The sequence below is a fragment of the Musca vetustissima genome, unplaced genomic scaffold, assembly GCF_032173495.1.
Source record: "Musca vetustissima isolate MV318-11 ecotype Yass unplaced genomic scaffold, APGP_CSIRO_Mvet_v1 utg4915, whole genome shotgun sequence".
NCBI lineage: Eukaryota > Metazoa > Arthropoda > Insecta > Diptera > Muscidae > Musca > Musca vetustissima.
In genome coordinates, this window is record NW_026885991.1 from 73437 (window position 1) to 145525 (window position 72089).

The 72089-nt window shown below is 33.2% G+C and overlaps 3 protein-coding genes across 3 annotated transcripts; 2 read left to right on the forward strand and 1 right to left on the reverse strand.

The window, feature by feature from the left end:
* Window positions 1–13457: 13457 nt before the first annotated feature.
* Window positions 13458–23231, reverse strand: LOC133333403 (probable serine/threonine-protein kinase tsuA). The gene is made up of 3 exons (XM_061541722.1): window positions 23076–23231; window positions 14827–15132; window positions 13458–14755 (listed from the first exon to the last, which is right to left on the reverse strand). Exons 1-3 carry the CDS (start codon window positions 23229–23231, stop codon window positions 13469–13471), a joined length of 1749 nt encoding a protein of 582 aa, XP_061397706.1. The 3' UTR covers window positions 13458–13468.
* A 5983-nt stretch (window positions 23232–29214) lies between these two features.
* Window positions 29215–30422, forward strand: LOC133333404 (odorant receptor 33b-like). The gene is made up of 2 exons (XM_061541723.1): window positions 29215–29951; window positions 30011–30422. Exons 1-2 carry the CDS (start codon window positions 29215–29217, stop codon window positions 30420–30422), a joined length of 1149 nt encoding a protein of 382 aa, XP_061397707.1.
* A 2299-nt stretch (window positions 30423–32721) lies between these two features.
* Window positions 32722–33820, forward strand: LOC133333405 (odorant receptor 33b-like). Its single transcript, XM_061541724.1, has 2 exons — window positions 32722–33350; window positions 33409–33820. Exons 1-2 carry the CDS (start codon window positions 32722–32724, stop codon window positions 33818–33820), a joined length of 1041 nt encoding a protein of 346 aa, XP_061397708.1.
* The last annotated feature ends 38269 nt before the right edge of the window (window positions 33821–72089 follow it).

Below are 72089 nucleotides of genomic sequence, written 5' to 3' on the forward strand. Positions count from 1 at the left end.
AGTCACAACAAAAATTTTCAAAAATACTTCAAACGAATCGAGGGCTGATCAAAAAATGTGTACCACAATAAATGTATATATATTGGTAGGAAATTATTATCTCGATGACGTACAAATTGAATATACCCTATCTAACACAATATCTAACTTCAAAAGAAATTTTTCGCCCCAAATAGTACCGACAATCGCTCAATGAGAGGCCAAACTTCAGTGCAAAGACATAGAAACTGTAAAGTTGTCGAGTCTTTATGCATTTTGACAAAATAGTTTATGAAGAAATATCCAGGGGCATGTTAAGAATAAAAACGCTAATACGCGAAAATGTTTGTTTAAAATGTAAATAAAATCAGAGATCCGCACATAAAATATATATTTTTATTTTGCTATAAAGAGAATTAAAACGTTTAATTAATATTGTTCGCTCTGTTGTTATGATATCGTAACAACTCTGAATTTCCCAGGGGCATCAACAAAAAATTTAGCTTAACAAGGAAGGACGGACATAATAATTTCAAAAATGAAAAAAATCAAGAATATGTTTTTTTCTGTTTCAGTCATTCCCCAAGTGAGAGAATAATTTTTATTACACTCTGAAGGGCTGGCTAGTTAGTAGCTTTTCCCGAAAATTCCACTGCATTTCACTCAAAAAATACGATAATATCGTCGATATACGATACCGTATATCTATCATTGTACGATAAAAATTTTATTTATGGAAAATGTTGGGTAAGGTTGGTGTCTTGACTATAATTATGGATAAATGTTGGATAAGGTTGGTGTCTTGACTATAATTACGGATAATAAAAATTTTCGAGGAAAATTTTTTTATCCGTGAACAAAAAACGTTGTTTTTTTGTTTTCCCATCCAATTTTCGCGGAAAAAATCAACAAAATCAAAAAAATAATCAAAAATCATTAAAAAAAATCCATTTTTGTTGAAAATTATTTTTAGTAATGCATCGCCATCTACACTAGAAAATGTGAAATAAATGCATCGCCATCTATGTGTAAATGTGTGTGTAATACTTGGGCTATGGTCGAGGTCTTTGCTTACATTGGTTATGGTATGGTTGGTTGAATCGCTAAGCGTATAACAGTTTATGACACTTTCACAATTATAGCACCCGTTAACTGTTATAAAGCTGTTATAACAGTAATGGGTAGTAAAAGAAGGTGTGTGTGTGTGTTTGTTTGTCATCTATCTATCTAGGCTAGTTAGTAAAGTAAGCGGTTAAATCTAGAATTTTGAATTTCAGCAACGATGGAGCTTGGAAAGAAAGGAAGAAAGTGGACAGTGACCGATCTGTGTGATCGAAGTGTGCAAAACAAAAAGGGCATTGAGAGTCATTCCAGTTTGTATAACCGAGTGTCGGGTACGTTATGTCGTGTGTCGACAACGTACGCATCTGGAATCATGCATGTGTTGCATTGGAGTTGTCAGAGGACAATTATGGCTGGTAAAATCTGCAAAGGAAATCAGTGCTGGTCCACCAATGTGTTTGGTAGGAGCAAGGTAGATATACAAGGTAGCCGCATCGGCGAATTTCTACAACAAACATCGGTTGTTGTATTTTGATATGTCAAAAATATTTTGCCAAAACAAACAGATTGACAAGATTTTTTTACACAAATTCTTGTAGAAAATGTTAATAAAAGTATTGCCAAAAAAGCTCTTCGAAATTCGGAGATTTTCATTTATAATTTTGATTTTTAATTTTTTGGTTCAACATTACAACAACATTTTTGACATTTATTTGTCCAACAGCTGGGACGATGCGGCTACCTTATTAAATATACCTTGGGTAGGAGATTTCTATTGAAGAGGCAGATTGGAAAACTCGAGCAAAGAGTGAATGGCAACAACAAAAGCAGGGTGCGATTGCCGAGGCGCACAAGAAGAATTCAGCAACAACAACGCAGGTAGTGATAAAAATAGTTCGCGCCCAGACAGCGAAAAAGGTCGAGCAGCGAAATCCCCATGAGCATGCGTACACCGTTAGTGAAGTGATTGACAACAACAATTCAAACAAGAGCATTGTGTGTTTGCCTAACGGTGTGACGACGAATTTGCGATGCGTAAATTGTTTACGAGAAGTCTCTGGCGGAATGGAAGGGGTAGGCTCAAATATCGTGTTGATTGTGTACCTGCAAGTCAATGTAATGACGGTTGACAATGAAGCGGTAAAGATGTCGTAAAGAAAAATGTGCGCAGATTGACGACGAGCAATTGGAGTTTGCTGACCGCAAGAGGGGAGTTGTATTTGTAATCAGAATGTGTTTCTGCAGAGAACAAAACAACCCGATGTGCCAATACCGTTACGGTCAAAATGATGGGGAGAGCCCACATCGGACGGTGTCGAATGAGTTTCGATGGCAGTGCTGAGTGCACAGTTAGGTCAACTTTTGTCGAACCCGTGGAGGGGGACAAGAAGCAGGAGGAGCTGAACATATTTAAGAAAAATACTTTGTGTATTTGTTTTGTAATGTGTTTACAAATTTTGAATGTAAATAAAGAAATGTTTTGAGAGATGTTGATTAGGGCTTGTATGTATGTGTGTTGAGGAGGAGTGTTGTAAATATTGAATGTCCGCGTTACGGACTTCCAACACACAACATACACGAGCCGAGTAATTGCGATTAGTTCGCTTAGTGTGACCTACACACAGACTGTAAATATTCTTAGTCTTAAGTTTTCTTGTCTAGTGTGTAAGTTGTACATAATCACTCTTAATAAAGCCACCAGCCAGAGCACAAGTGTCGTTTCCTTCAATCCACTTAGCAGAGCAAGAATATACTTTCAACACTTATCAGTTATAAAATTACAATTTATAAATCACTGTTCTTATTACAATAAGTGTACACATAAGTGATCAAGATCGAAGGTAAAAATATTTGTAATAAAATTTTAGAAATTAGTATAGTGTATAAAATCAAGAATATGAGTTAAAGAATCATTACCCTGAATATAAGGTCAAATAGATGGCGTCTGGTCTTGTCTTACAAAATCATAGATTCACACAAAATCATTGATTTGTGGGTCGTTTCACTACAAATTTTAAAAAATGCTCATATCGACAACATGTTATGACTAAACAAATTATATTCAATTGTATAACAGCTTTCAACAACAATTTTTAAAAATGTTGTTAATAAACAACATCTGAAATTTCCATCTAACATATCTTCAATATTGAACTTGCTGTGTTTTGTACCATGGTTGGTACCATGGTATAACAATATAAGGTAACATTTTACCTACAAAAATTTCCATCAAAATTGAAAATGGTGAATAAAAAGTTAGAAGCTGGATGGTTTTTATACATGTATTTGTTTCAAAAAATCATGTTTTTTATATATGACAGTTCTTTGAGAAAACTAAAAACATGTATGAAACCCAGGAACAACACATTTTGAAAAAGCATGATTGAAGAGTAGTAAGCCATAAGATATCTAGATATAATCAGGAGAAATATAAATTTATTTTCATTATAAGATACTTAGCGTTGGTCGGGATACTCGAGAAAACTTTGTACTACTTTAACGCAGACATGTAAGTGATTAAGGCTGATAAATGATTTTTCATACAACTGCACTTTTGACTTACCTGCACTAAAAAATTACAGCTAAGTCAGGTTTTGCGGGTTAGTCAAAACTACTGTACTATCATTACATTTTTTGAAAGATATTTTGAGTAATTATCCTGTTATGGTCGCTATTTCCCGATTAAAAAGTTAACAGCAAGAGAAGACTAAAGCTGGATACGCCATCCGTTAGACCATATTGATGAAAATGTCCATCACTACCAATGAATGTCCAACAAAATGTGTTAACTTGGTCTGGTTGTCCGACCCTCAATAAATCTTAAAATGCACATTACATACAAAACGCACAGCAAAAAAAAAAAAAGAGCGTAAATAAAGTCCATAATTGTGATTTCTAGCAGAATATGTGATAAAGCCGATTTCGTAATTTTCAATTTCTTGTCTGTAATTTACTTTTTACCGTTTACAAGCGACAGGGCATTTATTTTAATTCGGTTATAACGAACTTGCTATAAATATACAAAATACTTAACGCTGACAAACCTGCTCAAAAATTAATTTATAGCTAACACAAATATCAAATTCATCAAAGGAAAAGAGAAGCAGTTAAAGACTTGCCAAAAATGACACAAAAATTTTATATTTTTTGGAACTTAATATATTGTTCTATTCTAATACTTGGTTTTGCCTTACCTGGATATAAAGAACTTCGACTACAACGAACTAATTTGCTTGGTCATTACTATTTCGCCAAACCCCTTCGTTACTGTATTATAGAATTATACAATTTTTCAACTTCTTTAAAGTTCAATTCATTTCGGCCCATATTTTTATATTTTCTAATATTTATTTTTTCCTTTGCTTTTAAATACGATAAATTATCCAGATTTAATGTCTATGAACAATTCAAGACAGACAATTGACAAATATATAAATGCATCATTGAGTTTTTTTTTCAGCCAAAATGAAAAAGTCAAGCAATAAAGGTTTAATAGACCATCATGATATTAGTTCCGTTCCAGAACCTAAAAGAATCTACTCATTTTACATGTTTTGCAACTTTTTACTCGAAAACCGTTCCTCTACCCACAAAACTGGTAAAACATTGACTCAAATTTAAGAGTTCACAAAACAAAATGGATTTCTCTTTGTAAACTTTTTACTCGAGAAATTTGGTCGAGTAAAAATGGTAAACAGGAATGCCTACTTCTGATTGGCTGTTATGTTGGTTTTGAAGTATTGCCATCTAATTGTGGCATATTTACTACATCATAGACTAATGAAGATATAGACGACGAAATACTAAAAAAATGCGCGGTCAAGTGACTCAAAACAAAAAACTCAAAAAATTTTAAAGAAGTTTTTTTTTTGGGGAAAATGTCCTATTTTTCTTTAATGTTTTTATCGGAGGATATAGTTTTTGCCTAAAACTAACTATATTTAGGGGCATTCCAAATTAAAAGGTTCAAACATTTAAGTAAATCAGTATTTAAAATTGAGTAGCGCATTCAGCAGACTCAATTCAGAGAGGACTGGTGAGAGCATTTCGTCGTCTATACATTCATTAGTCTATGACTACATTTGCGTTCCCGAACTCTTCAAATTATTTTGTACTCTGAGAGCAATTTTGAAATGTTTCCCTTTTACTAGATTTACTATTAAAAAAGTTTGGAAACAGACCAAAAGTTATTCTGTACAAATGTAGACAAATTGTCAAAAAACTTCGTAAAGCTTTAAATTTTGAACATTTTAAAAATAAAATCCACACCAATTTTGGACAAACCAGGCAAGTTCAATATTGTTGATGAATATTTGTCCTAATTTATATTAGGCGAGTTTCCTTGCGGCAATTCTTATAGTTCTCTTTTGAACTTGCATCATGCGTCTATACAAGACAATTTTGAATTGAATTATTTTTTCTGAAATTCAAAACAAAAATAAAGCCTTAATTTGCATTAACCTTAATTCAAATGAACTTGTACATTATCCTCATTTTTATGTGTTGTTAATGCACAAAACAAACTGAATTTATACTGAATTAGGCAAAATGTGGCAAATTGTCAAAAAATTGTTTCGTAAATTTAAATTTTGAACATTTTGAATATAAAATCCATACCAATTTTGGCAAATTTCAACGATTTTTTAAATTTGGAGCTGTTTTGAATATAGTTGCTATTCCTAATTTATATTATCTATTTCCTAAAGCGGCAATTCTGAAAAATATCGAAACAAATGTAAAAAAAGTTTCATACACACAGACAAACAATTGTTTTGAAGCAAAAATCTGCATAAATCATGCGTCTAGGGGTAAATATTAATTCAAATTGAATTATTTTTAATGCAAATTAAAATTACACTACAAACATAATGCACAAAACGAATTGCCAGAAAATTGTCGGTACGAGCAATTTTTTTCCATTTCTATTCCCCGTGCCCCTCTCTCCAGCAAACAAAGACTTGCCGCAAGTAAACTCGCCTACTCTTAATTGGGACTTTGTTAATAAAATAACTTCGAAAATCTTGGTGTTGCTTATTAACAAAATTTTGAACAATTGCTGTTAAAAAATGTTATTTTTTTGTTAAAATATTTAATCGATTTGAGAATTGTTTAAATTTAATAGGGATATACAAATCATTTTCAAAAGTAAACACCTTTCATTGGAATAACAATACCGTTTGCAAAAGTTATCAAATTTATTTGAATTCCAATATTTTAATGTAATTAAATTTTTACGTACTACAGATATTATATGACCAGTATATAGTGGTACAAACTCTTAACATTTGCTGAAAATAAAATCTGAAGATGACTTTAATTATTTACAAATCTTCTTGTTGTCCTTGCATATTTTTAGTGCGTTCTCTTGAAGGATATAGAAACTGTAGCGATGATAGGCAAAATATTCTGGGTTTTTGTAGCAACAATCCTTGTGAGCATTGGGTCCTAATATTTCCTCTGGAGATTCAAATTGACGAAACGCAGAAGCAGCTAAAAATGCAGGGGCTTCAAAAGCCTCATGTTGAACGCATAAGGGATGATAATTATCTGGCGGGTCCTTTGGCGGATCGGGAGTATTGAAATGACATACATCTTTACCGTGGCCTTTCTTCCGTATGCTGTAAATCATGATATTTTTCAATACCTTTTGTTTATAGCCGTAATTCACGAACCCCGATTGCTTGTTAACGAATTTAAAAAACATTTTTAAAATTATTGTTTTTCTTAATATAGAAAAAATACGTGCAAATGTGTATACGTATGTATGTAAGAAACTAAAAGCAATTGTCAAACAGACATGACAGAGTCTTACTCGATTAAATCAAAACAAGACGAAGATTGATAAAGCTGCCACATGTTTGTGGTACGAGATACTCAATTGGCTTCGATGTCAGTAGTCGCTTTGCTTAAATGCGTAGGAAATTGAATTTGTTGGCGTTGTAATGTGATACAGTCTATACCGTTTTTATTTTCTAGTTATCCTGCTATGTGCTATGTTGATTACACCGAATACGTGTTGCTGTATTGACCTCACGCTAGTTATAAGAATATTATAACTAGCGGGAATATTTAGAAATTAAATAGTTCAAATCTTCTAAAAAGTCGTACAGGTATACATACGTGACCTGTACGACTTTCTCCAGATAATAAACTTCATTGCAGTTCTTCGCTATATTTATTTACAAATATTTATATATCGTTTCATTGCCAGGAAATAAATGACAACAATGTGTTTGTAGGGTGAATCCTTTGCTAAACCTATACTCAGCAGTGGAGAAAATGCAAGCAAAAGCGCCTGGAGAGTGCAAATAGTACATGAGCTGTGTGGATGCAGCAGCAACAGCAACAATTAACAATGCTTTCAACATTCATTTTAAAAATTGTTTGCAAACACTCCAGTTTAATTGTATCGCAGTCCATTGAAACAACAGACGGTAATGTTGCACACACATACACACATGTGTGTATACATATTGTGTCTATGGTAGGGTAGAATGAGAGCTGAATTGTATGTATGGTTGAAAGCAGAAGAATAGAAATGCGATACACAACCCCCTTGTCAATACGCTAAACGATTTATTGAGTCACACGATAAGAGTCCGTGAACAATAGCGACTTTGCTCAAAATGAACTCGATACAAGGAAGAGAAAAGACAAATGAAGATTGCCGACAGTAGATGATGAACAAGGAGGGGTCTGAGCGGAATTGGAAAATTCCGATGGCCCAAAGGAATTTGTTCCAATTTGATTTAAGTTGTTCGGAACTTTTGAATGATTTGTTGGTGTTAACATTGAAATTCCAGTGCAAGAAACTGCCCGTTAAGTGTTGCCACTAGCCATCTATAATGTAATCCAAAGTATAACATAATCGGTTGATGGTTGGATAAACCACCAGTTTATTTGTGGTTAACCACAAAATGATGGTGCAGCTGTCACTGGGGATTAATGAATTAAAGTCTATTTATAATTTAAGCTTTTAGGTGGTCAAATCATACGCAACTAAATGTTAGACTCATGCAGCTTTTATTTTTTCGTGTGTTAGGGTTAAATGTTATGTACTAAAATACTCACCTTTATAGGGTTTGTTGAACGTCCGTATTACCCAAATAGGCAACGACCTTATATACATGTGTGTCAATTGAAAACGGCAAAATGGTTGAAAACATTTTCTGAATTAACTGAAAAATGCTTAAATTTATAGAAAAATATTTTTTTTATGACTGAAATTCTATTTTCAAAAAAAAAAAAAAAAAAAAAAAAATCCAAAATACAACTTTATATTTTTATGCGCAATGCCTATTTGGGTAACATTCATTGAAATACATGTATTTTACTTTTGAGGTGAATAAAATCCTACGCATACGTTTGAATTTAGGTACGAAGTTATTACATATATGACCCAGTAGAAATCATCTTGCAGACGACATTATCAACTTCCTTGAAGACACTTTGCAGATATTAATATGAGATCGTCGCAGTATTCGAGCATGATAACTTGAGCGACATTAAGACGAAATGTCCTTAATGGCAATTCTACTGGCATTACGCATGGAAATTAATTGAAGTATTAAATATATTTCACAAATTACTTACCACAGTTTATCGATTTACCGACTAAAAGTAAAGAAGTAAAAAATTGTGTCAGTAGGTGTTGCAAGTATAGACCCAGTCTGCAACACCTACTGACAGCTTCGGCTCTAATTGTACATCACAATTTTTGATCCCTAGTTATTAAATATCTTAATAAATAACTGTCGCCAAATATAATGTTTTTAGAAAATTGATAGAAAAAATTGAAAAGAAAACTATAGAAAGTACCTTTGGGGCATATTCGACTTTTTAAAGTGTGATACAATAAGCCATATACAAAAAGTGCTATATTAATACCTTTATACGTTTATGGGGGTGACTTTAAAATAATCCTTTAATATGGTTCTAAATTACATATATACAACCAAACGTGATTTTATTGACGATATCTAATAGTAAAAGGCTATTTCTGAGGATGTGTGTGGCATTGAGACGTCAACGTTTGCCACTAGAAAATATAGCCATTGAATCGCATGTTAAAACAAAATATAACCTTTATAGCATCTGAATTCCAATCAGACTGATAGCAAATATTACACTGTGACACATTTTTAAACATGAAAATCTTGAACCAATCGGGACCGCCAAAATCTGAAAGCTTTTGATGGTTGAAGGAAACCCCTAGCTGTGTTTTGAATTATAACCGGTTTTAATTTTGTTGACTTTGGGTAGATTTTTAAATAATACTAGCATAGGCCCGCTACGTTGTTAGCGAAACTTTTTATAGTTAAATAAATTAACATTAATTTAGATACACAATATACTTTTGGAGTAAGTATAAATTTTGAAACATTTTAATTATAGGGTTTATATCTTAATATGTTTGTTTTAATCTCATTTCTTACTCCGTATTTTTTTCGCAGAGAAAAGTAATGCTTCTATCCTACTAAATCATGTACAACTTACTTATTGTATATTTTCTGTAAGTTTACTATTTTCTCGATCCTCCCGATGGACTAATGTAAAAATTTCTATAATACTGTGTTAACTTTTTTGTCCCTTTCGGTAATTTAATACTAATGGTAAAATATCTAGTTCGTTTTAGTACTTATAGTAGTACGCTTATAGTACGAATTCCAATCTTGCACAGCGCATCATTTTTTATGCAGAGACCTGCCTTTATAGTGAAGATTTCTATTAAAATTGCAGAAATTTAGTATTTCTGGTGCGTTACGTATTACAAAATACTCAATGGAATTGATTCATGGCTGGATCATAATAATGATCCAGTCATGAATAATGGGCTTCAAAAGGTCGATGCTGTATAATATATTTCCAGTGTGGTTGGAAACATCATTGAAAATATCAGTACTGTTATTTTAGAAAATTTTGAAACTTTAGCATTTAAAAGTGCCTACACTTTAGTACTTGTGATGTTCAGCGGATTGTTTGCATAGTTTCACTTATTTTTATTTGAAGTCTTGACCGTTTTTCACTACATTGGAAATTTTAACCAAAATTCATATTATCATTCGCTGTAGTATAGATTCATGTGGGATTCGAAACTATATTTCATATAACCGTTAGTAATTTTTATTAAAAATATTTGAAAAATATTTCGATAAAACATTTTATTTGCCATAGTCAAAAAGTAATACTAAAATTCGGATATCTTTCTCTAACCTTTTCTATTTAGTAATTTTTACTAAAAATTAAAAAAAACTATTTTAATTTGTATAAACAAAATATACAAAATTTCAGGACTCTACCTCTACTTGTTCTGTCGTACACAATATTTAGTACTTTAAGTACAAATGTGAAACAAAGTTGCCAAAAGCATTTTTTTATATCCAGCTGTACCGCCGTATACAATGTGTGTATTTTTGGTGCTATTTGGTACGAATTTTCAATAAACCAAGCCTGTTATTTGTACTAATAGTTGGACATTTTTGTACTCTGAATTTACATTTATATTTTTACCATTCACTATGATACAATATTTAGTACTATTTTGTGCATATCGCTCTATTTGTAATAGTTAAACTAGATCTCAATCTATGACTTTTCCATTTTAATATTTTGTACCATTTTAGTACAAATATCAAAAATATATTAATATATAGCATAGCATTTGTAATAATTAAATCTATGTACTGCGTTTCAGATTTCTATTCCTACCGGTTCCATTATACTATAGTAATTAGTACTAATTGCAAAAAGTTATGCTTAGCATTAATTTGCAATAGACAAAATTTCAGATTTCTATTTCTCCCAGATCCATTGCATTTAATTATTTAGTACTTTTTAACGCAACTTTAGTGGTAAATTAAAAAAAAAAATATGCATTGCATTCTATTTGTAATAGTTAAAGCTATATGTGAAATTTCAGAACTTTTTTAATATATTCTAGAACTCATTTAAAAAACAAAAAATGTTTGCCTATCATTCTACTTGTAATAGCTTAAGTTACATACCAAATTTCAGATATCTATGCCTATCTGTTTCATTGTAGTATAATATTTAGTACTGTTTAGTAAATTTAGTACTAATTTCCAAAATTTGTTCGCACATTCTGATTTGTTTATCAATGACAAAGCTGCATACCAAATTTCAGAGTTGTAGTTCCAACCGTTCCGGCGTAATACAGTTTTTAGTACTATTTAGTACCATATTTGTTCTAATTTCCAAAAAATATTTTTGCACATCATTTTATTTTTAATGGCTTAAGCTATATACCAAATTTTAGATATCTATACCTACCTTTTCCATCGTAGTATAATATTTAGTACATTTTAGTACCTTTAGTACTAATTTCCATAACTTGTTCACAAATTCTGATTTGCTTATCACTGACAAAGCTGCATACCAAATTTCAAAGTTCTACTTCCAACCGTTCCGGAGTAATACTGTTTTAGTACTTTTTAGTACCTTTTAGTACTAATTTCCAAAAAATATTTTTGCACAGTATTCTCTTTGTAATAGCTTAAGCTCCATACCAAGTTTCAGATATGAATCTTCACCACTTCCATTCAAATACAATATTTAGTACTTTTTAGTACATCTAAGTACTAAATTCCAAAATTTTTTCACACATTCAAGTCCATTCGCCATAGGCAAAGCTACGTGCCAAATTTCAAAGTTCTACATCTAACCGTTCCCGCGTAATACAGTTTTTAGTACTTTTTAGTACCTTTTAGTACGAATTTCCAAAAATCCCGGCTTATCACACGCCTACTCACTAAACCCCACCTACATGCCAAATTTCAAGTTTATAGCTTTAGCCGTTTCGTCTGGGCGTTGATGATCAGTCAGTCACTTATAACGCAACTCTTTTATATATATAGAAGATCACGTGAACTACTCGAAGCATTGATTTTCACACTTCAGCAATGTTGTACCCCTTAGAAAGATCTAAAAACTTTGCTTTGAGATTAACGGGTTAATCTACATTATTATGGGTTTATTTGACATATATACAATGGAATTGACAATATTAACACACTGTGTTAACGAAACCTGGCACAATGGTAACGTACTATACATCCAAAAACCATATATTGACAGAAAAAATATCTGATACTACTTTATCATATGTTTTTGGTACGAGTTTTTATAATTAAGTATCAGAGACCAGGAACCAGCCACAAAGTTTTTATATATGTTGAATAAGTTCTGAGATAAAGAGCTCTAAACAAATAAATTCTCTTCTAAAAACCATTTTTTAATATTTTACTCCGATGATCGTAAATTCGATTAAGATGTCATTTGGTCTTAAACATTGCTAAATTAACTATAAAGAATGATATAAAATGCAATAATTCTTTGCAAAATTAAATAATTTTTATTTTTGTAATGCTTTTTTTGTAGGATGCCATCTTTTTTTGTTGTAAAATAAACTTAAGCGACTAGCAACTAAAAATAATAAAAACACAGAGAGAGAGAGAGAGATTTGAAGAATGAGAACATAGGTAAATATGTGTTAAAAATAGATACAATGTTAAAAAGTTATAAACAAAGATACAATATTATTTGACAATAAAAACATGAAGTAACAAATACAACAATGTGTTACACTAAATGTATGTATGAATGTGTATGTGTTTGTATGAGTGTATGTGTGTGTGAGAGTTACTCAGTAATATATATGTTGATGAATAGGGATGCAATGAAAATGTTATAGGAGGCTAGATAGAAAGGAGCAAAGTAGCAGAAATGAAAACGTTTGTTCTGCTATCAAAAGGAGACAATTTAAACGAAAACCAACTGTGTGATTTTATGACCGAGTTACATACAGTAGCATCACAGCACACAGTTGAGTGAGGGGGTTTTGTTTGTACCGGATGTAGAAGGAACGGATACGTTTCATTTCGGATAATGAACTAGGAATCAGTTAATGGAAGGTCTATAGACAGACTGGGTCTATAGACAGACGAAAAGTACAGCTTATACAGAGGTAAGAGTATTAGTATTAGTAATAATGTTTATATTGTGTTGTATGAAGATCCCAAATCCCTTGTTAAGTAAATGAAAAAAGTAGAAAATAAAAAAAGTAAAATATCATGAAATGAACCCTATGAAGAAACAAAATACAAAGTACGATGAATGAACTAACAAATGAAAATTACTCTAATGCTTACAAACTATGAACAAAAAACTGCATTGTAATTGTGGTTTTCTCGTTATTGTTGTGGTTGTACGGAAGTCATGGTCCATTGAAGAGTTAGCCGTTGTCCAGGTGCCAAGTGGAGTCAATGTTTGGGAACGGGGGTTGTGGGGTCTCTTAATATTTGGTGTTTCTAAAATCTACTGAAGATCGTTGTTTTGCTTTCGTCCTGCCCCTTTTTTGTGGAGTGTCGATTTGTGTGTGTGTGTGTTTATGTTGTGTATTTATTCCTGTTTACCAAAGAGATTTGCCATTTCCATTACCATTTCCGTTACCGTTTCCATTACGGTTACCGTTGCCATTGCCGTTGCCATTTGAATGATAGATGCCCTGCAGGCGGCGATTATTTTGTTGCTGACGCAAGGTATTTCTTAAACCATTTCCATTGCCGTTGAGTCGCAATTCCAGGCTGTCGTTGTTCGATAATGATTCAAAGGTGTAGTGTCCATTGCCGTTGCTACCACCGTTGCGGCTGCCGTTGCCATCATCGCCGTTGCCGCCGTTACCATTGCCATTTCCATTGCCGTTCAAAATACGGATGCTGGCCGAGCTGGATGTTGCGGATTGACGCGAGAGGGCGTTCTGCAATTCGCTGCTGTCTAAATCGTTTAGCAGTTGATCACTGCTTCCGTGTCTTCCATTGCCGTTGATGCTCAAAGTGGAGCCGGATCCGGTATTGCGGCCATTCGTGGAAATTCTTGTCGTTATGATGGAACCGCTTCCCGACCGAAGACCATTGCTGCTTTCCAAAAGGGTGGCGATGGGAGAGTGAATTACTTGTGCTTGCACGGTGGCACTGGCGGGTTGCGTGATGACAATCTGAGGTTGAGATGTACGTTCAATATTGAGGCGAGCAGTGTTTTCTTGGATCTCCTTTAGTGCTGGAATGTCATGAGTCTGGGCGAAAACAGTACCGGTGGTTTGACGGGACAATAGGCTGGGTGGGTGATTGACGACGGTGGCATGTACACTATGGCCCAAAGCTTGAGAGGGCAGGGACTGGGACAAAAGTAAGGCTTGGTCATTGGAAATACGGTCTTGAGATTGTTGGTACTGGGTACGCAATAATTGTTGTTGTTGTTGTTGTTGCTGTTGGCTACGTTGAAGTTGTTGTTGAGCTTGCAGTTGCAATTGCTGTTGCTTATATTGCTGTTCAAATTGTTCCATCAGTTGCTGAGCTTGAGCACGAGCTTGATTTTCAGACTGAATTCTGGCTTGAGTTTCTGCTTGGGAATTTTGTTGGGCCTGCGCCATGGCTTCTGCTCTGACCTGAGCTTCAGCCAATGCTTGTGCTTCGGCATAAGCAGCGCTCTGAGCTTGGGCCTCGGCAATAGCTTGAGCTTGGATTTGCGATTGCAAAACTTCGATGCTGTTGTAGCGTGATGAAGAAGAGGTACCAGCGGAAGCAGCACGAGCGCGTTCATCAGACATTTGCTTAGATACTACCGCATTGAAACCATTGATGTCGTCAGCAGTGTACTCGACAATTCTGCGAGTGCCATCGGGTTCAATGAGGGAATACTGTATAGAGGGAAAGTTTTGAAATTAATTAACCAATGTAAATGACAGCACCCACTCGCATCTTGTATTACCTGTCCTTGTACCACATCACCGTCACGTTTCTCCTCTTGTTGCTTGTCATCGCCGGTTAACGAGTCTCTGACATCGTAAGCAAAACTATACTGAGGATGAGCATCATAATCTTCCGAAGAGCTAACGGTAGCGCCAAAATCATTTCCAATTTCCGACGAGTCCGTTGGTTGTTCCAGAGAGTTACGCACATCCTGTTGATTTGTTATAGACTTTTGCTGGGCCAGATGCAGGGCCGCATGCAACGCAGGATAAGAAGCCGTAACAATGTTACTGGCCAACACGCCGAGGCACAAACAAACGAAAAGCTAATAAAGGGGCAAGAAGACGAAGAACGAAATAAATGAACAGTGTGCTCGTATAAATTATTTGCCACATTAAAGTTGCAACGAGTGGCATTCGTTGGTAGTGAATTGAGGAAATCAGTTTATGTTGCACGAAAGTGACTACGACGATGATACTTTTGAGATTTCACATGAAATACAAAGAAAGGGAATGATAAAAACGTGTCAACAATGTCGATTCGAATGAACCATTTGAGTTGAAATAAAAATTGATTTTTGTACGAATGGTGATAGCTGATGGTAGCTGTGAAAGAGTGCAGATATCTCTGCAAGAATATGTCATAGATTGTCTTCTGAATAATTAATGCTACACATAAACAGTAGTTAATTCCGTATCTAATCCATTGCACACTACGTTGATATTGTAGCATGCCACGAACAAAGGCATTCTTGGATAATGTCACCAGTAAAAACCATGATGGTCTCATTGGCCATCAATTTCTTGGCTTGCTCTTAAATTGAAATTCAATAATTTAAGGGAACTCCTCCCATTCTCGATTTTAATTTTTCAAGATTTTCTATGGGCTGGTAAATCAATACCAATGCTTATTAAGGTTTGTAACTTTGCACATATATATTTGAAGATCTAAAAAGGAAGAAAAATAATTTACAAAATTTTTGTTGTTGTTTTTTGCAATTACAGAAAAGTCCTTATTTTTGATGGCGGGCATGATAACTCCTCACTGGAATTGGGTTATTAGTTTTTGAGTTATCGTGCCCGCCATTCGCAAAAAAATGTTTAGAGAAAAACGCGTTTAAAGTTTGAGAAGCCCTTTAGCCGTTACTTGATGCTGACACAATAAATGGGCTATATCTTCAAGAGTTATTGAGATTTTCATTTGAAATTTTGTAGGGACATTCTTGAATTAGTGTAGATTCGAATAAATTAAAAAAAAAAAAAAAAAATGGGGGGGGGGTCGCCTTAATATTTTTTTTTTATCAAAACATCCTTGCAGAACAAATATTTCAAAGGCAAAATTGTATTGTTGTTCAGAGTACACATATCCTTATCAAAGGTTTTAACTTTTTTCTTTTACAACATTTGGCAAATACAATCGTATGCCATATTTCCCTGGGGTTTTGATTTATGGCATTGCCTGGCGAACAAACTTTATTCCTTGGTTTAGATGAAAATCGTCACGGCTGTCTTTCAGATTTGTCTGTTTTTGGTATTGTTTTATTGTTTTGGTTTTTTTCTTAATGTTCTTTAATATTGGAGCTTATCACATACCCACTTCATAGCTTGAATGAAAAGTTTTTAGTTTTCAAAGAAAAGAGTTTGTAATAATTTGTAATTGTTGTTGTTGTTGGTGATATGAAACACCTTAAAACTCTGACGATTTGGTACACTTTATTTGTAATGCAATGGTACACAAAACACACACGCACACACTTGTATATAGTATCAATCCAAGGAAGCCTTTGAGCAAAACTTAAATAATCCTTATGAAGGAAGACTGGGAATCGTTGGCGTTATTGTCGGACTAGTAAGGCAGTTGGTCTATTGTACGTGATAATTGTACCGCACAACTGCTTACGATAAATGCAATAAAACTTTTGATGACTTTAGAATAGTTTCAGGTAGCTTTTATACCAAAACAGCCTAACGCATAGACACAGACGGGTTTAGTTGGCCAACAAGCGTGTGGCCCAATGAATGAATGGGTGGATGGATGCTTGGATGAATTCAGAGTGCTGCATATGACTCCCTTCAACACTTTGTCTACCGTCCCCTCCCTACATTTTGTCATGCATTGGCCCTTTTGGGTTGCCAGAAAAAAAAAAAACAAAATTTAAGCAAAGACAAAAATAAAACTTTCAAATTTAATAGACTAGAGTTACAAATGACCTTCAAGAGATCGTCATTTTGCAAATATCATTCCCGCACCGCCAGACACAATGCTCCAGTAAGCTCTGTCAGCAATCTGTGCAGCAGAATGATTTTCATTGATGTACATGCATGTAGAAAAGCCTCACTTTCATTAGTCGAAATATTATCACATTAACTGGAGAACACAAATTTGACCAAAACAAATCTTCAACATAAGTCCTTTGTTTTTAAAAAGCCATTGTCGAATCCGGATAGAAATGTAGTTGTAATTAAATTTATTTCCATTTCAATAGTGCTGGAAAGGGTGTTGTAATTAGGTTTATAGTAGTTTAAGTTTAAATATCTTGGTTTATACATAGATACAAAATACGTAACTGTATCCCTTATATAAGTACAAAAATCAAAATGTTATACAGTTATGGAGAACCGCTTTTTAAACATCAATCAAAATTCTACAACAATTGCAATCTAAAACTTTACAGAAATTGGCTGGTGCACCTCGATACATATGTAACTTCACTCACAATGAGCTGAACATGAGTACGGCGAGAGAAAACATATCATACCTTCTCAAAATTATAAGTAGAGGATAGGAAAACTTTGCAATCTCTTGGCATTCATGTCAGGAGAAGAGTCCCGCAGGATATAATATAAAAATGAAACAAAAAATAATTAACCATCTGATATGTAAAATGTAATTAGAATTCTGTAAATAATACATCTGAGAATAATGTATATATCAAATTTATTAAATTCTGTCTGTCCGATCTGTCTGCTGAAATCAGGATAGAGATCGCAATAATTAAGATGTTTGGCATTGGAAATGGGATATATCGGTTCAAGTTTCGGAGTAGCCCCTGTATAACGGTACACTAAAATATTGGGTATTTTGTGGATGTTGGCCGGTTTTAAACTGAATTGGATGTAATTTGTTATTTTGGGTTCCTTATAGGTGGTATTAAATTACAGCAATAATAAAGTATTGGGAAACAATCTCTTTGTTAAAAAACTATGTTTTTACATTTATTCTCGAATTTAATACAAGATATGTTAGACCACAATATTTGGCCGAAATTCACTCAAAAACCGTATTATTTAAATGCTCAAAAACGCTTACGACATGGATAATTTCCACGAAGAACACACATTTTTATGCGCATCCGAATCGGATATAGCTCTCAATCTAAAAGTTCATAAATTTATTTCTCTGATTTTTTTATCCTCGGAATATTGATGCCAAAGACAAGACAAAAATTCAATCGTTACAATTCTAAATACATCAAAATCTTCTATTACCAATTCGAGTACCCTTTGTTTAATGGGCAGACATAATGTTACACTGATGATGCAATTTAATGTGTATTAAATGTCTTTGTTAACGGTTAAATCAGCTCATGAATGGCTTAAAACAGTCCGTCCATTATCTGCATATAGCAACGGGTTGGCATGCAGTCAGTCAGTCGTCTTCTTAGTCATTCGATAGCCATATAAATGCAAATGTTTGTGAATGTATGAATGTATGAAATTGATGTCAGGTGTGACAAACAACTAATTATGTCGTCATTCTTAAAACGGATAAGAACGAAAATGAACTTTTGAACAGACCTAATGAACGGAACAAATAACGAATAAAAGACAATTACTTTAAATGTGGTATATCGAATTTAAGTAAATATAAAGTTTATAAATATATGTATTTATATTTTTGAAATCCGTGATCGGATCCCTGCTACTACAGCATGTTAAAGGCTACATAGAATGTCAGTGATGGTTTGAATATTTTTGTGATTCATTGTGCTCTAAATTTAGTGTATTGGACATCAAACCAATGGTATTCTTAAATGTGGCCAAGGTGTTATAAGCGTTCATGCTCATCATAACTATCCATGACATCATGGATCATGATGTAAAAAATGTTAAACAATTGACGCCAGAACGCATTACTCAAAGTGTTACTTGCTTAATTGCATGAAAAGTGATATGGCCCAGCAGACGCTAGACATGCACCAATAATTCAAAGCGAAAACTCAACACAAAAACAAACAAATTAAGTGGTGACTCTTTATGCACTGGACGTAGCTTCCACGAATTGGGTGACATTTTATGCGCCGTGCATATATGCGAGATTGTATCATCCTCAAGTTACAGAAAAATGGTTATCCATCGTTTGAGAGTTGTTCAAGAGACTGACCAGTACCACTGGGATGTTGTTGGGGACACCTCTTGTTTATCGTACATGGCGGATGTGAATCAATAGCGAAGAGCGGACTATTGTGAACTTTTACATTATGACCGCCAAGTGATCATAACTAATGTCTTTCGGTGTCGGGCACATAGTTGTTGATGTTTGTTTCCTGTGTAATAATTCACTGGTGGTTAGTTGCCTAGCGTTTATATGGTTTGGATGTGACTTTAGGGAGAAACACATAAGAGGACTTGGAAGAATAAAGGAGAACGGTGTACAAAATCATGTTTGACTCTGATATTCCTTTTTAAATTGAAATTTCATACAAAGCCAACTTAATAGGCCCGTCCTGAATCCTCGTATGTGTTTCCCCTTTATGCAGGGAGTAAAACATTTATTGAAGAATGTTTAAACGTGTATCACAAATAGAGTTCTTTAACGTGTTTTTGGTAATTAGTATTGCATTTTCCCAAGTAATTTCAGAAAATAATTAATTGAAAATATGAGTTTATAGATTGAATTCCCCAGGTAACAAATAGTAATTTTATGCAAATTGTTTCATGAAATTACTCTAGTGTGGGCCGGCACAAACCCTACCAAATATAGTTTGCAAAAATTCAGAAAAGTAGTGTGGTAGTTCTTCTCCAATTATGGAGAATATCTGGCGTATTGATTTCAATGACGTATGCGGGAGATATATAAATCGTATAATTATAGTGTATATTAAAGGTATATTTTAAAGAACACCAAGGAAGAAAATGTTGGTCTTAAGGTGGAAACGCATAAGATGATTTCAGGATTGCCATGTTAAGTTGGCTTCGTTTAATGTAAAATTATAAAGGAGAATGGCGACCAAAATCAAGTTTGCCTCTGATATTCCTTTATAAACTAACATATCAAACAATGCCAACATAACATGCCAATCATGACTTTCCATATTATCAAACATTTAGACTTTAGACTTTCCATACTATCAAACATTTTTAATGAGAATAAATTCAATCATTCATTAAGCAATGATAGAGTATGTAAACGTCATTATGCATTCTAGTATATCTCCTACAAGATTAAATGCCAAGCATTCCTCTGTCACACACTAGCCACGCTACGGGATCATATGTTGTAATTTTTCAAACAAAACTTTTGCTCCGAACATCGTAAAAAAATGATGGCAGGTGCAACATTGATTTTTGGGTCATAATTATGGCCTCTAAATAAAATATAAATATAATTGTAGAAAACAGACAAATATTATGTTTTTGTTCAATTTGAGCCCATAAATATTAACCGATCATTAGTTGTCTTTTGCCAACATAAAATGGACAGACGGATGGACACTCATAGCTAGATGTACTTAACTTGTCGAACTATGACTAAAAAGTTGGTACATATTTTCATCTGATTTAATCAAAATGATGTACCAAATAACTAAAGTTCGTCCGCTTAGGACGAATTAGTGCACAAGTCACCAAATCAAATGAGCATCATCTATGAGCATCTATTGTATGTACCCAAAGTCGGCCCCGTCCTACTTTTGAACTTTCCTTACTGGTTTAACTTGTAACTATAAAACTGTCAATAAAGAACATCGCCGGCAACAATTCGGAACCTTTTGTCATTATAACAAACCTTTTTAATTACCTGTCAGCTCCCAGCTGATAAATTAACTATGTGATAAATTCTCCCGATATCCAAGAGATAAAGTCGATTCAATCATGGCGGTCCAGCAAATTATTGCACCGATAACGATGTATGAACATGGGTTATATAGCTATATCTTATAAGCCAAAACATGCAAATGTACACCGCATAACGTAGTGTAGGGCATAACAATACAAAATAAGTCGACAACAAAGCAAATGACAAACTTTGACATTAGTTATTTTCTTATTTCCGTTTGCTGGTTTACGAGGTACAGAGTACAAAAACATAAAAGCTGTAGTCGACTATTTTTCCAACAATGACAGCAGCAGCAGCAGAACAACAATAGTGGAAAATTGCACAAGTCTTCCGGCATGCTTTACAATACATAGTAGTTGAAGTCCTCTGGTGTCATAAAAGAGATCTTTCCTTTTTCATTTCTCTGCTGTTGTTTCGTAGTTTTCAGTTGGTGTGTGGCGTGTGTATGTCTGTGTTCCGCTCATTTTTATTACATTCGGCGAAAGTTATTCTATGCCGTTGCGAAATGTTTTGTATTATGGAAGAAAAGAAATGGCATGAGTCCTGTATGTCATAAAAGGACCTCGTGGGCACACATACTCGTCCTGATGTTTGCAGGACTACTTCTCAATTTACAAGTTAAATAGTTGATGCCATTGCTGATGTGCTGTGCACCATCGACCATGTACAGCGCCCCACATGCCTTCAAGTGAATACCTTAATACTTTATAAAGTGAGCAGATGTAGGTTGTGGAATTCAAAAGGCACACATAAATAGTCGAGTAGTTCCTTCTATTATTTCGTATTCAGTTTAGCAAAAGCAAAAAGTCGACTCTACATGATATTTTATGGTAATAGTAAATTGAAATTTTTAGTAAAGACCTTCACAAAATGTGTATTTTAAAGTCGCGTCGAACTTAAGTCATATATTGTCTTGAATAATTTGTCCAGAATATTGTATTATGATATACCCATAAACTAGAATCTATTAATGGAATAATTCCATGATAAAAAATAACACATGGGCACAAGAAAGCTGTTTTGTTCAGTTATTGTTTTACCCGCAACAGTTGCGCCAATTATGTTATTAATTTTTACCACCTTGAGGATTCTTTAAATGCGCTGACATAAAAAACTATATTCGTGTTTTTTCTCTTGTTTTGGTTTGTGTGTGTGTGTTTTGCTGTTAAAACTGAGCTGTAGTGTCATTTGAATTCATTTCCATGTATAACAATACTCGAGGATTTTCCTTCCGCATTTTCCCTCGAGTGTTGTTAAAGCTAACACAACGAATCATGTGTCTGCATGTTGGCGATGTTCTTTTTTTGTCGCTTACCACTGTTGTGCGTCGTTTCAAGCATAGCGAAATCAATTGTTGGTGCAAATACTCGTGAAAATACAGAAAACCACCTACCATTCGTAAATGTACCGAAGCAGGATATGTACTAAGATGGGTGTGTGGGTGCGTTGTGTGTGGCCCAAATGTTTCATTACAACAACTACTCCCATTCGAACTGAAACCAATTCAATTTGGAACACTGAGAACCGCCAAAGACTTTACGCTGATGTTGGCTTATTTTTTGTTGTTTGTGTTTCCAAACACTCGACGACGGTATTTTCCGCATTGCGGTGTAAAGTGAATGTTGGGGTGGGGGAAACTGATTTGGACTGCCATAGTCAAAATTAAATGAATGCGGGAAATTTTATACGTTTTCTCATTGGGAAAATATAATGAAATTGAAGTGATTTCAAAGGAATCTTGTAAATGTAGATGAACTCTTACTTTGTTTGCCATATAAAAGTGAAGTCATTTCTACAACATCAGATAAATGATTACTCGTTGTTTTATTCGGAGATTTGGAGGAATTTGAATTCGTTAAGGGTAGGGGCTTAACCATATATTGCACAAAACGAGAAAATAATTTCACAATCGGACTCAATACTAACAAAAACTAACTGTCTGTATGCGTATATATGAAAATATTTCATTTTTTTATCTAAGTATGAGTGTTGAAGTGATAGATAATGGTATATTTATATCAATTGTTTACATAATAATCTCTTTTGTGTCTGTGTGAGGATATTCTAGTATTTCACTATCTACAAACATACTAGCAATCTGTAATCACACTACATCTCCTTGATATTTCAAGTAGTCATTACGAGCTAAGTGTATTAAGAAATGACCTCAGTATATTGCATCGCGATGACTTTTGCATCTTATTATCCTACTGATAGATTACGGAAAGCATGTGCAAATATTTTACACATGCTCATCTCCAGTAATGACTTGGAGTGTAGCTTGCCAGATTTACAGTTGCATCCAATGTTCCATAGGTTGCATTCAACACTCTGGGCTGTTGTTGCCGTCGTGGTTGTTGTTGGCATTTTACCTGTTTCTCTTTGCATTACACGTCACAGTGACGTTGTCGCGACTTAACAAAGACTGATGATGGGCGAATGTGCTCTTGCATTAACGTAACTGTTTGTCATTGTGGTTGAAGGGGGTGTAGTCAATGGGTGTGCGACAGGATTCCACATCCACACACAAAGTCACACACCTATGTTGGTGGTTGTGGATAAAAACAAGATTCGAATTCACATTCGCTGGTGTTGATCATTGAATATATTTGCTAGAATGTGTGCAAATGTACCACAGACATCCATTTATGCATATCATTTGCATAATACTATGTATGTGCGACCATACATTCATACATACATATGTACGGAACTACAAAGGCCAATATACATGTGCACGAGTGTTTATCAAAATGGTTTTTGTTTATTTGGTTGTAAATATAGCCCAGTCAAATGGGCGTCGGTCGGTTTGTCATGTACCGTGAATTTGGACTGATATGACATTTTATTGCATCATATGTTAAATGAATTTCCACAGATTATGCAGTAGAACTCCGGTAGCTTGTCTCAGATCCTGGCGACTTTTTCAGTCGGTTTTGCGGGGGTCTACGGAATTACTCACAGGTTTTATTATTCGCTTTATGTAAGCTTCATATTGGATTAATAAATGTCCGAATCATGAAACTTTGTGGGAGAGGTACCAGAAGAAGTGGGCACACTGGTCACATTTTCGATCTTGATCTTGGTAAGGTAACTATATTACAAGGTGCCGATGAAATTAGATATTCCGTTGGTGCCATATAACAATTCGATGCAGAATTTCTATGATGCAGTCTTATTGAAGATTTTGACACAATACTGCAAGTAGTTTAATTAACACTTACGGAAGTCAACAAAGAATTTGTTGCTAGTATTGTTAATTTTATGGTGTAAATTTCTAAAAATTAATTATGTTTCATCATACATCCATAAAATTTGTTGAAAAAAGTACTGTGAAATTTCTATAAGAAAGCAAATATTTTTGAGTTTCGGCATGTACATTATATACACCGATTTCTCTTATTGAGGAATTTCCATATAATTATCAAAACATTTAAATTTGTGGCACAATGTTGTTAGCCATAAGGCTGATGGTATTAAAATGTCATTAAATAATTTGTAATACCGTCCGTATCTGTAACAGTAACTAAAATGTTTAAATAACCATGATGATCAACAAATTTCGGTGTTGTCCACCTTCGTTTTAATTGTCCTTCCTTCCTGCTGTTTCCTTGTGCATATTCTTCAATTTCAAGATGAGATGAAGTATGTAATACGACCTATTTCGACATACACTCATGAAATCTACAACATATATAAATACAACATCCATGTGTTATAGTGCTACCGGCAGAATTCCAGTGTACAATTGAAAGAGCAGGCAAAACCAATCTATATACCAGAGAAAATTTTCAATTTAAATTCTGTTTCGATGAAAGTGCTGATGGGTGTGATTTTACTTATAATGTCAGTGTGCTTGTTTCTTTTTGTTGTTGATGTTGGCAATGGTATGAAATATTTAACGAACGGCATATTAATTGAATTCATACAATTTTCATTCGAGAATAAGAATTAAAGGCTATTGCAAATAAGCAATAACATATATTTTCCGAACCCCAAAAGAAAATAATCATTGGCAAGATATTTAAATAAGATTGCATTTCTTTAAAAAAAATGGTAAAATATACAAATCCTAACTTTAATTTGTTCATATTCCTATTCTAAATGGGAAGACGATGATTGGTTCAGCTGGGTCGAGGAACGAAAATACAAATTCCGATAATACTACATACAGTAAAATCTCGATAATCCGGTAATCCGGACTACATTTCACAACTCATTGCGTAGCCTATAAGCTGGATTGTTTGACTCTGAAATCCAGATTGCTAAGGTGGAAAATGGTACGTATTATATTTAAAGTTTATCTTTTTGCAATGAATTATTTTGAAATAAAAACAAAAAGCTGTTTATATAATAACTAAATTAATAAGAAATTGAAATCAATTTTAAAACCTTGATAATCCGAAAAATTTTGCAATCCTAATTGGGATCTGCAGCGATGTAAATAACACAGTTATAGTATATTGCATTAATATACCCAGTACTATTCGATAACATCACAACCATCCACACTATCATCTTATAAAGATTCCATTTCTATTTTGTAAATCTGTTGTTATATCGTTTCGTTTTAATTTTTTAATATCCGTCGGGGGAATGCCATGGGTTCTCCATGCGATTGTCAATAATTGCTAAACATTGTTTCACTTTATTGTGTCATGAAATGAACGTGAATGTGGCCAAGTTCTTCGTTCTGTTGAAGTTGTTTCAGACGCAATTATAACCACATTATTGCGGTCGTTTAGCATTTGTGGTTATTGCAGTCAACCCCTTTTCGACTGACCGACAGTGAATTGACAGAATTCTGCAGAAATACCGTATTTCGTATTCAGTTGAAGAAGAAAAAGAAGAGGGTAAAACAGAAACACAATAAAGTAGATGGAACGAGTAGAAAACAAGACTGCTGGGACATTTGAATGCTAAGCAAATATTGTTAGTAAAAGTTGTGGAAAATACACAAAAACGTTACTGGACGGGATGTAACATTGGCATTGCTACTTTGTTTATATTTAAGAAGTTTTCCGTATTTAAAGTTTAGTTGAAGGACAAAAACAGAAGTTGGTTTGGAATGGGTTTGGTTTAATTAAATATTTGTTTAAATCATAACAACCCTCAAATATGCGATTACATTTGACCATTTTAATTTCAAACCGTATTGACATTGTCGTAGTTTAAATAAATTTTGTGATTCTTTTAACTAAAACAAAAAATCGATGGACAAGCAACCACTTTATAGTTTCATTACAAAGTAATGTAGATAATAATATTCACAGATTCATCGTGGTAAATAGATTTGTAACATATATGTTTTTTATAAATTCACTAATTTTTGGTGAAATCAGAGGTAACTTTTCAATGAACAGTGGCAAAACATGACGTAAAAATAACCTATCAAAAACTATAAGGTTTTTTGCAAAAGAGTTATTAGTAAATGTTGAAAAATGGGTGACGTAAGGGATGATAGATGCCAAGCAACGGCTCTGATTGACTTTAACATGACAAAACCCAGGCTTACCTTGGTCCCCCTTTCATCTCAATTGTGGACACTGACCTCCTGGGCTAGCTACTTCCATCATCTTTAGAAAATGTTAGCTTACATATGCCGCGAGTTCACCCATAAGAACTATAAAAATTGGGTTGAGATGTCGGGTTAGTTGCCCACACTCAGAAAACCCCTCCTACTATGAAAAAACAACGAACAAGAAAACAAAACCACTCCCTCAAAGCTGCGCCCCTGAAGTTGGCAATTTTGAACATAATGAAAAAAATATTTAAGTCGAACTTATGTCATATGTATATTCAGTGTAAAGATTACATATGTACCTATTAGTTAAAATTTATAAAAAAAACAAAAATTCAAAGTTGCCCCTCTCTCCATCTCTTAATATTCTACAGAAAAGTAATAAGGATGAATTGTAGAATTTACTTGTGTTTTTTTAAGATTTTAAAGTTTCATTTTTTCTAAAATGAAATTTTCCCTTTTACTTTCTAAAGTTTGAAATAATTAGCCAAACTTGGCAGGGTAATCTTTTGTAAAATGTCTAATTTTAAATGCAATGAAATTCAATATAATTATTGTTATTATGAATGTTCATTAAGATTAGTACTACTATACACTAAATAAAAACAAAGAATATCAACGTGATTTGCGTTATAAATTATGTACATAGTTATTACCAATCAATTAAATCATTTTAAAATATTAAATTTTCAAAAAGATTTTCCCAAACTGCAGAGCCGGCTCCATGACATGACATTTACCTAATGACTTGAGTTAATCGCCTTCGCCATAATGTTTTCATAAGGGGTAACGTGCAATTAAAAACAATTTATTAACCCTTTGAGTCCCTGGGTATTATTATTACAACTATCCTAAAGGGACTATAAGAAAAATAAAAACATTTCATAAAAAAATTGTATTTGATTGAAAGTCCCAATAAGTTTTTCTAGTTAATGGTCAGATTTGCAGATATTTTATGATAACAGATATAGGGGGGCTTCTGACATAACAGAGACATCTTATAACCAGTGAGCGGAGCAGTATAGTCGGACGGGGCCGACCACACGACACCCTACACAACTTCCACGGAACTCTAACTTTCTGCGGATGTTTATTATGAGCCTGTGCAATATTTCGTGATATTTGCACCCTCTTGCCCGATTAGAAGTCAACAGCACCTCTACCTTACACTGACATATGTTTCGAATATTAATAATATTCAGTACAGCCTTTCTAATTACTTGTCCAGATTCCCTTCACCGTGGGTTGTGTTGTGATGTTCGGCTTATAATTGTGGCCTATAGATTGACTCGAAAAAAACACAAGGAAATTAAGTCTTCGGTCCACTACATGCCAAAATGATTATCTGATCATCGCCGAAAATAATAAGCGTTGTCCTTGACAACAATTGGAAAATTTCAGAGCGACCAGCGACATATTTCCGCCCTCTAGTGTGGTAATGGGTTACAAAATAATATCTCAGTACGTAAGCACCTGTAAATATCTAAGTGTAACTCCCACATCTGAGTACGTACGACCATATAATTGGTATCAATTTAAAGGTCAACCACTCCTCTTGAACATACTATCAACTTATCGGGTCTATGTCCTTCAGGGGCAAATATATAGGCAATAGAATACAAAATTTGTAATTTTTCACACAAAAGTCAGGGTCCATTTGACCCGCTAACTATTGACCGATCCTTATCAAAACAGGCATGCTTATTCTTTGGCCCAATCCCCTTCTCCATGTAAAATTTCGCGATGTTCGCGCCATAATTGCGGCCTCTGAAGCGATCAGAAAAACCGACAAAAATTTAGTATTTGGTCCATTTCATCCCCTAAATATTAACTGATCTTTACCAAAAACAATAGGGGTCTTCAATGGCCAGAATCCATCCTACATGCAAAATTTCGTAAAGATTGGTCCATAACTGTGGCCTGTATCGTGTTTACAAATTATAATGGACAGACGGACGGACACACATGTCTAGATCGACTCAGCTAGTCGAGATATGACGATCGGTATACTTAAAGGTGGGTCTAGGACCAATATTTCGCGGCGTTACAAACTTTTGGGGCTGCACAAAGCTATAATACCCTGACAACATAGTTGTGTAGGGTATAAAAATGCCAATACTTATTTATATAATTGCGATATAGCGTTTAAAAACGTTTAACATAGCTTTCTGTGTAATTTTGTATGTTTTTCAATCATCGATCTAAGTAGGAAATAGAAATTAAAATTTAGAACAATAGTCAAATATCAACGAAATAAAGTAACATTTTATATTATGCTGCTATACTCAAGTATAAAATGTAGTCAGTCAGTAATCAGGGCTTAAATCGTTAACATTATAATTATTAATTTTAATTTTCTCCTCCATATTGCCTCTTAATGTCTTTTCAATTTTTGTTGAGAAAATATTTTTACAAAATTCATTATGTGTTGTCTTTATTGCTTAATGTCTTTGCAAAATCATTATTTAGGGTTTTCTATACAAAATAATCCCATATCGAATCAATATTTTATATATTTACCTTATGTGTTATGAAATATAAGCTTCCAAACATTTTGTTGTCGTGGGCAACATTGGGACTTAAAGGGTTAATAATGTCAAGGGAAGTAAACTGTGTAAAAACAATGGAGGTTAAAAGTTCCTCAGATCGACTGCACTGAATCGAATCTTTTGTTGCCTAATTTATTTCGAAAAAAATCCAAAATGACAGTTGAGGTTCGTCCCTACTCTATTTAAACCCATTGACGAAGTAAATAAATACTAGCAGCAAAACATCAAATGTTGTACTTTAACTTGGCTCCTCCAAGAGTACATCAACATAACTACGAGCATGGCTGTCGACATTTTCTATCACACCAACAGTGTTGAAAATTTTCAAATATTTTGGTTTTTGTGGCGGCTGTTGGGTTATAAAGGATTTGAGAATAAATATGCAAATATTCTACACAATTTGGTGTTGCATGCCGCCATTAGCTTTTGGTATCCGATGCATTTGACCTTGGGGCTATTGAGTTTACCCAGCCAGGATGAGATTTTCAAAAACCTATCGATAACTATTACCTGTATCGTGTGTACCATGAAACAGATCTTTTTGAGACTGAAACTGAAGCAGATGCGCGATATAGAGAATTTATTTCTAGAGTTGGATGTCAGTGTTGCAAGTCGGGAGGAATATCAACATTTTACTAACGGGCCACAGAAGTATGCACAGTGGATTTCTAAATTGTATTTCACATTCTATATGGGAGCCAATGTCGCAGCTATTTCAATGGTACTGTTGGACTCGGAGAGGAGACTTATGTATCCGGCTTGGTTTCCATTTGATTGGAATTCGTCGTCGCTGGTTTACTGGTCAGTGCTGATGTATCAGTTTATGGGAGTTACCACGCAAATTGTACAGAATTTGGTGAATGATGCTCCCGCTGGGGTATTGCTTTGTCTGATGAGTGGCCATGTCCGGCTGTTGGGCATGCGGGTGTCTAAAATTGGTCATGATTCCAAGAAAACGGAGAAAGAAAACCTCGTCCATCTGGGCAAGTGTGTTGAAGATCACCTGAAACTAATTAAGTACTATTGGAGAGATAACTGCAAGAACTCCTACTGACTCGCTTTGCTTTTTGTTTCAGATTATTTAAATTGATTGAAGACAGCCAATCGTACGTGCAATTGATTTTATACATTTCGAGTGGACTTAATATTTGCGTAGCTGTGGTATATCTTCTATTCTTTGCCGAAAGTTTGACGGCTTATCTCTACTATTCCATGTTCATATTGGCAATTTGCGTGGAAATATACCCGAGTTATTATTATGGCAGTGTTTGCCAACAGGAATTCAATGACTTAAGTTATTCGATATTTTGCAGCAACTGGACAGATCAACCCAAGTTTTTTCGCAAAAATATGAAGATTTTTGTCCAGAACACATTGCCCAAGGTCACTATGAGAGCTGGAGGAATTGTGGGAATGCAGATAGAAAATTTCTTTGCCATTTGCAAAATGGCTTATTCTTTGTTTACTCTAGTCAGGAGTATTAAATAGATTTGCTTAAAGTAGCATAATATTCAAAACTATTTTACACTTTTGGTTGATACAATTCAGAATATATATATATATATATACATAAAGATTATACACTACATTTGTTTATAGAAAATTAGAAGCAGACCACACGTTGCTTGAAAAATCGTTGTTTACAATTCCAGAAGGGTTGTACGTATTGAAAATGTGTATCTGTATTCAACATTAAATATATTTTATCACTAATATGTTGCTTTAACACATATATGAAATATATCTCAGTACTTATTCAACAGGTATAAAAACTGTATGGCTGGTTTTTGTCCTCTGATACTTAATTATAAAAACTAGTACCAAAAACATATAATAAATTGGTATTAGTTTTGTAAAAAAGTCAAATTTGCCGAATGTGCCCCTATCCGGGATAGCTTCGGCATTTGTTTTAATATGTATAATATAGTTTTTTTCATTTGTTTCTATCATTATTATAAAAACATTATATTTTTATAAGAGTATACATTGTTATTAACGACTTCTTAATAATACTGTTTTAAAACATGATAAGTGTTATACACGAAATGGAATGGAAATATTACAAAAACATCTGTAAAAATGAAAAACCGTACATCTAAATAAGCTTATTAGCCACAGATTTCAAACTTTGCGACAGTTATTTATTCAAGTTTGGAAATTCCGCTTCAATACCCCTACATCACCAGTAGATCGTTTCAGTAATTGCGTTATTTCTTAAAAATAAAGACAAATTGTCGATAAACGTATGAACAGCTTTAATTGTTGAACATTTTGAAAACAAAATGCATACATGCAAAATTGTTACTGTAGTTAAAAATTGTACATTCTTGCAGATTCTGAAACAGACCAAAGTAAAGTTCAATATTGTAGTATTTTAGTCGATAATTTAACATCAAAGTTTATTTATAAGGTCAACCGGTAAGGCCAGCTTAAGTCTTCATTAACTGTCAAAATATATTGTTTGAAGAGTACATTCCAACCAAAATAAAGAAAGATCTTTTTAGTTATTACCCTGTTCTGTGGGTCTATTATTTAACTTTTACCAATCATCGATATTATTAAAATTAAAAAAAAAACAATGGAATTGAAGTTGTTGTTAAAATAAGAGCTTTTGAATATAAATATTGTTTATTTTGTCGTTATAACATTTTATCGATTTGAAAACTGTTAAAATTTTATTGTGAGTTGAATCCTTTCAGCAGTCAATTTACTTAACTTCTTGATGTTACAGTTTTATCTTGTTCGGCAAAAATAAGAGACACCATTCGATTCAATGTCCGTTTTGTTAAATTTTTACAACAATAATGACATCCAAATTTTCCGAATTATTACTTTAACCGCTCACTGACAACAATCGACTCGCATTATGTCATAGAAATGATTTTATTTCTCCATGAAAATGACTTTCACCAGTGTTGATTAAAATAAAAACCAAATTATTATTTACAGGATATGTATATGAGTTGTTAAATGAAAGTGTGTCAATTCAGTCAAATTTCCACATACATACCATACATTATGTGTAACACTTAACATTGTATATTTGTAACATTAGGGAGACATTTCATTTCTATGTGAGATTCCCACTGCACTGGGAATATTCAATATAATTATTGTTATTATAAATGTACAAGTACAATCAGATTACTATGTTCGTGTGTTTGAGATCAACAATATAAAAATATACACTAATTAGAAGAAGGAAAGGATTCCGTTATGATTTGTGATCTAAATTATTTAGTTAATACCAATCAATTAAAACAATACTAGATATTAAAAGGTTCGGTGTTTGTCATCATAACTTTCTCATACTGCAGAACCGGCGAACTTAAAATTCTTCCACGATATTACTTACCTAGTGACACGAGTTAATCGCCGTTGCCCAATGTTTTCAGGGAATAGAGGAAATGTGCAATTAAAAGTAAGTTATTAATAATGTTTTGACAAATCATGGGAAGTAAAGGGCACAAAAACAATGGGAAGTAAAATTTCTTTAATATCGACGGAAGCAACCGAAGAATACTTTGCGGCAGAGAAAATAACCAAAATATGGCGGTTGTAGTTCGTCCCTACTCTATTCAAATCCTCTGACAAAGTAAATAAATACCAGTAGCATAGACATGAAAATCGCATTTTAACGTAATTCCTTCAACAACGCAGCAGCAGCATAACTGCGAAAATGGCTTTCGACATTTCCTATCAAATCAACAGTGGTAAAATTTTTAAAATATTTTGGTTTCTTTGGCGGCTTATGGGTTTTAAAGGATTCGAGAATAAATACGCAAATATGCTGCACAATTCGGTGTTGCACGTCGCCATTAGCTTCTGGTATCCGATGCATTTGACCCTGGGACTATTGAGTTTACCCAACCAGGGTGAAATTTTCAAAAACCTATCGATAACCATAACCTGTATTGTGTGCACCATGAAGCACATCCTGTTGAGAATGAAACTGAAGCAGATGCGCGATATAGAGAATTTATTGGTAGAGTTGGATGACAGTGTTGGAAGTCGGGAAGAATATGAATATTTTACTAATGGACCAAAGAAGTATGCCCAGTGGATAGCTAAAGCGTATTTATACTTCTATATGGGAGCCAATGTCGCAGCTATTTCAATGGTACTGTTGGACTCTGAGAGGAGACTTATGTATCCGGCTTGGTTTCCATTTGATTGGAATTCGTCGTCGTTGGTTTACTGGTCAGTGTTGATGTATCAGTTTATGGGAGTTACCACGCAAATTGTACAGAATTTGGTGAATGATGCTTCAGCTGGTGTTTTGCTTTGTCTCATGAGTGGCCATGTCCATCTGTTGAGCATGCGAGTGTCAAGAATTGGTCACGATTCCAAGAAAATGGAAAAAGACAATCTCGTCGATTTGGAAAAGTGTGTGGAAGATCACCTGAAACTAATTAGGTACAATTGGAGTGATAACTGTAAGAAGTCGTACTGACTCGATTTGTCTTCGTTTCAGATTATTTAAATTGATTGAAGATACCCAATCGTACGTGCAATTGATTATGTACATTTCGAATGGACTGAATATTTGCGTAGCTGTAGTGTATTTGATATTCTTTGTCGAAAGTAGGGCGGCTTATCCCTACTATGTCATATTCATATTGGCGATTTCTTTTGAATTATATCCGAGTTATTATTATGGCAGTATTTGCCAACAGGAATTCAACGATCTAACGTATTCGATATTTTGCAGTAACTGGACAGATCAATCAAAGCGTTTTCGCAAAAACATGATGATTTTTGTCCAGAACACATTGGCCAAAGTCACTATGAAATCTGGGGGAATTGTGGAGATGCAAATAAAAAATTTCTTTGCCATTTGCAAAATGACCTATTCTTTGTTTACTCTAGTCAGGAGTATTAAATAGATTTGACAAACTCGACTAAATATTTTAAACTTTTAATTCACATAATCCAGAGTAGGATGCACCATATGCTAAAACTATACTAATGCATATAAAATTAGAACAAATAATTGTAATTGTCTATAGCTTACAAGTTACATTCATACATTCAATGTCCAAACTTTATCATCTTAAAAAATTGATAAGTAGTAAAGAAGTTGATGAGTAGTGGAAGGATGGTACATTGATTCCACTGTGCAGTGCGTGAGAGGTAATTATATTTAACATATTTTAACAGCAGTCATGAAGCGAGTTTAACATTCAAATAAATAATAGATTACAAAAAATTCAATTGGTGTAATAATTATTAAAGTAGTAAATAGCAAATTCTAACAAACTATGGCGAAAATATAAAGTCTAGTAATAACAACTCGCCTTAGAAATATTCATACTACAATAAAGGAACTTAGTTCTCTTTTATTCATATCGCTTAATGAAATTGCGGGATATTTTATTACATTTGTGAGCTTATAAAACCTACAAAACAAATTTGTTCGAAATTTTTCTATTTAAGTCCAATATTTGACATAATCCTCACATAAAATTCTGGGTAGGCTCCATATAACAGTACCACCGCCCAATTTCAACCAATTGGGAGCAATTTGATATTTTGTATTCCCATTGAGTAGAAAATGTCATGACATCTGGTGTGAAATGAAAACGACATCTGATGTGATGTCAAATGTCCGAACAGTAAGTTTAATTTGTAGATGCGATTTCGCAACAATATTCGACATAAATACAACATATCGAGTAACGACATTTGTAAGCCATATTGCCCAATATGCCTGATGAGCTGCTTAACCAACGACGAAAAGCGTCGTATAATGGTGGGTATGTAGTATCTCCCTGGTATTCCTTTTCATTGCTACTACGATCATGTAGCTCATTTCGAAAGAGAATCAATAAAAAATTAAATTAAAAAATCTCGTTTTATTTTCGATATGTTAAAGTTTTTCCAACTTGATGGTCTGTAATTTGGAACAGTATTTGAACATGAACAACCTTCTACCACATAACATATAAATGTCCCGATCGACTCAACGAATTTTAAGTGCACATCACGTGGTGGAAGGTATAAAAAGTTCGGTCCTTCCGAACTTATCGACGTTTTAACTTATCCTATGTAATGTCAAGATTACAGTGTCTGAGTCAAATATAATAGATACAATGCTGTATTTTTAATAATTATTTGTTCAGAATTTTTTAAGTGAATTTTTTAAGTTCTTCATTTCTTAATTTTTAAAAATCATTCTTATTTTATCATTCATATTCCCGGTAATACCAAAGCCTTTTGTAATCCAGATTTATACTTCCTGGTAGTGTAATAAGCGTAGCGAGCAATACCATTATTGAACAAATATATTTTACACTATTTTGTTTTTCTTGTAAAGGAAAAATATCGGATACTTGCTAAATATCTGGTGATGTGCAGGAGAAGCATAATGAATCGCAAAATTACAGATAGTAATGCTGCACTCACGTGACACCCATAAATATAATTGGGATGTAGGATATAGGTCCGATAGGGAACTTTTTCTGTGATCGAAAATATTATCGGGAGAGTTTGAGGGCTTTAAGTGCTAAGATTTTACTTGGTGTATCATGTCAACTTTTCAACCCTTTCCAATATAACCAAAATCTATACATTTTCTCTCTCTCTCTCTCTCTCTCTATAGACCCTACAGAACATTAACTACATTTTGTTTGTCATAACCTTTGGCATATTTCTTTGCACGGGCTTTATGTTTTATTCAACTTTTGATTTCCATAGATGTGGGAATTTATCTCTATTTGAAACTGTAATCTTTTAGGTTGCACATGTAGCAATTTGTGAAAGTAGTTCAGTGAAATATATAATAAAGCATAAAGACTGTAGGACGCATTCGCCACTTTGGTCCCTTTGCTTATATTTGGTTCCATACACATCCTTCGTTGGTTTGTTTTTTAAATGAAAATTTGTGAAGCTGAAATTGAAGGTCGAGCTCTGTGTTTATTTCGCACCGGATACAGATATGCATGGAAACGAAATTCTTCTAGCAGCTAACACTGTGAACATACGCTCGCTGGAAAACAAACAAGACAAACAAATGATTTATCACAAAAGTTTTTGTTGTTGTCCCTCAGTCCTTGGGCAACGTCAATTACCCCACTAGTGTGATTTTAATCACAGACACACTAAAGAGTACGTCTCACATTTCCCCCACGTTTCTTTTATTTGTTTTTCTCTCTCGGTTTGGTATTTGCTTTGTGTTCTGTGAAAGAAAGTTTTCTTTTTTGGGGATTCGTTTTCTTGACAAAAGTTTGTTTTATTGAGCGTTAAAGTATTCCTCAGTATTTGTCAATGAACTTTTCCGAAGCTCAGATACTGCACACGTATGTTTAGAACTATTTCATATTTATTTAGATAGGTAGATTGCTTCTGGAATTGTCTATTTTTGGGCTGGTAGTCAATTCTCATAGAAATATTTGGTATTTTATTTTTTGTATACATCTTTGTTTAAATATATTTAAAATGCTGCCGGGTAATGTCGTCAAAATGTCTCCGTTTAGCACAAACCATAGGAAGTTGATGTCATTTCTTTGTCACCATTGCGTCTGGCCATTGTGTGCGTGACATTTGGCATTGCATTTGAAATGTCCCGGAAGTCCAGTAAACTTTGTGTAATTTGTAAAATTAGTTGGTACCAGACAGAGTAGTTTCATATACAACTGCTATTGAATAAGTGGGGCTATCGAACATGAATTAGGATCACATATATGGTAGTACAATATACGGAAATAAAATCTTTCAATATTTTTTGTCATAATTTATCATTTGAAGAAAATATTTGATGTGAAATATTATAAATGAAAAATAATAAAAGAATAACGTCGCATATTCAAACCATTTCTTTTAAAGTTAATAATATTATATCTCTCTCTAATTCGTTCTGTGTTTTCAAATTCCAAATGTATTTTTCTTTAATCAAATGTTAGCATTAAAGTTTTATTTAATCAAACAAAGTCACATGAAGGGAGAGGAAAGAAATCTCAACATCTTTAACTGCTCCCCAAGGATGCTCGGAAAATGATGCTGTAAATGTTTTGAGTCTAAACAGAAATTATGAAAAGTTATTTTCCCGTTTATTTCTTTCGCAAAAGGACAGAGCAAAGACAACATGTCCAAACATTTCCCCCAGGAAAAATGATACCTACATCTGTGTGTATAAGTGTAGATTTGAATATGGAATTTTTTGTAAACAGGAGTTTTTAACAAAGCGAATTTTTCTTCTTATTACTTTTTTATCACTTAGTTGGTTTTTTGACCTTTAATGTGGACTGGTGAGCCATTGAGAGGATATTCGTTTCCACTATTGTACTTTAATAAGCTTCTCGGATAATGTAGTTCTTAATTGGAAATTAACCTAATTTAATTAAAATATATTTTTCTGTATTAGATTATTGCTATTAACAAATTGCGCAATATAGTTAATGTCATCACTTTTTGCTACTGTATGAGTTATTTGTAAACTCTACATCAAACTGGAAGTATTTTGGTTCCTCATATGTTCATTGGAACACAAAGTAGAAGAACATCAGAATTTGTCCTTTCTCTTTTCGAAACAATAATAGCATAGTTTTGACAATAAAACACAGCACTTAAATATATATATATATATATTTACAATTTTGAAGTCATTGCTATATTTCGACCAAGAATGTTTAATACCATTTTGACAGTGTGTGCACAAATCAACTCCAGGATCTGGATCAACACTTACTGGATAATAACTCGTAGCGAATCACGGGTTTGCGGCTACGACATGGAAATTAAAGATCACAATCACAAAACATGTTCATTTGAATGTGGCGTTTGAAGAAATAATTAGAATATTTTATTTTTTGCAAACTTTTCACAGGAAGCCGTGGTGTTTGTTTTGAAGCGAAATTGGCAACTTCGTCCTCGAATATATTTATAAAATATTAAAACAAAATGACAGTGAAATTACATATTTTATTTCGCATTTAACAAATATTTAATATATATATATAGATATATATATGGGAAATTACAAAAATCGTTTAAATTCCTTGAAACTGAGGTTTGCAAGGTTATAACTCGCGAAATACACTGCGTATCATAACTATAGACGCACCCTTAATTCAATTGGTATGTTAGTTGAGAAATAAATGGACCCATTAAGTTATTGTTCACAATAAAACGATCAAAAACACATATTATTCAACAAAAATAATTAATTTATTCTTTATGGTTTCGCCGAATTCTGCACTTTCAAAATTGCTGGTGTTGCATAACTATAGACGCACTTTTACAAAATTAGAAAAATTCATTTTTAAAACTTCAATAAAATAAAATAACTTTTATAAATAATGGGTAGGGCCTCCCTTATTTTGAATAAGTTCAAAAATTTTATCCATCACACTGTTGATCAAAATTATTCGCAAGTCTTCGTGATTGACCGCCATTCATCGAAAATCACTTCTTGGAGGTAAAATACAGTTTGGTATTGGAGGTTTTCGGCATAGTAAAACGATGGTCAAGATTCCACACAAATGTGTTGAGGAAATTTTAATATTTTTCGATTTTAACCATACTTGAGTATGGCGACTTTTATGAACTGGTGCGTTGTCCTGCTAAAAAACGAGTCCTTGATTGTTGCTGCTTTCCCAAAATTGCAATAATTTGTCTTCCAAGACTTGGACGTACTCCATTGAATTCATCCGACAACTTGGAAATGTCAAATAAAGCATTCCGTGGCTATAAAATGCTCCCAAGGTGGCGGTTACCTAAATATCGTTATTTCTTAATGCGATATTTCGGTGGTGGTTCCTTAATGGCCTTGGGAGCATTTTATAGCCTTTATTTGACATTTCCATGTTGTCGAATGAATTCAATGGAGTACGTCCAAGTCTTGGAAGACAAATTATTGCAATTTTGGGAAAGCAGCAACAATCAAGGACTCGTGTTTCAGCAGGACAACGCACCAGTTCATAAAAGTCGCCATACTCAAGTATGGTTAAAATCGAAAAATATTAAAATTTCCGACCAGAATCCGATCGAGAACATGTGTGGAATCTTGACTCAACGTGTCTATGCCGAAAACCTCCAATAGCAAACTGTATTTTACCTCCAAGAAGTGATTTTCGATGAATGGCGGTCAATCGATGAAGACTTGCGGATAATTTTGATCAACAGTGTGATGGATAAAATTTTTAAACTTATTCAAAATAAGGGAGGTCCTACCCATTATTTATAAAAGTAATTTTATTTTATTTAAGTTTTAAAAAATAAATTTTTCTAATTTTGTAAAAGTGCGTCTATAGTTATGCAACACCAGCAATTTTGAAAGTGCAGAATTCGGCGAAACCATAAAGAATAAATTAATTATTTTTGTTGAATAATATGTGTTTTTGATCGTCTTATTGTGAACAATAACTTAATGGGTCCATTTATTTCTCAACTAACATACCAATTGAATTAAGGGTGCGTCTATAGTTATGATACGCAGTGTATGAACATATTGCATAAAATTTAAATTCATTTCTATAAAATGAAGTGTTCTTGTCAAAATCGTAAAATATTGGTAATAAATAATAAGATGCGTGGAAGCTGTGATGGTGGTAATGTAAAAAATGGGTGAAAAAGTGTTGAGGCCAACCAGTTTTTATGTGTTCCTTCGTGATTTGTGGCTAAGCTACACAGCGCACGCACATGTGATCAGTGACTAAGTTGCAGAATACCCCATGGACAATATGGTTCTAATGTATGATTTTTCGATATAATCACTGCATACACACAAAATGGATGCTGACATTTTGAAGCCGTTTAGTTAGTGCTTCGTTTAGTGTATATCTCATGAACGTGCTCACCGTAGCTTCTTTGCAATTGAATTCCAAAGACGAAAATTTGGTGCGTAAATTTTTATAAAAAACCTATTTTTTGAGTCCTAATTTAAGAAGGTCCATTCAAATTCCGTGGAACCCCGCGCGATTTTAGTTTTTTTTACGTGCCGGATCTAATGAGCCCACCCATGTTCAATTCCGCCCAATAAAACTGCGGATAAAGGTACCTTGAATGTGGCAAAAACTGCAAAAACTTATGTTGACAAATTCGCGTATATAATCGCGTTTTCTTCGAATTGATTTCACATACATTCATTCTTGTGTTATCATATTCGCGAATCTGTGTGAAAATAGGTCAAGAAAATATCGATACCCGAATAATATGCGTATTTTATCCAAAATCGATTGTCGATGTACTCCCCGGTTCATAACTGACCCTTTTAAAATAGTTGCCCTTTTGTGTATTTTTATAGAAGATTACTGTACGCACACGATTTTTATGCGCATCCGAGCATAAAAATCGTATGCACGTTGCGCCATTTTTAGTCATTTTTACAGTTTTTGCATTCATTGCCGCTTAATGAAACCTCGAAAAATGCATAATTATTGGAAGAGATTGATTCTATTTATACGAAAACCGCATGCGCAGCAACTGATTTCAACTAATACGCGAATTGCATGCTTTTCAATATTGATCATTTTTATGAATTGTAAGTGCAATATATTTAGTCACTTTTCACGACGAAACTCTTATTAGATGAATTCACCGATATTTAACAATCATCTAAAAGAATTTGCAGAAGAAAGCGTCGTATATTTTAGAAGATTAAGGCAAAATCGTATCCTCTTAACCATACTAAAAAATCGAAATTCAAAAAAAGAAGAAATTCGCGAATCACAATGAATTCATTTAATTTATATTTCATTTAATTTATATTTGAAATACAAGATTTAAAACCGCTATAACTTTTGTGCGCAGCATTACCAAAAATCATGAATGTGCTCGCAAAAAATTTTTTTCAAATTTTTTTAATGGAATTTTAAAAGAATTTTGTAATTTCCCATATATATACGTATATAACAAATTAGTTACTTGCCAACATTTCGAAGAGTAGTAAAAAGTAAACCAAAGTCAAAGAATTTGTTTCTTTAATTCGGCTTAAATACGTGCAGTAAAGGTAAAAAATACAAAGAAAGACCACATAAAAACTGCAAAATCAAAAATGTCGCGTGAGTGACTGAGAAAAACCCTTCGGAAATAAAGGATATGCCAAATTTAGAAATTTTTTGAAAGTGCAATAATAATGCTTGATATATCTTATTTTTGTAAAGAATATAAAAAGTTCAAAATATTCACACAATTCACAGAGTTTTATTAGCAATTGTGGCTAAAGTCAAGCATATTTGAAGTCGCGTGAGTGACCGCTCTTTTGTGGCTTTTATCTCGAAAGATAAAAACAGGAGACCCTCAATTTTTTTACTACTGATAGTATTCCTAAAGTTCTACAAAAATGTATTAAGTGATAATTGTAAAAAATTTAATTGTTTTTTTAATTAATTATTTACAGTTTAATTTTGCCTCTGAAAGCCGTGTAAGTGCCTGCGGAAGTGCCCATATGTTCTCCAAATAACAGAGGATGTTCAAGGGTGTGGTTGGGAGGATTCTAGTTATCAATCTATATACATGTTCGTACTTGTGCATCGTGTTAACAGTGTTGGCCATAATTACGAGCACCGAAGAATAAAAATCGCTAACTCTACTGGCAAATAAAACTCCGCACATCTTGATTAACACCTATGTAACCTATGTTATTGCATGGGTGTTCGAAATGCCATTTGTTGAAGTACATCGCCAAGAAAAAAACAATGCGGCCAGAAGGAATTCTGCCTCTGTACTACACAGTAGATATATACATACATGCATACATTTATATGTGAGAGAAAGGCTTATCTTTGCGTTTGCACACCGCCGTCACACCACATTCCAAAATGTGAAGCAGAAAGATATCATCACTGCCAGGCAAAGACCGCAGCGAACATACCACAGAATAGACAATGCCTGTGTATCTTGTTCCAAACCGTGTGGGCTTCGCTAAACCCAACACAGGATCGGGATGATTGAGAAAAAAAAACAGACACCAGTCATCGATACAAATGCCTCGGAACATAAAATATGTTTACGTAATAATAATTGAAGATAAAAATTGACATTAAAGACGTGTTAAAAATTTTCAATTTTTAATCGAACATTCTTCGTTTGACACTGAAAAATGATACGAACACGTCCACTGGTGGCTTTTCAGTTTTATCAATTGTTTGAGAGGTAACGAAAGAACTGCAGACAAAGTAAGTATCCTTAAAGGCGACATCGACATTAAGGGTTTGGCCACCAATGTTCCGTTGTGATTTAACAAGCATTTGACATTGTAAAATTCCAGCAAAAACATCGGCAAGCGAATGCGGAAAAATATATGAGAAAATGTAAATGGGAAAATTGAAATATTTCATCTTGTGGAAATGTGAGGAAAGACATTAAAGCAGTCATATGCTTATTATAATGTAATTTGTTTGTATATTTTGTGTATATATATATATATATATATATTGTAATTAAGCTTGGAAAAATATTATCAAGAAAGAGTGATGTTATTTTTGAAAAGAAATCCGCCCATTTTTATATATTTCAAAATCAACAGAACAATTCTACAAATAAAAAATACATTTTGCATATTTCAGCATAAACATTTTGACAGAAAACGGTCACAGTTGCAGGTGGGTATTAGAGGTGTATTTTTATGTTTGTTCTGCCTTCTTATTGTAGCATCTACCTATTCAACATAGAATGTATTTTGTATACTACCTTTTAAATTCGTTGCATATCTTCCGGTATTTTTTATCTGTTATAGCTGACATGGTCGTATTCTATACATCTTTGCTAGTTTTTTATATTTCTGTATGTCTTGTTGTACTCTACACACTACAAGATATTCATATTTAGTGAATATCATCTGTATAACGCGCATAATGCTAGTACATAGAATACAATAATATCGCAATATCCTTAAATGAACTTATCTGTTCTGTTGTCATATAAATACTAGAATTACTTTCGACAGAAGTTGCCTGATGTGTCACATTTACTCGAAACAAAGGAATTTCCTTTTCAGCGATTTTATACAGGCTCCTACACTCGTCGTTATCTACGGCAGTGAAATTTCTTAAGAAAAGTATTTTTCCTGCGATAGATATGAGTTTAGAAAATAATCAAATTACATTCACACACAATACATTGAAATATGAATTTAAATGGCTTTGATGGAGTTGCCAACTGAACGTACAAGCCTCATGGGTTTGAGCTGTGCTAGCGTGACATTATGGTCACACACATAAGACGATCAATAAATCATCTAAAAAACCTGTACCCGAGCAGTGCTAGTGTGAACATATGGTCGCAGCCCAAAAATTGATGCTGTCGATTATCCTGGATTCAGTGACCCACAATCTAGAGACGCTGAAAGTTTCGTCCCAAAAATCGAAGAAAATAATAACAGCACTATTCGGGTTAGAAACATATCTTACTTTTATATTAAAATTTTCCAAATCCACTTCCGTATATCAAATCTAATCAAACATATTCAGTTAAAAATAATACGAAAACTAGATCTTCAAATCGCCCAATGCTCGTTTAAAAAGAAGAAAAGAACTGCCGCAGTTCATTTTGAGATAATACTGTGCACCGTGATTTTGGTTGGGGAAAATTCCTTTGGGAACTAAACCATAGGCGCAGAAGGACAATTTCATCATTATTCAAGTTTTTGAGTTATAACGCGAACAATTTATAGCTGTTGGGCTACAATTCATTGAAAAAAGATGGAATTTTATCGATCACTATTTCGAGTTCTACAAAAATGTGGTTCATAAGATTTCAGATGGGGTCCCCAAAGACCAGCAACCGATATTTGTTTGTATTTATACATTTTAAGAAAATAAGGTCATAAGGCGCACATGGACATAGAAAGAAGGTTCGTTTTAAAAGAAAAAGAAAAGAAAAAGAAATTTTAGTTCCATCCGAAAACTCACTTAACACAGTCAGTCTTATGCATAACCAATTCCCGTTTGTATTTATTATTTTAAAATAAGTATACCCTACTTTTGGCAATAACATATTTAAAAATAAAAATGTTTATGTGCTTGTGAACTGCTGCTTTGTTATATATCATAGACTTGATTTTATTTGAAAATGTTAATACATTATTTAGTAGTCATAGAATATATTTATTACAATGCGGTAACACTGCATTCATAATTGATGGCTATCAACTTGCCAAAGTCTCTTTGTTGGCAGTAGGCATTTAAAAAGGCGTTAAGCTTTTTCCACTCGTATGCTATACGAACGCAATCGACTGTTATACCTTTATTGTTGGAACATATTTGAACGGATAAAAGGAGACTAAGGAGTCGGAACAAAAACGAAATTCCTCTTAAATACAACACACACGCACGTGCAAAACACACACGACAAAACAACAAAATTATTCACATAGTAAATGGCATGCATAACGATTTGGCGGCACTATCACAAATCCAAAGTAGGACGAACAACAAATTTCTTAATTTTACAAATTGGTCTTCGATAGATAGACTGACTTTTACTCTCTATGACGTGGCATACATTTTATGGCATATCCAGTACCATCCATTGTCATCCAATCCATTCTTCTTCGGCGCACTTGAAAGTCTGACATTGTTGAGTATCATACGCATAGTAGCACCGAACGGAAGTTCAAATTCAATTGTATAATTCAGGTATATTTCAATGGAAGCACACTCACACACATACTCACTATAAGATGGAAGTTGATGAGGAACATGTATGAATTTGTCTAGGCGCAACATGTTTGTTTCCAACCACAACAAATATCCGCATTACAACACATATTGGTATTGCACGTTGTCAAACCGAATATGGAATGTTTGTAAATTTCGATATACCCAATTGGAAATTATAATGGGTATTGCTTGAGATTTAATGCAAAAAAAAAAAATGTAAACCAAAAATGGTTGGATGTACACAAATCTGTAAACAGAAATCGATTTTAGATAAAACTTCTTAATGTGTAACTATTTACTAGTGGATTCGTGCGAAATTTAAGGTGTCCTAATGTAAGATTAGATTTAGTATTACTCTGAAATAATTCAGGGAAGTAATACAAAACATAAAACTATATTATTATGTATATAGACGTGGGCTTCACTAATTATATTTTTCATTGAAATAGATTAAGAAGTGTACACATATACAAAAAATTAATATAACTCAACACAGTTATGCCTTGCCTTTAACAAAATATAACACGCATTAAATAAAATTCAAACAAATGACACCATTTAGCTAAGATTATAATGAGAAAATTAAATATTCAAATATTGGGATTTACTGCAATTGCATTTGTTTGTCGTCATATTTAAATATTAACAAAATGTCCCAATTCATCGATCACTGGATGAATTACTTTGTGCCATATATTTTCATTATTTTTCCAGTAATTCTTATTTTATGCACGCTTTTACTTTTCGGTCTGACAAAATGTCCAATTGGGATATATGTTGTGCTGAGTCCATGCCAACTATGTTGCCGTTTGTGCTGCTGCGTACTTCCGTTCCCGTTCGAAACAGTTTTCCTACAGTTCTTGTTCTATTTTATTGTTGGGGTGTCAGTTGTGTTGCGGCATTTGTTTGTAACGGTTCGTTACCAAGTGAAATTTATTCTCCTCTCTCGCTGTGTGTTTGTGTTTCTCGATTTCAATTCTATGGCAGAGTGAAAGAAGAAATCCTTTCAGAAACGAAACAAGATATGCCCACCAAAAGAAGTTAGATGGTTGGCAAAATAATGTGCAATTTGTTTATGTTTGTTTCGAGAGTGTGTGAGTGTATGCGTGTGGGCTTATATAATTTAGTTTGAGCAAATAAGCCACCATTAAAATTTCGGCTGAACAAAGTAAAAAAAAAAAATAAAGAAAAATATAATCGATCTCAAGAAAAATTAAAAGTTCATCATTAATTTACTATCGTCTGCAAGCAGATAAAAATTCAGTATTAATAAACACATTTCTCGGATAAATTCTAAATTTACGATAGCGAGAAATGCACATTGTTAAAATGCTGTAAAATATATTATGTGAAATTGAAATATTTTAATTTTGTAACAGACGGGCGAACCGAGCAATAACCGTTGGTCATAAAAATGAAAACAACGAGCCAGCGGCTACAACAACGTCAAAACCTTCTCAACGTCTGTTCAAATAGCCATAACGAAACGACGAAAGTGTTTTGTATTTTTTCTGCCTGTTCGTGGTTGTCGCTTTGAAAACTGTGCATGAACGACGTGGTTTTGGATATTTTTAGCATTCCCTCCAAAGTCTGTTCGTGCTTTGTTTGAGAACAAAATACAACGCTCGTCCACTATAAATAAATCAAACGAAAAAGGTTAAAGCCATATAGAAAGCAGTAGCAGAGCGGCAATGCTTCCAATGTGGAGCGTGTAAAAGGATAATCAATGAAGGTGGTATGGTATGTGTTTTTTTTTGTTTTAATTCCGAAGTATGGGAAGGAATGTGGTGGAAATATGAAAAGACATTTCACTAAATTATTCAAGAGCACAAAGTATAATTATCGATACTTTTGTAGTTTTTCGGAGTTCAGTTGGTAGTGGAAATACGTCAATACTGGATGATATGATTCCAAGGCAAGGTTGCTTGAACACATGTTCGTGTATTGTTATTACGTTTTGAATCATTAACGGTAGATTGTTTGTAAGGTGTCTTGTGAGTCTTTTTTTTTGGCATGAAATAGTTTACCATTTTTCTAGGTATTCTCCATTGGGGTGTGTTAACATCGTCGAATTTATATGTGTTCAGTTTTTAGAATATATGTTTAATAGAATGTATGCACGTATAAACAAATATGCAGTTTATCTATTCTGTATGTCGTTGTTTGTTCCTTGTGTTGAGTTTCAGACCAAATTTAAGGATCTGAGGTTGTTTAAATGATTTATTTTTAGTCACATTTTCAAAACGTAGAAAACAAACGGGTAATATTTCTGAATTGAAGTTGTTTTTTCAAGTAGGTAAATAATGTGGTAAACGTATTAAATTAGAAAATAAAAACACCACAGGAAATAACACACATTTCTACGTAAAATGGAAGACCTTGGCTTTAGGGGGTAGCCTTTTATTAGAAATGACAAAAGTATAAAAATCTATTCAGTTTTGAAGTAATTTCCAAGCACACAAATATGTCAGAGACTTACAAAATGAGATATGACAATTTTGAACGGAATTCTAAATTTAAATCTCAGTCACTTTTATATTAACAACACATTTAAATTCGTATGTACACAATTTAAATATTCCGTACCATCACTAAATATAGCTAAAACTTATAAATGCCAAAAATCCACCATTATATCGATATTTTTTTGAAGAAATCGTCTTGTATTTGTTTCGAATCAGGAACCCCCGTTTGCATTGAGAATTTAAGAACATATATAATCTTAGGACTTTTTCAAATACGTAAAGAGCACAATACACGACTTAAAAGTGCATATTGTGCAAGAACTTGCACCTTATTAAGTTAAATACGGCAATTGTGATGAGTTATAAACCAAATGGAAAAATATATTCTCAATCAGTTAGAATATATAGAATACCTGCATTTCTATGAAGAAAATATGTGTAGAACATCGGTCATGAAAGATCTCCAGCTCCTTAAAGATTTTCCTGCGATTCTAATAATAATTACTCTGCAAACACTATAATAAATGTTATTTAGAATTTTATTTATAACTTTTAATTGTAAAAACCTTAAAAATCCTATGTGGGTCCAGGTTTTAGCGTAGCTTCCATATAATGTCAACTTGGTATTATATTTTAAAGCGGAATAAGGCCCGCTTTAAAATATAATATATATAATATATAATAATAATAATGTGCAGCAGTATTTTTACAAACATTTATATACCCTACACAACTATGTTGTCAGGGTATTATAGTTTTGTGCAGCCCCAAGAGTTTGTAACGCCGCGAAATATTGCTCCTAGACCCACCTTTACATATACCGATCTTCATATCTCGACTATCTTAGTCGATCAGACGATACAGACCGTTTATGGTAAAGATCGCTTAATATTTAGAGGATGAAATGGGCAAAATACTTAATTTTTGTCGGTGTTTCTTGCCGCTCCAGAGGCCCAGTTATCGCCCGAACATCGCACAATTTTACATGGAGATGGGGATTAGGCCAAAATTAATTTGTTTGTGTTTTTTCGAATCGATCTATAGGTCACAATTGAAAGCCGAGAAGGGGAGCAGGGGGACAAAATAAGCATGCCTGTTTTGATAAAGATCGGCCAATATGTAGAGGATCAAATGGACCCTGACTTTTGTGTGAAAAATAACAACATTTGTATTCTATATACATACCCCTGAATGATGTAGACCCGAGAGTTGATAGAGGATGGTTCACCTGTACTCGGGTGTGCCTATGTATTTACAGGTGCTTATGTATTCATATATTATTTGTAACCCATTACCACACTAGAGGGCGGAAATATAGCTCTGATTGCTTTGAAATTTTCCATGATGATCCAGATATAATCAAAATATTGGGATGAAGGGGACCGAAACCTTAATTTGTTTGTGTTTTTTGAGTCGATCTACAGGTCACAATTGAAAGCCGAACTCACAACCTACGGCGAAGGGAATCTGGACAAGTAATTAGAAGAGCTGTACTAAATATTAGTAATATTTCTTGACCTCTAGTCGGTCAACAGGGTGCCAATATCGCGAAATATTGCCCAAAATCAGAATGCAGTAACACAGAAAATTCGATTTTCTGACTATACTGCTCCGTTCACTGGTTAAATATAATTTTTGTCATTTTTTATTTTTTTTTATTAATGCTTTTCTCAATCATTTACAGTACTACGATATATTTTAGTAACAATCCCTTCTCAATCTTACCAATTTATGTATTGAAGTAAAATATGTCTAACCATCTCAAGTCCTTTACATTTCACTATGTAGCCTTCTCATAGTCCATAGCCTAACAAATTATTCGAAATACATATTACATTGTCTCACTTTTACATCCGTAATTCGTAACCTTACATAAATACAATTTTCCGATGAAAAGCAGCGTCTTAAGTGACACCTAGCACTTGAAAGGTGTATATACACAACTTGTCTTATTAGCACGTGTCAGACAATTAATATATCTCTGAGGATATGGAAAAAAGAGCGCCAACATTTAACATGCACTCGAGCCTTACAAGATGACAGAGAAAAGACTTGGTTTTTATTATTATTATTCTTTTGTTGTTGTTTTTTCGGCATTCTTTTTTCCATTGACCTTTATTGTTGACATTGTGAGGTGGGTGGTTGTTTTGGGAGGTTAACTGGCTGGGCCGGTAGCTGGTTACACATTGACGTTTCATGTCTGCCGGAATTACATTGTAGATATTTGTGTATTCACCATGGTTTGCTGGATGTGGCGCGTTATTTGTGTTTTTTATGCGAACAAACCCATTGAAAAAAGAAAAAGTTCGATTGAGGAACATAATTTCAATGCCAAATTTGACCAACAATTGATTCCAATATCAATGACGTCATTATTTATTTTTTAAAAACAAAATGACAGTAATTTGAGTGAGTGGAGGGAACATCAGTGTCAAGGCACATGACAATTAAAGTAAATGTTTCTGTTTTTTTTTTCTATTAAAAAAAATAAAAATAAAATACTAAGAATAAAAGTGGCCATTCCAAAAATGGCTTAATGGCTAATGATTGGTTACTGTAATCACATTTGGGTAGAATAATGGAGTGGTATTGAACTGGAATTAAAAGAAAATGCAACTTAATTCTCTTGTTAAATGGCAGCTGTAATATATTATAACAAACAATGTATGGTAGAGAAATAAAAAAAGGCCATATGGCGGTGGCTAAATGAGTCGTTTGTTTGAAAGTGGTTTAAGTACATTTTTTCATATAATGAAATATTAGTGATTTGGGTTTGATTTGTTTCAATAAAATTGTTAAGTGGTGCTTGTGGCTTTGTGCCTTTAAACATGATAAAATATAAAACGTATTATGTTTTGTAAACTTTCCTAGAAAACCAAGGCTTGTCTCAGAACCTAAAATTGATTTAAACCACTTTTAAAATAAACGACTCAAATGTAATCAATACCCATGCTATATTCATTCGCCAGTACGGTTGTAATTGATGACGACACAGTCGTTGTTTTCAAGTTTGAGATGAGCGTTTTTCTATTAATGAAGTTATTACGCTAACTTCTGGGAAGAATATCCCTAACAAGAAACTCATTTCTATGTTTGAAATAATACATGATTAAAAAATACCCACTAGTTGCATACAATCAGTTGCATGCATCAAATACTCTCTTCGATTAATACAGCATGGTACAATTTTATAGATGGTTAGACCCAAATATGTTACAAGTTACAAAGTGCTGAGATTTTAAAACCGATTTCAAAATATAAGATTTTTTCGAACGAACTCAATTATCATAGTTCATACCAGAGCCGGAAATTTTCTCTTTCTAAATGCGTTGGAATTTTGAGATTCGGTGATGCCAGTGATCGACAGTTATGACCGCCGATGAAAAGAAGACCTTTTCTTTAAATAATAAAAAAAATAATAAGACAACAATAACAATCATTTGACAATAAATTTTCTTCTTATATAAGTCTTCAATTAAATACATACAAAATTAAAATTTATTAACATAATGTATGCTCATTTGCCAGTCGGTTGCAAATGGTAGAAATTTTGAAATCTAGAATGTGAATTCTCGAAATGAATTATACCTGACAATTTTATTTAATTTTTCCTCTTTTTCAATATTTTATGAACTTTAATAGATGTACAATATTACAAGTATTAATAACTTATGGTGTTTTTACACGATATGTATTTTACATATGTGCTGTCACTTATTTCATCCATATGTAATTCCTTATGTGTGTCAAAATTAGCAGTGTACACAAAACATTTATTTTTGTGTTCAAATCGGCGTATGTATTTTACATATGACATAACCTATAAACAAAAAAACACTTTTATTTTATCTTAAATCATCATCATTTTTTTTATTAAACACCTACAAACGAAATAATAATTTGTAATTGTTGCCTTTTCATCCTTTTTTTGAGTTTCAATTGAAATATTTTCTTCCAACAATGTGTTTCATTCAAACAGCTGATTTCCTTATGTTTCACATACGAAAATAGAGCGCGTCCTATTCGGAAAAAATACATATGTAATTGCATATCGTTTTGACACATTGAAATTTCCGTATGTTTCACATGACGAGTTCGATTTCCATATGTAAAAAAGTGACAGCACATATGTAAAATACATATCGTGTAGAAACACCATTACTTCGTTTTTCACTCGTGTTGTTGTTATTGTTGCACAAAACAATATACCAACACGTTTTTCATAAACATAGAATTATATTTATTTCGTTTTCCTTTTTACCATTTCGTCATAATTTTCCTATTGGTTTTAATTGATAGTCGAGTCCGTGTTTTGTTGTATTGAGAAAAAAAAAACGAACCTGGCTCCTTAGGAATGTCCATGGGTTGCATGCACGAATTCATCCCACTCCGTGCTCGTAAACTTGTGCGGTCGTTTCGATAGCCTTTGGTGTGGCGGACAAGAGACACTTATCTCAACGACCTGTCGATATTGCCATTAGTCATTTAACTAAATTGCTTTGTGAAAAAGGACAAATTTTCCAAATTCCATGATGTGGACACGGACATCGGCATTCAGGCTGGTTGCTTTTGTTGTTGATTTCCTCGTTAATTAGAAGAAGAGCATTGAACATTAAACATCTAGTGGCTGGAGGGATGAATTCTCCTGTTTGGCCCCGTCCTTGCCATCCACATTCTATGCTCGGGGGCACGCAATACCGAAAAGGATTTAGGAAAGTTGTATTGACTGATGTTGGCGTGGTATACTTCGGTGTCCGTTCTCCAGTCTTGCCAGACGAACTAATGGACTGCATATGAAAATCGTGACTTCAGAATTCTTCTTTTTAATGAAATTCATTTTGAGTGGAGGAAACAACAAATTAAGCACGAAATTTTGTGGGCCTCTTGAACGCCATAACTGAGAATGTCACATGCCAGCCAAGATGAAATGTATGTACATAGACCACCACGGATGTGTTGTTGTTATTGTCGCCAGCGTGTTTTGGTGTTGGCGATAAGAAATTACAAGTCGTCGAAATGGCGTCATGAGCGTTAATGAATTCTTTATAGCATCTCATAGTGGGTCAGAGAATTTATGCTGTTCGATGGAGAAGGTAACGGTTTTGGTATCCTTCACGAAAAGTTAATTAACGCCGTCTTTTTTAAGTCAAATTTATTTTACGCTTTGCTGAAACACAATTTTGACTAGATGGCAATTACTTGGGATTAAAAAGGAGAGTCTAATTAGGTCAAACAGTGATTGATAATAAAACACTGTTTAGCATGGACATTGATTCGACTTCGTGATGGACGTGTTGATGTATTGCTCTCAGATATTTTCATCTTATCCGTTATTGTCATGTTGTTTCTACAAAATTCATAAGTTTTTGCAGAAACAAACATCTGCTTTTAAACGTGACTCCTTTTTACTTGTAATGCGATAGATTGATCCGAAGTAAATGAAGCTAAACATCCATCAAAGTTAATGTGGTGTACACTTTTTGGCAGAGTGTCTTATGGTAAACAAGTGACTGACAGCAAACAAACAAATCTTAAGTTTGCATCATTTAGAATAAATATTTGACGCCATACAAAACCGAGATAAATGCATTTGGTTTCATTATTCATAGAGATACGATTTCATAACAATTGACAATGTAGACGGGATATACAAAACATTGAGAAATTCATCTTTTGCTTGCGACCGCTGATTGTTGGTCAACGCCAAAGAATAACATTTGAGGGTTTATCATAAAATAATTTGCTTTAATTTTTATGATTGACTGTTAAAATTTTAGATTATTTACTAATGTCAACTGAAGATATATTCACTTTTAAATATATCAAGCTTTATACCACAATCTGAACCGATTTAAGCAAACTTGTCACACTGGTAAATATCCGGTAATTTCGAATGTTACATTATGTTCAACTGAAATTTTCCTTGCGGTAGATTTATCACGTCTAAGCCGCAATTCCTTTTGATTATCATTTTCTTAAAATTTCAATTTTTGGAGTGTGTATTTTAAAATAAAAAAGTTAGTTTCGGATCTCGCCACTGATCCTCATTAGTTCCCTTAGTTTTTTGTTGGGATATTCTCCCCAGAAGCTATTAATAGCTTCTTTACAAAAAACCTTTCAAAACTAAAAACTAAGGGAACTGATGAGGATCAGTGGCGAGATCCGAAACTATAGTCTTCCCTGCCTTACCCCTCGGCGGACAATGCCATACATTCCCCACTAATAAATAGTTGTTTTTTATAAAAACAACAAACTGGGATTAAGCCTGACTATTTTGCAAAAACAAAATACAAATGGTATCCCAAATAACCCGCCAAACACTACTGAAGTTGTAGACGAGGCACGGTCATACTGTTTGGTTTATTGCTTTAACTAGCAATACCAACAACAACGTTATGTGCATTCGTCACAAAGTGACGACACATAGCAGTGGGAAATGTATTGTAGTTGTCTGTAAATGCCTTGTTGACCACGAAGTCAGTCGCCAACGAAACGAACTTCTCATTGGGGTCGTATCGCTGGTAACGTAAGAACTTCGAATTGTCACAAGAGACATTTGGGTTTGAAAGGTTTTTTGTAAAGAAGCTATTAATAGCTTCTGGGGAGAATATCCCAACAAAAAACTAAGGGAACTGATGAGGATCAGTGGCGAGATCCGAAACTATAGTCTTCCCTGCCTTACCCCTCGGCGGACAATGCCATACATTCCCCACTAATAAATAGTTGTTTTTTATAAAAACAACAAACTGGGATTAAGCCTGACTATTTTACAAAAACAAAATAAAAAAGTTAGATTACAGGCAGTGAGCTTATACAAAATGGTATAAATGGGAAAAATTAAGTATAAATATTGTGAGTTTTTTGTTTAGAATTTTTAGTGCATCAAAGATGCTTGCCATTACTTGTTTTAATAAGTCGTACATCCTAACTATATGAACTATTTTCAGCCACTTTTCCTATATTACTTGGCGATAAAACAAATATCAAAAAGATCGGGTTTATCTATGTTTGAGTCCACCAATATAATGACAAGAACATTTTTGTGGACTTTTTGCCCGCTAGATTTGAATTTCGCCCACTGTGCGTCGGTACTAACTGACTGATACTTGTCAACTAGTTAGTATAAATACCAACATTCTTACCAAGGTAGCAGTATTGGAGTTAGAATGACGTTATTTTAATTATTAAATGCTCTTAGGGACAGATAGAAAAGGGTTTACTTTCAAAATTAAAATTTTGTATTTGAGATATATTAATACCCCCACAAATGATTCTATTCATGGTTTACGTGTATTAGAATTTATTAAAGTGTTCTCTTCAAAACGGCAATGACATTTGTAGTTTTATTTATCTTTTTGTGGAACATATTTTATATATTTCACCACATCCTTCTCTAATATAATGAAAAATAAAAAAACATATAATATCGAAGGATTTTAAACAATGAAGGCTAAAATCAAGATTGTGTGTGTTTAACGATAGCAAATAAACAAAAAGAAAATAATAAAAAAAGAAAGAAAAAAAAAAAAAAAAAAAACAACCAATCAGCTGAAACAAACAACTAAATTCCATGGATTTTGTGTTGAGTAGTTGAATGATCGAATTTTCAAAATTATTTATTGACAAAATTAACAAATACAAATACATATGTACATATCTTTACAAACGATGTTGTAAAGAAATCAGCAAAGCAATCACGTGAAAATGTTAAAGTTAGTTATTTATTTATTTTAGAAGGTGAGAGAGGGAGAGTAAAACATTGAATAATAAATACAAATATGGAAAAATAAAATAATGCGAATATGAAAATATAAGAAAATCATAACAAATCAGTAAATTGTAAAAACTTTGCGAAAATACATACACACAGATGTATATGCTCCAGGGACATGGTTTTATCCCAATTGCATTAGATAGAGAAAAAAAGGAATTCATACTTTGATTGACTGGTAAGTATGCTTAATAGATTCATTAATGAACATTATATGAGTGACTATACCATTGTTACATATTTTGAATAGCGAAACATCGAATATGATATAATTTCAAATAACTGGATATCAAACTTTAATTGTAAAAGTTGTATTGACTTGGATACCTTACAACATAACATATCAAATGATATAACATTATGACGGAAATATTTTCAACCCGAACCTTAATTTTTCATCACTAACCCGGTTCCTACAGCATTATTTATGAAGAAGAAATTTTCAAGTCAAAGTGCAAATTCAATTTTTGTTCTTTGACTTATTTGTTGACACCGCACATGGCTCAAGGCAAGTGTCGGCCAGTCGTGCTCGGGCACATTAAAATTATTTAACGTTGCTTCGGCGTAACACACATCCATGGCCAAGTGTCAATTCAGCTGCTATGCCAACGTTTAAAGTGCTCTTAATTTTCAAAATTAATTTTTATTACTTTCACCTTTATTTGCACTGAAGCTGCTGATTCTGCTGCCACTGCTTCTACTATCGTTGTTGCTGCTGCAACAAAGTGTACTTTACAACTTTATTATAAGTTTAAGATTAACGCCAGCAAAGGACTCGCATCACAACTACTTGAATTAATATTAATGACAGTTATGATGATTCCATCAGAATGCCGAACACAAGAAATACCTCGGAGGCCACAGCACATCTTTTCACCTATCTAGCCGAACCCCCTGCACATTGAGAGCCACTGGAATTCAGGGGTTTTCTGTAGGTTTAATTTTATGACGACATGTTCGTGTGTCATCTCTGCCATATCATTTCTTTAAAAAAAGTTCTCTCTAAATTTCACTTTAACTTTTTAATTTTATGACCGAGAAGGCGCAAACGAATGTTGCCATGGGGGTCGAAGAAGGCAAACAAGTTTCTTGAGAAGTGAAACAACGACAAAAAACGCAATTAATTTTGTGGGTATACTTTGTGCGCGGTACAGAGTGCCGGGGTCGTAACTTGTTAACCTCTTTAATATCCCAAAGGCTGTTTCATGGTATCAACATTATTCATAATATATGAGAAAATAAGAGGATGCTGTTGGTATTTAAGTTGAGGTTATGGCAATGCGGTAAATTCATGGCAAGTTGGGATTACTACACTGACGATGAGATTGAAAAGAGACGATTGATTATGAAGACTATCGCTGGAAAAGTAGCTACACCATGCAAGTATGTCTCTGCAGAATTATAACATTTTTTTTAAACTTTTGGATATGGCCCATCTATGTCTGTATTATGCTAACGAAGTGGTCATTTTATCCAAATTTATAATTAACTTTTTATCAATATTTCTTCTTATTCGCGTTTCTTTTGAATAACATGATATTTTTTATATCAAAATACCAAACATATTACTGCCAAAACCACAAATTCCTTATAAAAATTTAGCCAACATTTTTTAACATCACCACAACATCAAAACGTAAAAACACACACAAACACAATGTCTGAAATTACACGTTTATGGTGTTCCCATTTCAAACGCACACACATAGATTCATTTCAGAGGAGTAGCAAATTTCTACATGAGTACAAATTTCACGCGTTAAAGACTACAAGATGTAACATTTTAGCAAACATACGTAAAAGGACAAAAGTTCTTTCTCCAAACCCCTACCAAAATGCAATGTTGTTTCAGCACTACACAGGGGGTAGAGAGCTGAAAAAATTCCAATTAAATGTTGAGTGTAATCCCATGAGACCCCTTGGTGCAATTCAAAATGTAGGCCATATTTTTGAAACGTTTATGTGCGGGATGACAAGCAAGTATAACAGCACTGAAAAGCTTAAATACATTTTAACGCGTTGTCTAACCTGAATACATATTTACCCGAGTACACAGTTAATACCTGAGAGTGGGGACTGGGTAGGCATTTACATGCTATATGAATGGCGATGAAAAATGAAGCCAAGCGAAAAATCTCTTAACAACTTGGAACACGAATAACAATGGTCGTATTGTTAAATATACATTTAGCAATTAACCCCTTTAATGGGCTATGACTGGCTAAAATACCAACGTAGTTCGTACGCAAGTCGTTCTGCTGGATCATGTTAATCAAACAGCATTTCTAAGAAAAAAAGGTTGGAGAAGACCAAACAAAATTAAGAAATTTCAATTTAGATGTATGAGACGATGGAATTTTTTCGGTGGTATCGTAATACTTTAGAATGAGTTTTTCTAATAATATTTTCTATAATAATATAATATTGTAATAATAACATTCTAATACCATAATATGCTCACTATTGGTCTGTTCCCGTACTGCAAGAATCTACAACTGTTTACTACGATCACGAAATTTCCTTTATTTTATCGAAGAAAATAGAAAATTCTAGTAAATTCATGCAATACGGGAACAGACCAATAGTGAGCACATAAATTGTAAAATATTGCTGGAAAAACTCATCCTAAAGTATTATGATTTCCTTTCGCAAAAAGGAAAGCATGAACAACTTTTCAAATTGAGAAATGAAAAATCGGAAAATATTCTATAAATGACAAAATAGCCATAGCGGGGCAATTTTGCTGGAAATCTGGAAAGGAAATCTTGAACCTTTAGAAATAAGTTGTCTCCATCAGTTTTGTTGTGGTTCTGGGAACACGTGCTCTGGTTGAATGGTCAAAGCGGCCAATACAATTAGAGGCAGATTTTTAAATTGACCAAAATGATTGATATGGAGTGTATATATAGTCCAGATCTGATTCAGATGAATACATCAAAAGGTCTATGTAATCTCCATACAACGATCCAATTTTTAAGTTGGTTTCAATATTTCAGAAAATGTTTTCTCAGTGAGTATCCTTGTATGCAATTATTACACACTGTAACATTGTGTTTGCGTGTGTTTGTAGCTACTGCTAACATTTGCAAGAAAATGAAAATATTATTTAAATGAATATTTAATAATTTGATTTGACACACGACCAACTTAACCCTGGCCTGTTATTTGTCCGAAATAGAAACTAATCCTAGTTGTTCGCGTCAACCTACCTTTGTTGGATATTAAAAAAAAATAATGAGTGAACAACTTAATTAGTTTGTTAAATAACTTATTTTACTTTATATGGCCTTGGCAACATTTGGCAGCATAATTATACTCTTATTAACCTTGTTAATGGACAATATCCTTTGCACGTTTCCACAATACATTTTACCTCTTTAAATTGCTTGGTAAGTATTGACTTTGGTTGTCTGCCTGTGGGGCATACTGAAGCCGTCTGATTGTATTCTGTTTGCCTTTTAGTTAACTTCTAATTGGGATGCTGCAACTATAAACCATGAAAATCTCGTCGGTTGTGTGGCAATTAAACGCGTTGTAAATTATAGCGAAATCCTTTGCTCAAAGCAACAATAACAACAACAAAAATATATATAACCCTCATCCGCAGCATTTTCTAAGTGGAGTGGTACATTTATATTTGATTTTCACAGCATATTCCCCATGGGGAAATGTGCGGCGTGAGGCCCGCAACCCATGCCAAAAATATATATAAATCGGGAAGTTAACTGTGTTTGCCATTAATTGCAAGTACGTATGACGATTAAGGGCATAATTTATTGGCATTATTAATGCGGCATACAAATTAGGCGTTTATTTGCTGTTAACATCGATAAAAGGAAAGGCAAAGGGAAAATGGTAATGGCATAAAATGCTGATACACTAGTTGGGTACTAATATGCTTCACATGTGATGATATGGGGAAAAACGTGATTTCATTGTAGTTCTAATATATAAATAAATTTAAGCAGCAAATGTAAAATAAATGCTCTAATGATTTTATTGATTCCTAATTAACCATACCTGATTAACCATACCAATCTAACCACCAATGGTTTGCATCACATGTTAAAATTTCACAAAAATATGAATCAGGTTCTTAAAAATAAATGTTTTTTTTATTTTTGACCATATACGACATTAACGAATTCAATTTAGCCTTATATGTTATCACCTTTTCACTATGCATTTATTCTACTTTATCGTTTTTTTATTTTTTACACTAAATTCACTCCTTTTTTCTCTTTTTATTTGAATTTAATTTCTTAACAGCCTTTTCATTATAGTCCATGTACGTTAAATTGGATTTATAAAGCACCAACCGGTCTATATTGACACCACAGGTCACTATGAACGACCGCAGGTCTGTATAAAAAACACAAATGTGTATAGTGATCAATTTGACTGTATATAGAAATCAGGGGAAAAGATATATAAATATATATATATATATATAATGGCTGCCTTATTTTATATACTCCATCTAATATAAAATAAGGCAGCCATCACAAGCTAGGTAATAAATAAAACTATTTTGTGGCTTCGGGCTTTGCGGTCATAATGATATATTGTTTTTTCCTATTTTCGCATATACTCGTATAGCTTTTGCTGACATTTTCATGTCATCGCATCATCCATATGTCTGAAACATGTAAGCATACGTTCACGTCTGTCTATGTGTATGTGTGGGTATATATGGAAAGACTTAAATTAATGAAGGTGTAATATGATCCATATTAAAAGGCTCCACATTTATCAAAAGTGTGTTACAGTTACACAGCATTTATCCTTTTTGGCATAGGTCAACGGGGTACTTTATATTTCGATGATGGCAACAATAATGTCTGCCTTAAGGAAACATTATTAGGTATTATTTTGTCTTATTTAAAAAATGGACGATCATTTACATTTGACTTATAAATCATTGCAAACGTTAATGGATTAGATCAGTCTCGTGATGAAAATTTGTTTTTCAAATTGGAGATTTGTGCTCTTCTGTAGGGAACTACCACCAACAATGTGAGGGATATTAAATCATAAGTACATAAATATATGTTATATAACATATCTAACCATAATCGACATAGTTTAGACAAAGTATATGCATGCTACTAACGATACATTAGTTTCTGTGGATGAGGGTACATTTTTAACGTATTGTGAAGTCCACTTTTTCACAGCTTGTGTGTTTGAGCTTTTATAATATTTTAAAAATTCAAACTCCACATTTTGGAATATCGTGGTATATCACTAAAAGTATTGGCATTCCATACTTTTAATTAGGTATATGAAAATTGCAACATAATTTCTGAAATATATTGATAAAATAATATTTTTCATATATGTAGTTCTTCAAATCATCATTATCCCAAATGTACTAGTAATTTTTAAACCAAATAGCAATCTGTCGAAAAGGTTAATTTTTTGTTTCTATTCGTAAAATGTATTTTAGTTCTTTCTCGAACAAAATGTCTCAACTCCAAAGCCCTGTTTCTGTTGTATTCTTACTGTAGTAGAAATCTCACGATTTTAAGGTATAAATTGGCTGGGATACTAACTCACATATGGTGGGTCACAAGTTTGCCAACACACACACGCATATACACACACTCTACTAATATAGTGAAAATTCCATAGAAATATTTAATACGGTTATCTTCATTATATGAACATCCAAAACAATGTCTGTGTATTATTGTTAATACATTGTGCTTAGAATAATGTCCAGGACTGGGGGATAATCATGCTTGCATTTGTACATTTTCCCATGGCGTGGCATGGATAAAGTAATTTTAATGTTATATGCCATCTGAATGACCATATCTACCATCTTGATAAACTGGCTGTACCAAATATTTGTTTTTGTATGGACAAACTTAATTAATATGTAATGTCCAATATGAACGACCACGCTAATGGAATATTTGCTTGTGTGTTTGTATCAGTGTAACGAATAGATAAGTAGTAAAGTGATTTAGTTTGTTCATAAATATTTATTAGAAACCCAAATTAAATTTTGAAGGTTGCAACAGGTTGCAAAGTTGATATTAAAGCAAGGAAAACTGAGTTTTATTTTGTATTAAAATTATTTGATTTTTATAATACCCATTGCTATTAGAATAGAGGCAGCGAGAAGAGTTGAATATGACCTATGTTGTTCAAGTAATAAGTGAAACCAAACATTTGACATTTTTTCGTCAAGGATGCTGGGGCTTAGAAACGAATTCAAATGCAATCTGAATTATGTTGATTTTGCCACAAAATCCTTGGAAATGTTAAAATTATGCAAACCTTTACCGGAAGACCGTTCTGTGTTTTTTTAGTTCAAAACACTTGGTCGTTCCACGAATTCATTACGAAGCGTTTGCTAAGCACAAAATAATGGGCGGTGTGGAAATGTGTTGAACGGTCGTAAAAATGCGTTGGACGAAGCAATAATGAGAGTCATTAGAAAACATCAGTGACAGAAACGACAAAAGGGGGCGGTTGGAAAAATAAATGGGCCCTCGCCCATTTAAATGTATCTTCGAAGCGTTGAAATGAGTTTCGTATGTTTTGTTTTTGTATATTTCAGTGAAAGTCGTAACTTGGACATCATTTGCAACATGATTAACATTTGTATACATTAAGGTGGGTAATATAAAAAACGCAAATATCAGTGTATAACAGATAACGATATTACAAGTAAATCAAGTGTGTAAGTTTCAAGTCATTTTTTTTAAATTTGACTTGTGAATGTTTGTGCCAAACCCCCCTTCTTATAACCCTTACCTCATCTTATAAATATTTGTACTTTCACACTTTATATTATTTCCACTTGGCGCTTTTTCATTCTTTTGTGTACTCACAAGTGGCCATTAGATGCGGTCGAGATTAATGATGCAATTAAACCATTCACATTTGTAATAATACATTAAACGAACGAGACAAATGTATTGGGCTGGTAAGGATATATGGGCATATCCTTGGCAGTCTAATACATGCCATTCAAGAATGTAGTATGAATACCACTACATTCTTGAATGGTCCGTATCAATTCTGGATTTAATAATGAAAAACATGTTTCCGTATTTGTCATAATCGTTAGCTTTTTGAAAAATTGGTTTTTGAAATAACGAAAGAAATTAATATGCTTTGGTTAACAAAATTACCTTCCATATAAATATGTAGCTTGTCTTCGCCTATTGATAGAGCAATAACATTGTGACACATTTTTCTACATGAAAATCTTGAACAGTAGAAGATAAACCCTAACTGTGTTGTAAATTATTAGCTAAGTTTTTTGTTGAAACCTTGTTTTAATTTTCTCGATTTTCAAAAAAACACGCCAACTACTCGAATATTGATTTTCACTCTTCAGCAATGTTTCAACTCTTAATAAGATCTACTAATTTTGATTTCATATATATGAATTCCAAAAAACAACAACATCATGCTCAAAATGGCACATCTGTCAAAAACATAAATTTTCGAAGCTGTTTTCATGATTTTTAGAACTGTGCTTAGAACTTCCTATGAATTCGACCATCTATATATGATCAAGGAAAATCAAACAAATCTTCTACAAACACGGTTCCGTTTGGATGCTTTTTTCACATGGTTATAGTCTCACAAATACGAAGTCTCAAAAATGAATCAATTGAATGTTTTTTAAATACCATACCATTTTCTATTAATTATTATAAAAAAGGTAATTATTATACAATATGATAAGCGCACGTATTTTTGAAAATCGACCCCACATCTAAAAAATTAAAACCGGTTTTAAACCAAAACCTTGGCTAATAATTAAAAAAAACAGTTAAGGGGGTTTCTTCTACTATCATAAGCTTTTAGATTTTGACGGTCCCCATCGATTTGAGACTTTAGTGTAATATATTGTATACAAACAATGAAATACTTAAAATTCAAGGATCAACTATTGTGGGATTCACTGAAAACTATATATTTATTTTTATTGCAACAACTATAATTGTTTTAAAAATAATATTTTAATCTAATATAGACATCGATAATAACAAATTGTTGAAACATTTCGTTGTGGTGTTTTACACTCAAAGAAATTTACACCCTAACTACACATATTTTTGTAACATAAATATAAATGTAATTTCTTAACTAAATTTTAGTATTTTCACACATGCTATAGCCCCCGGAAGCGTTTTATTATTAAAAGCGGTAAACATGATCATCCTTCTATTTCTTGTTAATATTTCTAATCTTTCCTTCCGACATCCTTCTGCAATATGTCAAACTGTTCAAATGTATGTGTGTGTGTTTATATATTTTTTCAATAAATGTGCATAATCTATACATGACAAGCCATTGAGGGATTGGATTCCATAGCCTTCGGTTATTTTTTCTTAGCAAAATGCCAAAAGGGATAAGTGCAGCATGGGCTGCTACTGGCTAACAATTTTTGTTTCAAAATAAGAACACACAACCAAACAACAGCTCGAACCTTTACTCAGCAGTGGTTGCAAATCGAAATATGTAGGAAGTGGAAGAATCCAGTTTGTGGCAAATTTGTTGTTTAGCAAGAAAATCCTTGGAGGCTAAGGAAGATACGAATCACAGCAACGTATGTACATAGCAAGATTATATATTTGTGTAAATGTACGATGATTGGATGGAAATTGAATTTTATTTAAATTATATATTTGCCTTGTATTTTACGCTCGAATGATTGGTTTAGAGTGATACATCACTTAAGAATATTTATAACATGACTGTGTGTTATATAATCTGGAAAGCCGATATTGGGAATGAAACAGATTATTAAATTTGAAATAATTATCTAGGTTTGATTTCTATAGTAGGATAACCTCCTTAAATTCTTTATTATAATTGCAAATCTTTGGAATAGTTTGCGTTAAGTGTTAAGGTTCAGAATAACAAAATGAAGCATGATTTTTTATTCTGGTGAAAATTTATCAGCTTCAACAATGAGCATCAGTACATAATTGTAAAATTCTGTATTATTGTTGTTTTCTATCCACTGATAATCAACATGTCCAGTAAAAGTGGGTCGGTTTCAGTTCTGTTTTAATAGACTTTTCTTAACCATAACATTGAGATTATATCGTGGTAGATGTAAGGTGCTACTTGGATACAGTCCCCTGTAGCACATTACTGAAATTTCGGATGACAATGGAAGTCTTCAAGCTTTAAAAGACTCACAATTGGGGCACTGTTACACAGTTGAGAATTCGAAAACATGCAATTTTTTAGTTTTAGTCGCAAAAATATGTTCAAAGTAACACATTGAGTAAAGGTTTTGTGATTCAAAAAACAAAATTAAGCATAAAAATTCGCGAACCGGTTTTTATATTTCTTTATATAATGTCTAATCGCAGAATAGATGGTATAGAAGGGTGTTCAAAAGACTTTGAACAGTAATTTAGTTTGTCAGGTTTTTTTTTGCCAGTCGTCACTATACATATTCTACCAACATTCATTGATATTTAAAATGTTCGCATATATATTTGCATTTGTTCAACTGAAAAATTATACTTTAAAGGAATAACTTCAGAATTTAATTAATACCGGATTTCTTGAAGAGGTCTAACGTTTTCTACACTAATGCAGAAATGCTAATAAGTTGATGCCAGTGCATTAGATGTATGTGAGTGTGAATACATGCGGAAATAGAAAAGGAAAATTCCATTAAATAGTTTAGTTCATATCAGTTCATAATTTATAGACATCAGCTTCAAGGAAAGAAAATTCATTTAATATCTATATCTGTCTTTACATAATATATTGGGGTGGGACGAAATACATGGTTTTTCAAAAATTATTATTGTTGAAATTAAAATTGTCCACGATCGCAGAGTGCCTAGAACATACATGTGAATAGATTTGTCTTAGAGAAGATGAGCACTTGTAATAAAGTTCTCAATAAGCAAACACGGATTTTCTTTAATCAGCTACTGCAAACACATACAAGAAAATCCTTCAGCTATTATATATTTTACAATTGCTATATAATTAACTCCATAATTATTGATTAAAATAAAGTCATTACTACAAAGAACTAAAATATGAGTTAAAAAAAAAAAATGCAGATTTATGTAGAATACGAATATTCGGTTCAAATTTCTTAGAGCGTAATTGGATGATGTTATTGGTGTATTCATCACCATTCTTATCTTGTATTAGGGGTTACCCTAATACACGACACTACCAATGTTCACTTATCTTAGTCTTATGCGAATCCTTCGGTTTCTTGGTGCTAAACATCTCAGCGACATATCTGAGCTACTGGAATTGACTGACAACATCAAGTCACATTGTGATCAAGGACAAAGTTTACTGCTGAGAGTATGCAATAATGATATTAGCAGCGTGTAAACCATTTTGCAAAAAATTAAATTACCCCATAATGAATTTAATTCCCAGGTGATGTTGTGCAATTTCTCGGCGACAATTCTTTGGAATCTCCGCTGGAACTTAGGCAAGAGTAAGCGATGACATCAACTCTTAATACATACTCACAGACATGTATAGGTTTTTTTCTATTTATAGAATTGAAGACAACCAACACACACATACATACATACACACGTCAACTCATAGTTTCACGTATAACTCAATTTGTGTATAATATTTATTATGAATGTAGTGATTGCAAGGAAACATGTTAGGGTGTAAAGGATAGTTGCACAGACACTGGGAAACAATTACCTATTAATATCAGCATCAATGTGGGTTAAAAAAAAACATTTTGAAAACTACTCTCTGACTGTCTGATTGATGACTTTGAGTTCAATTAAAAAACATACTGTACTATCAGAAGTATGTAAAATAAGTTTTGTATTTGAAAAATATTTAAGAAAATTATATAAAATATTGCGAAAAATAAATAAATGGCTAATAAAAAATGTTACTTTTGTCGTTCGCATTGAAAACATATATAAAATCAACGAAATCTTTTGAACTTCAAGATCTTACTTGTTTTCTAACTCGAATTGTGGTCGAATTTAGGGATTTTTGTCAAAAATTAAATTTCATATATCATATATATAAGCCAGACATGAACTCTTTTGAATGCATTGTAATTTTTGGAATCGGACGTTTCAGTGATCATACCCTGTCGAAAAAATGGTTTTTCGATAATTACAAAAACAACTACAAAAGAACAACAAAATTATGTCAATTCATTTTGATCCTTTAAATCCACAAGTGCTAATATACAAAGTTGTAAGTCTTCAATGTAATGCACGTCCATTAGTCAGCCGCTGGAAAATCATAAAAATAAATAAATCGATAATGGCGGAGTACCTTTAAATAAGATACCTAAAATTACTTCTTTGTAATTTATATGACTATATGTTTTTTTTTACACCCTACACAAGGATATTATAGCTTTGTGTGGTCCTATATGTGCCCATCTTTCCCTCTGTCAATAATAATTTGTAAACACGGTTAAGGGCCAATCGATACACAATTTTGAATGTGGGAGTTGTGGCCAACAAGTCCCCTATTGCTATTTGTAATACTCGGTTACTATTTAGGGGATAAAATGGACCAAATACTTTATTATTGTCTGTTTTCCTGGTCGCTTTAGAGGACACAATTATAACCCGAATCACGAAATCGATAGTTTAGTAGTATGGTAGGTCCCTCCCGAGTGTACTGCTTCGCTTACTGGAGCCTTTTATATAAAAACTGTCGTAGCTAAAATATGTTCTTAACCCTTTATGGTCTAATTTTGCCCACAGGCAACAAAATGTTTCAGAGGTTATATTTAATACGAAGCAAGTAAATGTATATTTATTACATATGTTAAGAGCTCATTATGGACGACCCATATCAAAAAAAAAAAAATAAAAAAAAAAAAAAAAAAAAAATAAAATTGTTGGTCCAGTTATATGCTTTTCAATACATAGATGAGTGCAAAGATATGTAGCAAATTGTGTATACAGTCGAAAATATTTAAATCGCTTCGTATTCGAAATGTACGAATTGTACCCTCAAAATTGTTGTTGAGTCTTGTAATAAAGAACTTAAAAAAATAGTAGTGATTTTTTCGTCGATATTGCATTTTGTTTTGTTGATATTGGACTTTTATTTTTCGGAAAGAAGGTACAGTATCTCCCGAATGCAAGGATGTAGCTACGTCAAATTTTGTCATATCCTATTTAGGATAGTTACATTAAATCTGTACACAGAAAATAATTCTATCGTCGCGGGTAAAAATTCGGGCCACAGAGGGTTAAATATGCTTTTAAATTAAATACTAATTATTATTACTGTTCTAAATATCCAACATTTGATCAACTAAATAACGATAGACAGTCGTTTGTTATTACCAATAGTGATTTACCATAATGTTTAATTTTTATTTGTATTCTGATATTTCGATTTAAATTTCTCAAAAGTCTTCTACGAAGAAATAATGTTTTAAATATTATTTCATACTATTTAGATTATCTTCTGCAGAGATGTTTTCGCAAATTTAAACAAAATAAAATTTCAAATACAAATACATTAAAGAAATATGTCACAAAGATGACATTACCCAATTTATAAACAGACATTCTAAAACACAAATAGACTCACTGAGGAACAAATCTTAAACATGTATAAAAATTAAACAATTTTATTTTTTTCATTTTATGTCATAATCAAAACAGCATGACAATACAAAATGTAGACTAAGTGCCCCACCCACCCACATCGCACAGAAAGGAAAAACAATGACAGTGTCATTTAAATGACCTCATACTTGAACTCGTCCTCAATATGCATGCCATCACTTCGTTTCGTATATCCAGCAACTCTAACATAGTTTTTGTTTTTTTTTATTCGCAGTGGTAATCGTAACATTTCAGTGATTGCTGCTGCTTCTGTTGCTGTTCACTGCTCGTAACTATATTTTGTGGCAAGCAACGATATAAGTCAGTCTGTGGTGACGGCGGTGGCAAATGCAATTCCACCAGCAGCATAGTGCACAACTACAGTAGGGCAGCGAATGCGGGCGTACATACATATGAACAATTTATACATATGTGTTGTGTGTAGTGTCAACCGCATTGTCGAACGAAGAAAAAGGAAGAGTAGCAAAATCTGAGCTAACCAAAGCAATCGAGCAAACATTTATCCATCAGACGAGGAATTATAGATGTATGTGTGCAACGTTTTTTTATTCCGAATATGTGTGTCTGTCGATTGGATTCGGTTGTACAGTATTCGGTTTGTATTGTGGATCATTGCGAAAGAAGTCTATAATAGTTATCAGAAAAAAATATTCTTTGGATTTGCTTTGGGAACATGGTCCTATGAACTGTAAAAAGTCTTAAAATTTGCAATGGACAAAGCTTAAGATATATCATCATATATTCATCATTTGTAGCTCAATAAAGATTGAATTAAAAAAATCGTTTCTCGTGGTCCCTTGGAACCGATTTAAATACTAAAAATCCAAATGCTATCACCAAAATCTTAGTTTTGTCTAAAGGTATTTATTCCGAAAACAAGTCCATACACTGCACATTTACATAGCTTAGGAATTTCATCAGTTATGATATAATCGAATAATTTGATGGCCATACAAACAGAACACAGAAGTTTGTCACATCTTCGGTCTGACAATTCTGTTGTCAGAAAGGATGTACATAAGCGATAATGTAGATATATGATTGTGTAAAAGATGACACTGTCGAAAGTGCTTGCGAATACGGTGATGATGGCGATAATGATGATGCTTGTGGCAATGTCATCCGTTGCAATTTTATTACCACTGACTCGTTTTTTTTTTTTTTTGCTAAAATTAGTCAATTTTGATGGAAATTTACACATAACGTCATTTTGAAATTATCACTTTATACATAAGCATGTGGGTGTTGGTGTATGAGTGTGTGTACGTTAAAGTCGAGGAATGAATTCTTCATATCAGCCTGCCAGTCAAGAAATAAGGGAATCGGAAGGAAATTCTTAAATGCATTTTACAAGAATTGCCATAAATGTTTATGAGCAACTCTTGACTCAATAACGAGTAAAACTGACAACACACTTCATAATGATTTTGTAATAAGTCACTTCAAGTCACAATCATCGTCGGGTGGCTCAAAGGATTCTAAGAAGTGTAAAGTATGATTTTGTGTTGCAACGATTGTAAAGATTAGTTCATAAGAAAAACTTCAAATGTTATGCTTTTGACATCATTGGGTGTCAAGGAGTTAGTGGTGAGTAATTTTAATTGAGAATCCGATTCAGAGAATTTACAACTCGTTGGAGCTTCAAGGAACAGAACCAGACAATAGGTCTTCACAATTTTTTGTACTGAATTTAGTAGCATCTGTCATCAAGGGGCAATTCTTAAATATAAAAAATATTTGTCTTCACAGGTAAAATAGAAATGGTCACTTTGGTAATAAATTCTTTTCTTAAAAAAAAAACAATTTTATTTTTAACAACACTTAGACGTTCAGATGAAATATAGCAGAGTAACAATAACCTCAAAACTAAAATCCAGTCATAGCAGCATAGACGAGGGCGGTTCAAAAACTTCTTAGCCCATCAAGAGAACAGTTTGTTTTATTTTTCAATATAGTATCCTGAAACATCAATACACTTAGTCCAACGGTTTTCTTGCAATTCTATCCCTTGATTAACTTGTCAGCAAGGATTTTTTTTAGATTTTGGAAAATGTAATAGCCATTGGGAGCTAAATCAGGAGAATAAGGTGGATGGTCAAGCAAGTCGTACTTAAATTCGTTGATTTTAGCCATTGTTAACACAATTTTGTGCGTTGTGCGTCTTGATGAAAAAATATTGTTTGTGGTGTAAGGCAGGACGAATTTGTACATTTAATTCATCCAAACGGTTGCAATAGTACTCTCAACTTATTTTTTACCCTTTTGCAGGTAGTTAATCAATAAAATACTTTGGAGTCCCAAAAATCGTTACATATATATATATATAAATACTATAAATTGAACCTGCCGAAGACAAGAAATCCTACATAGCAAACACATATAGTCGATATGGGTGGAATTATATTATATTATTCGTCCCAAAATTAATTTTTAAGAAATTCACGCTTGAATTTTTTGAAAAGATGACCATTGAAATATATACATATAAAATTACTACTTTGAGGAGTTACAAACGGAATGATAAACTTTAAATTAACTCCATCATATACACTATACGAATAAACGTAGTAGGTAGATAATATTGTGTTTTACAAAGTTGCACAACGACACACCACAATTTTTCGTTTGAGTGCAACAATACACTTGTATGAAGACAACATGTTTGTTGATTAACATTGTATCAAACATGCTCGAGAAGCCGCATATGTATGTTTACGAAGTATTTGATTTGAAAATGTCTGTCAAACTTATTTCCGCCCCTCGATATCTTTTTTTGTTATATCAAAAATTTAAGACTGGCTGTTGGCGAAATACTTCCCGAACATTGTCAGATGTCAGTCATTCAGTCAGATAGACCGTTGCCATTTTTTTCTCTTGGAGTTTAGTTGGGGTTTGTACTCAATTTTCCTTTTAGCAGTCTTGTCGCATTTATTTGGTGCGAAAGTATTTGTTGTTGTTGTTGTACCGTAAATGAGATTGACTTTTTGTTTCGCCATTGTTTGTAACTGTCATTTTTGACACTTTTACCTTTCGGCTGTAATGGCTTTATCTTTACGCATGGAATATCAAATGTATGTTTGTAGTTGTTGTTGCTTCTTGTTTTCCTTTTACTGTTCGGACATCACGTGCCAAATCAATACAGAATCATTTAAGTAGTGATGAAGGAAAGCCACAAGGACCCCTTCGAATGACAGTGCAATGGTGTTCTCTTCTAAAGAGGTTAACATAGCTTGTGTGAGGACGGCTAAAATTGCTTTACAGAATAAAAAAAAATCACAAAGAGTTATTATCAGAAATCTGCACGATTCATTGAGAAATGACACAATTCTAGTCTGATGAAAGGATTTTTTCATTCTTCAAGCATTCGAATCAACATGGAATATAATTTTAGACTTCCATAGCTTTCACTTTTGCCATACATTCTCTTGACCTTCGGCTATAATCTATGGTCGTTTTATGTAACATTTTAAAATCGATTTTGTACATCCACATCATTGCAAGCGAGAAGGTTATTCGGAATAAAATATTGCTTGCTTCGTCCTAATTTTGTGGTTGATAGACGCCTCCCTTTTTATTTATTCCTAACAATTTCGTGTTGCTGCTGTTGCCGCGCAATGAATTCTATGGCGATGAATTTTGTATTATATTCTAATTGCCAAATCTTCTGGAAGACTAAGCAAATACAGAGGATTGAAAAGCCCTGAATGTTTCCACAATAAAAATGAAAATTCTAGTTTACTTTTAGGATGTGGGATTACGTTTGCATTTTGCCTTAAATTTGGGCCTGTTTGGCACCGTTTGTTTATGTCCTACATAATGTATGGGAAGGGAAGTGCAACAGATAAAATATCGAAATAACATAAAATTAATTTTTATTATTCTGCTCAAAACTGAGTCACTGGCACCCATCTTAACTTTGTAATAACACGAAACGACAATACGTTATTAAACTTTGAAGTAACTATTTCAATCATTTTTGCTTGGATTGAGTTTATTATAAAGAATAAAATATTAAAACGTAAATTTGTATTATTATTTTTATTTTAACAAAATTGTAAACAGCCATGTTCGATACTAACATTATATTGAATATATTGGCCGTGGATTTCACAGGAATTGTGAATGTTTCTGTTTTTCTTTTCCACTTAAGAAATGCCAATTGTTTATATTTTAATGTGAACTACCAAGCAACAACAACAACTATACATTGTACTAATAATTATTTCTTTCAACGCAATGTACAATAAATATTAGCTTACTCTTGGAATCCATCAAAATCCTTTGAATATTTATAACAATTCTACAAATTGATGAACTGGCGAAGTTACAAGTGGATACTATTTTCAAAACAAGAGAAAGTCATTTACCAACTATTCAAGTATTTCAATTAATTCCGAGCCACCAAAAACGTACAACAACTAAAACTGTGGAATATCTTTCGGTACTTGAAGTCTTACTTTGATGTGTAAAGTGTGTTTGTAAAAGTTTTTTGTGTGACATTATTCCTTCGGAAGAGGTCATTTCCGTTTGTGTAGATGTCAAAGGCGTACCGAATGCATAGAAAAGAAGACAAAGAGATGCTCAATACAATAGCGGGGTATTTGAAAAGTCTTGTGGAGAAACCGGCAACTAGAAAAAGTTTCACTGACTTCGGAGTGCTAAAAATGGGAAATATTATTCAAATGTCCTTGTCATGTTTGAAAAATTTTAGGTATTCAATT

Excerpts from the sequence above, each read along its gene's own strand:
- LOC133333403 (XM_061541722.1), bottom strand. The coding sequence starts at position 23,231 with ATGCCAACAACAACCACGACGGCAACAACAGCCCAGAGTGTTGAATGC. Across the intron at positions 15,133-23,075 it reads ATGCTTTCCGTAATCTATCA|CTTTTCGTTTGTTTGTGCCT; the intron begins GTAGGATAATAA and ends CCCCTTTATTAG. Across the intron at positions 14,756-14,826 it reads GTGATGTGGTACAAGGACAG|TATTCCCTCATTGAACCCGA; the intron begins GTAATACAAGAT and ends CCCTCTATACAG.
- LOC133333404 (XM_061541723.1), top strand. The coding sequence starts at position 29,215 with ATGGCTGTCGACATTTTCTATCACACCAACAGTGTTGAAAATTTTCAA. Across the intron at positions 29,952-30,010 it reads GATCACCTGAAACTAATTAA|ATTATTTAAATTGATTGAAG; the intron begins GTACTATTGGAG and ends TTTTTGTTTCAG.
- LOC133333405 (XM_061541724.1), top strand. The coding sequence starts at position 32,722 with ATGCTGCACAATTCGGTGTTGCACGTCGCCATTAGCTTCTGGTATCCG. Across the intron at positions 33,351-33,408 it reads GATCACCTGAAACTAATTAG|ATTATTTAAATTGATTGAAG; the intron begins GTACAATTGGAG and ends TCTTCGTTTCAG.